The sequence below is a fragment of the Hippoglossus hippoglossus genome, chromosome 22 (genome assembly GCF_009819705.1).
Source record: "Hippoglossus hippoglossus isolate fHipHip1 chromosome 22, fHipHip1.pri, whole genome shotgun sequence".
Taxonomy (NCBI): Eukaryota; Metazoa; Chordata; class Actinopteri; order Pleuronectiformes; family Pleuronectidae; genus Hippoglossus; species Hippoglossus hippoglossus.
In genome coordinates this window covers 12382536-12451967 of record NC_047172.1, presented here as the reverse complement: position 1 = coordinate 12451967, position 69432 = coordinate 12382536, and the positions used below count along the sequence as shown (strand labels likewise).

The 69432-nt window shown below is 41.8% G+C and overlaps 7 protein-coding genes and 1 long non-coding RNA gene across 15 annotated transcripts in view; 3 read left to right on the top strand and 5 right to left on the bottom strand.

The window, feature by feature from the left end:
* pkdccb (protein kinase domain containing, cytoplasmic b) overlaps window positions 1–1487 on the bottom strand; it is an 11369-nt gene extending 9882 nt beyond the window's left edge. The window contains exon 1 of the mRNA XM_034576813.1: window positions 733–1487. Coding sequence (XP_034432704.1) covers window positions 733–1317 — 585 coding nt within the window. The 5' untranslated portion in view covers window positions 1318–1487. The remainder of the gene's footprint in view (window positions 1–732) is intronic.
* Window positions 1488–5408: 3921 nt separating this feature from the next.
* On the top strand, window positions 5409–19195 carry disp2 (dispatched homolog 2 (Drosophila)). Of its 3 annotated transcripts, XM_034576332.1 has the most exons (11): window positions 5409–5685; window positions 10816–10957; window positions 11189–11451; window positions 11541–11570; window positions 11711–11834; window positions 12431–12546; window positions 12866–12981; window positions 14044–14141; window positions 14356–14514; window positions 15149–15434; window positions 15750–19195. In XM_034576332.1, the coding sequence occupies exons 1-11, from the start codon at window positions 5594–5596 to the stop codon at window positions 18440–18442; spliced, it is 4119 nt and encodes a 1372-aa protein (XP_034432223.1). In that variant the 5' UTR covers window positions 5409–5593; the 3' UTR covers window positions 18443–19195. The 3 variants fall into 3 exon arrangements, with proteins under 3 accessions (XP_034432223.1, XP_034432222.1, XP_034432221.1); XM_034576331.1 differs by having other exon boundaries at window positions 11198–11451; window positions 15149–19195; XM_034576330.1 differs by having other exon boundaries at window positions 15149–19195.
* On the bottom strand, window positions 5669–14361 carry LOC117756048. The gene is made up of 4 exons (XR_004612725.1): window positions 13983–14361; window positions 12855–13000; window positions 6160–6276; window positions 5669–5819 (listed from the first exon to the last, which is right to left on the bottom strand). It is a non-coding gene; the product is annotated as an uncharacterized LOC117756048 (long non-coding RNA).
* An 841-nt stretch (window positions 19196–20036) lies between the features above and the next one.
* rpusd2 (RNA pseudouridine synthase domain containing 2) lies at window positions 20037–22840 on the bottom strand. 3 transcript variants are annotated; one of them, XM_034576334.1, is made up of 4 exons: window positions 22761–22840; window positions 22134–22607; window positions 21556–21852; window positions 20037–21442 (listed from the first exon to the last, which is right to left on the bottom strand). In XM_034576334.1, the coding sequence occupies exons 1-4, from the start codon at window positions 22764–22766 to the stop codon at window positions 20627–20629; spliced, it is 1593 nt and encodes a 530-aa protein (XP_034432225.1). In that variant the 5' UTR covers window positions 22767–22840; the 3' UTR covers window positions 20037–20626. The 3 variants fall into 3 exon arrangements, with proteins under 3 accessions (XP_034432225.1, XP_034432226.1, XP_034432224.1); XM_034576335.1 differs by having other exon boundaries at window positions 22134–22602; window positions 22761–22799; XM_034576333.1 differs by having other exon boundaries at window positions 22134–22809.
* A 915-nt stretch (window positions 22841–23755) lies between these two features.
* On the bottom strand, window positions 23756–27061 carry pcmtl (l-isoaspartyl protein carboxyl methyltransferase, like). Of its 2 annotated transcripts, none has more exons than XM_034576480.1 (9): window positions 26945–27061; window positions 26524–26659; window positions 25788–25892; window positions 25650–25681; window positions 25445–25549; window positions 25186–25306; window positions 25010–25095; window positions 24632–24801; window positions 23756–24425 (listed from the first exon to the last, which is right to left on the bottom strand). In XM_034576480.1, exons 2-9 carry the CDS (start codon window positions 26639–26641, stop codon window positions 24413–24415), a joined length of 750 nt encoding a protein of 249 aa, XP_034432371.1. In that variant the 5' UTR covers window positions 26642–26659; window positions 26945–27061; the 3' UTR covers window positions 23756–24412. The 2 variants fall into 2 exon arrangements, with proteins under 2 accessions (XP_034432371.1, XP_034432370.1); XM_034576479.1 differs by having other exon boundaries at window positions 23757–24389; window positions 26945–27056.
* Window positions 27062–27083: 22 nt separating this feature from the next.
* ccdc32 (coiled-coil domain containing 32) lies at window positions 27084–29616 on the top strand. Its single transcript, XM_034576481.1, has 4 exons — window positions 27084–27226; window positions 27544–27803; window positions 28532–28685; window positions 28918–29616. The coding sequence occupies exons 2-4, from the start codon at window positions 27545–27547 to the stop codon at window positions 29105–29107; spliced, it is 603 nt and encodes a 200-aa protein (XP_034432372.1). The 5' UTR covers window positions 27084–27226; window position 27544; the 3' UTR covers window positions 29108–29616.
* A 4295-nt stretch (window positions 29617–33911) lies between these two features.
* Window positions 33912–36499, top strand: prlh2r (prolactin releasing hormone 2 receptor). The gene is made up of 2 exons (XM_034576115.1): window positions 33912–35250; window positions 36083–36499. The coding sequence occupies exons 1-2, from the start codon at window positions 34375–34377 to the stop codon at window positions 36404–36406; spliced, it is 1200 nt and encodes a 399-aa protein (XP_034432006.1). The 5' UTR covers window positions 33912–34374; the 3' UTR covers window positions 36407–36499.
* A 5156-nt stretch (window positions 36500–41655) lies between these two features.
* On the bottom strand, window positions 41656–63564 carry bahd1 (bromo adjacent homology domain containing 1). Of its 3 annotated transcripts, none has more exons than XM_034575887.1 (7): window positions 63366–63564; window positions 52969–54750; window positions 49414–49820; window positions 48986–49145; window positions 48796–48875; window positions 46451–46542; window positions 41656–46333 (listed from the first exon to the last, which is right to left on the bottom strand). In XM_034575887.1, the coding sequence occupies exons 2-7, from the start codon at window positions 54617–54619 to the stop codon at window positions 46141–46143; spliced, it is 2583 nt and encodes an 860-aa protein (XP_034431778.1). In that variant the 5' UTR covers window positions 54620–54750; window positions 63366–63564; the 3' UTR covers window positions 41656–46140. The 3 variants fall into 3 exon arrangements, with proteins under 3 accessions (XP_034431778.1, XP_034431776.1, XP_034431777.1); XM_034575885.1 differs by having other exon boundaries at window positions 49414–49823; window positions 63366–63559; XM_034575886.1 differs by lacking the exon at window positions 63366–63564 and adding an exon at window positions 62847–62857 and having other exon boundaries at window positions 49414–49823.
* Between the last annotated feature and the right edge of the window lie 5868 nt (window positions 63565–69432).

Below are 69432 nucleotides of genomic sequence, written 5' to 3'. Positions count from 1 at the left end.
CACTGCTGTCACACGACCAGTTGGACGCGGGCTACAAACCCAGCCGTTTAGTTCAAACTAGTTCTAAATTGGGCTGTAATGGTTTGAGTGAATAAGCGCCGGGGGTTTCAGATGCAACCAGGGATAGCAGGGAGGACAGAGGCACATTGTCAGCTCTCGCCAAACTGGACCCAGAGGTCAGAGTGGGGTCAGCGAATTTAATTTAATTACATGGGAAAGTCCTGCAAAGCCAATGAGGCCTTTCTTTGACTCCGCTGTGTGTGAGACAAAGGAAAATGTGAGCAGTGGTGCGTGGATTATGGAAAGTCTTAATAATATTCCATCAGTATTTCCAGGGTTGAGCGGTGGCCAGTAGCTCCTGACGTCCCACACATTCCTCAGCCGTGCAATGAAATATACTCTTTAGAATGTTGTTTGGGTTTTTGAACTTTAACTTCACAAGTTAATGGATAATTTTAGTATTTCAACTGATGCACACATGGAAAACATAGGTCACACTTCAACTATATGACGTTTGGATGCTGCAGCCTATGTAACATTATTTCTTTCTCTAAGAGCTACTGAATATCCCCTGCTCGCTGATCACTCTTAAGGCCACAGGTTGACCTCAATTTAAAATAAAATATATTCTCTACGACGTTGTTTGGGCGTTTGGACTAAAATTGAACAATTTACTGGATTAATTAAGTGTTTGAACTGATGCACAGAAGAAAAACAAAGGTCTCACTTCACCTTTATGACGTTTGGATGCTGCAGCCTCTGCAACAGGACTATTTCTTTCTGCAGTTTGTAGGAGACGAGCTCCCGGCAGCCTTGCGGGTCTTTAAAATCCTCCACACACTTGCCCATGTCTATTCCCTGCTCGTTGACCAGTTTTAAAGCCACTGGTTGACCTCCGGCCAGATTCACTTTGACAACCAGTTTGGTGTATCCAGAGCCCAGGACCTCCACAGCCTGCATGTCCACCAGGGAGTCACAGCCCATTTCATCCATATGCGCTTTCCTGGAGCCGTGCGTGATCTCATTCCACAGATTGTAATCCACAGAGGAGTCCAGCTGGGGAGAGAGTCGGGTTCCCTCTGACGGTTCATCCTCAGGTAACAGCAGCGGAAGGATTTCTCTGCGCCTCTGTTGGAGCTGGTAAATCAACGCCCCGCGGAGCTGCTCCTCATCAGCAGCAGAAACAGTCGCGTTAGAAAAGTGCGCTACTCTCGCTCCGTACTGCTGCACGCTGCTGACCAGCAGTGACACGAGGATCGACAGCACCACGAACGCCAGGAGCGCAGCCGCGCGTAAAGAGTTGCCCATCTCGGGCATTGCTCCTCTCGCTGGCACGGCCTCAGCGGCTGGAGAGAGGGGGGGATAGAAAGGGGGCGCACGGCCGCGGGCTCCGACGACCACTCGCTCCAAGTGGAAGGAAAGACTCCTCCTGACTTTGGAGCAGGAGAAGTGATCAGCTCCTTGTTTCCACCTCCACCCGGAGAGGAACTCCCTCTGGAGGTGTGTCCTGTGCGCTCGTAACTTTACACCCGCTGAGACTCTGCAGGAGAGCTCAGGCCCGCGTGCACAGGCGCCTCCATGCTTTCACTTCACTTTTTCAGTCTACTTACACGGTATACTTGCTTATTTATATGTCTCATGATAATCCAAGTGTTTTTATTTAACAGTGACACAAATAAAAAAGTCATTTGTTTACCTGAAATGTGAGTCAAATATAATGTTAATGTAGTTTTGTTAGTGTCCTGATTAATTTAATCTAAAGCTAGTGGTGTTATCTGGTTACATTTCAGATTTAACATTTTGATTGAGATTTAACATTTAGATTTAGATTTAGATTCAGATTGAAGATGTATATTTAAATTTGACAGTAGATTTACATTTGGGTTTAACATTTAGATTTAACATTTAACATTCAGATTAAGATTGAATTTTTACAGTTAGATTCAATATTTAGATTTAACAGTTACGTTTAACATTTAGGTTTAATATTCAATATTTGGCTTTGAATTTAATATTTAGATTTAACATTGGCAACATCTTTAATATATCTTTACAAATAAGTAAGCATGACAAAGTTCACAAATGTTGCCCTAAACCTGGTAAAAAAAAGTGATACACAACAATTTCTTTAAATGTTTTGGTGATAAATACAGTGAAATGTTGCTGTTATTTTCAGCACGCGCCCCTTTACAATTAACACCCCATGGTTCAGGATATTAAAAGTATCCATACAGACTTAGAGACAGGCATGAAGACACCTCCACAATCTGTCCAACAGGTGGCAGCAAAACACCTTTTTATTTCCCTTAAAGCAACATCACTTGTTGAGATAGATTTCTCAATGATCAGCAGCCTTATCCTTTGATTTAAAGTCATATATTAAATCTATGCATGTTAACAGAAGCGCATTATTTTTCTCTTTGTCTCCACCCACTCTGTCTGTTGTTGTATCTGTATTTATACGACTGTATTTCACAGATCTGGAGGAAGTAGTGAAGCTGTAATGAAGCGTTTCCCAGAAATCTGCCACAGGAAATTACCACGGCTGTCACCTCAGCACCAGCCAGAAGCCAAACCCCCTCCTCTCTCTTCAGCCTCTCATTATGTGTGTGTATATGTGTGTGTCTGTTAGTGTGTGTATGTGCATGTATGGCTGCGTGTGTGCATGTGTGGGTCTGGTATCCATAAGTGCCTGTCAGGCGTTGCATACGTGTTGGTCTGCATGTTCTCTTCTTGTGTGTGTGTGTGTGTGTGTGTGTGTGTGTGTGTGTGTGTGTGTGTGTGTGTGTGTGTGTGTGTGTGTGTGTGTGTGTGTGTGTGTGTGTGTGTGTGTGTGTGTGTGTGTGTGTATGTGTGTGTGTGTGTGTGTTGGTCTGGTATCCAGTAAGGGAGTAAGTCAGGCTTTGCATATGTGTTGGTTTGCATGTTCTTTTCTTGTGCGCATGTGTGTGCATGTGTCTGTGTGTGTGCGTGTGTGTTTCGGCCAGGCTGCACAGCACAACAGTGTAAGTTAATCAGTGTCTGGAGTCAACAAGGCATTAGCAGTGTCAGCTGCAACACAGGCTGTTCAGAAAAGTATGTACCACCAACACAGCAGAACCTTTGTTCAATAAGAACATGATCATTCACAGAAACACTTGAAACTTCAAGATGCAAATGTGCTTGGACTGTGCAGGAATCAGTTCTGCACATCATGACTTACTGAAGCTAAGTTATTCAAATAAAAAATGTAAAAAAAATCCCCCCCTCCGCTGTCTGCTTCTTATTTAAACCCAGAAATAAAACGTTGATCTCCACAGAACTATCTCACACCCTCCTTTCCCTGATCTTTGCTTTTCTTCCAATAAATCACCTCCTTTTTCTTTCTCCAGCGTGGCCCCTCAGAGGGAAGGGCCCGGTGCCATGATTCATATTTATAACCAGAGCCAGACCAGAGGCTGCCTCATTAGCAGTGAATCACACGGCTCTGCTGCATCACAGTCTCTCCTTTCTTCTCAGCTGCTCGACTTGGCTTTCTCGCTTACGTCTCTTAATAAGAAGCCCAGAGTCATATTCTTCCTTTTTTCTTCATTACTTCATTATGTCAAAACAAAAGCTACCTAACCTGTTTTCTTAATGAGAAACAGTAAAACTAGATTTTCAGAATTAAGTATAATTTGTTAGAAACTCCCTCTTGATTTTCCTTATGCACAATCCACATCTTGAAAGCTCATAGTTTTTCTGAATCATCTTATCTGCAAAAACTAACTAAAGAGATGTTTGAGATGCTGCTTTAGAGATTTCCATGTTTTCCACTGACGTCTTACAATTGATCTTCGATTCATAGCTGCAGGATTATTCACAGTTAAGAACTACGCATCCAAAATATGTATTAATCTCATAAATATGATACATTTCTACTCAGTGCTACATTCCGATGAGGCGCCATTTATGAGATTTCATGAGCTCTAACTTCTTATTCGAATAATGGTTTATGAATAAATATCAGAAGCAAAAGCGCATGAGTAGCATCTCAAACCTATGGCCCAAACATAGGTCATAAGTCTGGTCTCTTTGAATTTACATTGTATTACAGCAACAAAAACACATTTTAATGTCGCTTGTCCAAAAGTGGCTCATTTCTACATGTTGTGTTTCTAATAAAACACTGTTTGTAAAGATATGAACAATAAGTTGTCCAATGATTAATAAATCAATTGATTAATCACAAGACAAGCATAAGAGCAATACCTGGGTTGCCAGGTTGTGAAAAATCTTAACTTTTCTATTTGGTGATGCACAAATAATGTCAGTTATCCATTAATAGATGCTGATGCCTTGCAGTTAGTCTGGGAATATCAGAAATGTTGATAGGTTATTGATTAATGCCAATTGGTCATTAATGAAGGCAACATGTCTGCAGATGTATATAAAAAAAAAAAAATTATGTATATCCTTAATTCAACCAGGTAAGCGTCTCATTGTGATTCAAATCTGAGACCTGGTCAAGAAGGCAGAAAAATATTGTTATAACAAAAAAGAAGCAATACTAACAGACAATTACATAGCTGTCATACAAAAAACATACATGACATATCAAAGCTATTTTCTCAATCTTTTAAAATGGACTTAAATCCCTGACCAGCTCTGACAGTTTCACATCTTTAGATGATTCCAGGAGGAGGGAGCAGCACATTTGAAAGATTTTAGTTTTTGCCAAGCTTTGTATTAAGTCTGCGGACAAATATTTGTAGAATATTGTGAGAGTGCAGGACAGGCTGATTTAGGCTTTTACACATGGAAGTACATAGGTAAGGAGGATTAAATGATTTATCAACACAATATTTAAGAAGTAAACTTAAGCTCGTATCAATTAGATAAAATATATAAAATTGCTTATTTTTGTAACAGTTGTTAAAAACAAAAAGACAGAGGTTTTTGGGTCTTATTTTGGTGCTTGAATGCAGAAATAAAATTGTCATGTCCTTGCACCTTTATTTAATTAAATGCTCTGATGATCTCAGCCTCTCTTTTATTGATTGCTGCAGATTAGAATCTAGCAAAGTGTCTGAGGACACCGGTTTTACCCATAGACTGGTTTCACCCGAATCACTCCATCAGTCCATATTCAGCAGCTGCAGCTCCCAGTGAAGTTATTGTTATCACCACATCACTGTCTGTGGGTCTTCGTATAACGGAGCTGCAGAAAAACCTCCGGCCCCTGCAGCTGCTGTCGGAGCCGGTTCATCAGGCGCTGATGCTCGGTGTCCGTCCGCCGGAGCTCCAGCACCGCGGCCGGTTGGACAGCGACCGCAGCGTCCTCAGCATCACCGCGGCTCTGCCAATCAGAGCGCGGCTCGGGGCAGATTAACCCAAACAGCCCCGGTGCTGATGCTCCGGTGTGTGTGTGTAGTGTGTGTGTGTGTGTGTGTGTGTGTGTGTGTGTGTGTGTGTGCGTGTGTTTGTGTGTGTGCGTGTAGTATCAGCCTCGGAAACAAGCTCGCACCTCTGATCCTCGTGGACCCGGTGTGAGATGGAGGAACTGCTCGGTTCAAAATCAACCAGAGATCCATGATTCAGATTCAGCTTTTACTGAAGGAGCGTCAGGAGGGAGATGGATGCCTCGATTGAAGGAGAGAGCACGGATGCGATATTGATGGATGATTCTCCCACAGACGAGAGGGGGGTCCGGGAGGCTTGTCAAAGGTGGGTTTCATCATTTCATCTGTAGCTTCCAGTGGAACTTGTAATTAAATGGCATTTACACGCAGTGGAGTGGATGTGCTTTTACCCTCCTGTGGCCGTTGTGAGTATTGACACTCAGTCCAGCTGTGCTCCTGCTGTGGACAATGGGATCACGCACATGATATGATTTATGCTCCTGTAATTGTCCCATTGCACTTTCATCATGAACAATTACTGATTCCTGTTTGTGTTGCGCTGCTTGTGAAACCAAAAGATGCTCACGCTGCTGTCAACAAACTTGTCAGGATTAATGTTTGGTTTAATCACATTTTTAGCTCAAATATCAAAGAGTATATCTATTGCTTTTACTGCTTTCTTTAATTTATCATCTAACAAACTGTATTTGATGCTGTTATTTTTGCCTTATAGCGATATGCAGTGAACAGTATAAGCAGCACAAGGGAGAGCAGTACACTCATCGTCTCTCTTTCTCACACTCACTGTTGACTCGAGAACTGCGAGGCCTGCTCGGTGTCATCAGCCTCCTGCTTCGGTCACGTCGGGCTCTCTGGGTCACTGCTGTCACCCTGTCACCCACTTGATACGGCAGCTCTGCATATAAAACAAAAAATAGAAAAATCAAATGGCCGAGACGTGTCGAAAACGAGCGAGGAGCTGAGGTCTGCTACTCTTAAGATCAGTCTCTCTCAAAAAAGGATCCTGCAGAGCCTTCATCCTTTGATAGTAACCCCCTTACTGAACCTGAGCTGGATTTTAAGAAGGTCTATACCTCCGGCATACAGACTGAGCTCCAGTCCTGTTTTCTGTGCATGCATGTGTGTGTGTGATTGACAGTTTAAGACATGTTTGAGGTCGTGACACTGACTAGTATCCAGGGAGTTGATGAGAGAAGCATGTGCTGTGCAGAGAGGGTGAAAGACAGATTCCTAAAGGCAGACAGAGGAGAGAGAAGTGAGAACTGACAGATACTTTGTGAGTCTCCTTGCTCGAGTCTATTCCATCTCTAAAGCTGCTCTGAGACTCTACAGTTCAGCTCCAAATACTAATACTACTAATTAAACTCAGCTTTTAGCATGGTAACAGTACAGCAAGTACATTTGCTGATTATACTAAGACTTGTATACTTTTACAAAGCAGAACTTTCAAAGCGTGATACTGCTTTTTTTAAATTAAATAATAGATGTGAATTATTTTTTCACCACTGCACATATTCAGCTGGTAGTTAATGAGGTACCTGACTGAAACTGATACAGGAGGATCAAGGATATATTTGATCATATTATTGGATCAAAACAGTCCAGATAATAAAAGTTCTAATTTTCTACTTTTGTTGAAACTGTCAGTGTTCAACGGAACATTGGAGGTTGTAGTTTTTCAAAATGTCACAGTGCACTGTAAAATTTGACAAATTGATCTTAAATTGAATCTATGAAACAATTTGCCTTGAAAATCAGTTTCATATAAACTATTTGTCTTAATTTACGTTAACCTTATATCTACTTAAGTCGTATTTACTTATTTTGTTAAGTTGTTTTAAAATGGCAAGTGATATTAGGTCCTTTCAGTTTAACTAAAACAAGTCAGTCTGACTGAACTGGATAGTTGTGTTTACTCTAAATAATCTAGAAAGATTCAGACAAGAGTTTTAGCAAAGCTTTCATCATCATCCATGTTGACGTTGCCTTCCAGTATGATTCTGTGATAGATTGGGATTATGCACATATATTCTGGGTATTACTAATAATGCACATAGCTTCACTCAAGTTGCCAAAATGCAACAGCAACTGTAACTACCATAGTTAAAAATAGGGTTGGTAATCCTGGAAAAGATAGCAAGAGCAGGCTACACTTTGAAAATATTGCAACCAGTACATCCCTCGCCCTCTCATTGGCCCTCTCGTCAAAGCTACGCCCCCCAAAACACATGAACGTGCAATGACTGACAACTGCTAGGAGCCGACGTTTCTCAAACTGAAGACATTGAGAGCACACGCAGGATGTATGCAGGCAGGCAGGCCCATTAGTGACAGACAGGAACGCCAGCCAATCATTCCGATGGACCGAATAAGTGATTGATCGTGTTTTTTACAGTCAGACGATGCTATCGGGATGGGAAGAGGATTTCAACAAATAAGATACAAATTGCTTCAGAAACAAATGACCAACCCTACTTTTAAAAGAACTGAAATACTGTTGGTACATGCCAGTAACATCTGTAATGACTTAAAATACAACTTAAAATATGTCTATAATAACACTGTCTCAGAGCATGCTCTACCCCAAACATGCAACAATACCAACATTGGATGGTTGTACTGCAGCTCTCATTAATGCCAAGAACACAAAACCAGTTCTGTCAAGTTCACATACAGTAGTTTTATATCTGTTTATTACATGAGTATGCAACAGTAAGCACGGGTATTACTGTTCACCCTGAAGAGCTGTTTCTAATATTTATCCCCATTGATGTTATTAAACCGCTATACATTGGCTACAGGTGAACTTAAGTCAATGACGCCTGACTCTGCAAAATGAAACCAGAGTAACTTTAGTTGGAGCTCGTACTCTCTGCTCTTTCAAACTCTGATCTATGAGGCTGTTCTGACATCAGCGGGTGGAGCAGCTCGGTGACACCTTCTGGGATGTATTTTTGTATTCGCCCACTGAAATATTGATGATTCTGCACAAATTGCTCTCCTTGTGTGTGTGTGTGTGTGTGTGTGTGTGTGTGTGTGTGTGTGTGTGTGTGTGTGTGTGTGTGTGTGTGCGCGCGCGTACGAGCCCTGTGAGAAACCATCAAAGAGGAATAACACGCTTAAACACTCCCATCCTGAGCCCTGCGGTGAGGAGGCTGCCAGGTTACACAGTATCTGCTGCTGATGTGTTAACCTGCATTAAACTCTCATTTTACCATAACATGCAACAGAATATCTGTTCAGATTGTGTTAAAGTCGTCGACAGTGTTGACTTCCAAATCCTTTTTTTTTTTGTGTGTTTACTCTCTCGCTCCAGCTCCAAGCTTAAATTACAAACATTTGCTAAGAGCTGCTGAGTACACTGTGAGCTATTTATTATTTAGATCATATTACAGCTTTATTGTGACACAACAGAATACGGAGGTTCAGGTCCTCGCCGAGCTCTGCCATTAATCAGCTGCACATTCCCCCTGCTACTGTACGCCACGAGCCCAACAGGCTACTCATCATCTGTGCCCCTTATTATGGGATTCAAATAAAAAACATGTGAGGTCATTTGGGCTCTGTTGACTTACTGCGTCGCTATGGTGACAGGACAGGATGTGCGGTTGCATCCAGCCTGCTGTGGAAAAACAAGCATGTGGCAGACTGCGCAGACCTCGCGGCCCCCTTCACTGAGACAACTGGAGCGTTAGTTCAGATTCCTCTGTTTATTTAGTCTAGCTTCGGAACCATGAGACTCTAAGTGTTTTGAAAATTAAATTCGGAAGTACGTTAAAAAAGCAGTGACTGTGATCAGATTTAACCCTTTTTTATATGGTTTCCTTACTTTTAGTTGCTTTAAATTGGTCTTTTTCCACATTGAACATATTAGAGACAATATGTTCAGTATCAGCTTGTTATATGTAAAGTGAGTAAAACATTCAAACAGGAATATATTTGTCTTTTAATGCTCCACCATCAAATTAAATTTTTTATTTTTTATGATTTGGGGAATTCAGTCTGACGTGTCTTGTATCTCTGTGAATGTTGGGGTCACTTCAATTCCAAATAAAGTTTCATGGGTTTGAACCATAGACTGCATATGAGGAGGAAGAAATGACTGCTCCGCAAAAGTGAAGCCAAAGCATCTCCATCACCACCTGGTGGCTGGCTGGTCATAAACACTGCCTCCTCCATGTTAGGAGTTGGGACATGGGCCAAAACAAAAAAGTCTAAGTACACGTCAAATAAACATTTCTCAAAGATGGTGTCTGTCATTTTAAGTAGTTGCTCTCACACTGATTCATTTTCAAATTTTTCTGCTAAGCTTGGTTTTGATTCGTTATTTGATGCTATAAAAACGGGGTGAAATGTCACGCTTGACAGCTGAGACTGACTCACGATTGGTCGATTGCGTCCCCTGATCACTCTGGCTCAAAATAGGCAAGATGGCAGCGTTCGTACTCTGAATATTATGGCTTCAGTTCTGGATATTGGGAGGAAGTGGAGACATGTTGTCCATCTTTATTTTCAGTCTATGAGCCATGTGTGGATGCACAATGTGGACTAACTGACCCACTGGTTTGTTTCACTGGTTCACTTTAAAGAGGGTTTATATGAGTGTTTGTTTTAGTATAGTAAATGGTAAATGGTTTTGTATTTATATATTTATATCTTGATGACCACTCAAAGCTCTTCACAGTACAGTTTTACATTCACCCATTCACACACACATTCATACACACATTCATACAGTGCATCTATTAGCAGCACTTTGTTGTTCTATGAGGGGCAATTCGGGGTTCAGCATCTTGCCCAAGGACATTTCGGCATGCAGATGGGGAAGACTGGGGATCGAACTGCCATCCTTCAGGTTGGAGGACGACCGCTCTACCCCTCAGCCACAGCCGCCGTAGTAGAAAATGGTTGGGACATAGGGAATATTCTTTATCTCAAAGTCAGTTGGCTTTAGTGTAAATCTTTCTGTCGTTTTGATATTTCAGTCTGTACCAAAGTGACGGACCAGCCAACACCCTGCATTGCCATAAACACACTAATCACATACCGATTATGTGCATTATAATTGACATTTCTCTACCAAATTTCATAAATTGAGCCGGCAACATAATCTATAGGATTGATTCAGACTCACATCATTCCTCACTCCACTGTTCTGTCAGCGGCCATTACCCATGAGTCTTCACTCAGTCTCACATTATCTCTCCTGGAAAGCCAACTATCTCTCTTATAATTGGACCTCCTTGTTTCCTGTATCAGAAATCCATTCCTCACCTCATTGGTTCTGTCGGCTCACTCCACTGTTCGCCATTGAATAGGAGGAGAAGCTGAGGCAGGGATATACAGATGTCGTAGTGGGAGAGATATTGTAAATCCCAATTTTCCTTTCTCACGCTTATTAATCTCGTCCTCTCCTCTCGTGTCTTCTCCTCAGCGAGATCCCGGTGGTTTCTCTGTGCCCTCCTGACAGCGTCTGCTCTGCCGAGGCCCCGCTGACAGTCATCCAGTCTGAGGGGGAGCTGTGCGACAGCTGCAGCAGCCTCGGCAGACCCTCGTCCTCCTGCCAGCTCTATCAAGTATGCCTGAACACTGACTGCACTGTGTGCTGTTAGGGATTGATGTATGAGGACCCATTCAAATGAAGTCAGAATGTAAAGTTAGAAATAGATCCAGGATTTTGGAGGCAGAGTAAAATACAGCCATTGTGTCACTCTACAGACTGACTGGTATTAGAGACCTGCATAAAATAGAGGACATCATGCAATTTCTGTATATATGTGTATCCCCTGCTCTCTTTTCTACTTGAGGTACCACAGGGTCTTAGAGCCGGCGCCTATAACTCACCACAGCCCCAGAAATGCCCCCACTGCAGCCGTCACGGGCCGTGCCAAGACTGTCACTCAAACACAACAGGCCCCGGTGGTGAAGGAGGTGTGGTGGTGAAAGTGGGACACGGCTGCAGCTCTGCTCATCCGACGTCAGGTCGCGGCGCCGTCAGATGCCACTGGCTGCACGGCTCGAATGAAGGCGGCACGCAAAAGCCAACACAGCGACACGTGGTGACAGTGAGGTGAGTTGAAAGGAGATGAACTGACAATAATAATAATAATATTTATCATAACTATTATCTTAATAAAGTCTTTAATACTGTATTAACAGGGATGGAGGCCTCTACTGCTTCCTCAGAAAGTAAGTACTGAAAGCAATTTTCACTATGAATCCCAAAGGTATTGATTGGAAGTCACACTTTGTCTGATCATCATAATTAACCTTTGCTCAGTGTCGCTGACGGCCACCACTTCTTCTTCTGTGGTCTTTCTATTTGGCAGTTATTCCCAGGTGATAGTGGACTACCCGTTGGCAGTGCTGGTGGGTTGTGCTGTGCTGCTGCTGTGCTGCTCATTGGCCGGACTTTTCATTGGTCCACTGCCCGACTTCTCTGACCCACTGCTGGTGGGTGTCACACAGACTCAGACACAGACACACACACACACAGCGTCTACTATCTTCCTTCTGTCAAAACTACAAACCATACCTCCCTCACCACCACAGGCTAAGTGTTAATTACTGTTTCCCTAATGACTCATGATCTCATCCATTTACTTCGGTCTCGTCTCAGATTCAATGAACAACAGTGAATTAGAATGAATCGCACTCTCTGTCATGTTAATTAAACACATCTTCTCACCTTTGAGATTCATGCTTTCACGATAAACACCGGATAAAATAATTGCTGTGAAAATGTGACTAACAACAATGTCCTGTTAATGAATAATCTAAACTGATTTACATGATAGAATATAATTTGGGTTATACAAGGATTTGTGTTTTATCCGTGTGGGATAACATCAAACACTCGTCGACCGTTTTTTATGGGAGTTCAGACAAGATATCAGGGAGCTTGTGATGCTGATTAAACATTCAGTGAGCTGCTGTAGAGCATTGAAGGGCACCAGCATGTATTACTCGTCTTTAGCTTTGATGTCTGTGTGTGTGTGTGTGTGTATGTGTGTGTGTGTGTGTGTGTGTGTTCATATTCTTTTTTTCAGGGTTTCGAGCCACGGGGAACGTATATCGGAGTCCGTCAGTCCACTTTGACCAAGCTGCAGGAGAACACAGGCCCGGGGAAAACTCTGTCTCCTCTACCTCAGCAGCTCAGTAAAAGGTCAGCAGTGGTGGGTTTCAGAGGGTGTGCAGGGTTTCTGCATGTGGGGGAGGGCAAACTACGGAGACAGTAGTCTCCGTAGTTTGCCCTCGCTTTCTAGTGACTTTTAGCTCGTTGTTTTGGTTGCACAGTCAGCATAGTTAGTAGTTTGGTTCAAAATTCAACCTCAGCAGCAACTATTTGCGAACAGGTTCACATTTTAAAGAGAGACAGTGCTGTGGTAACAACTTGCTTGTGCCCAAAAAAAATTATGAGCTTTATAATTTTTCGTGTGTTTGATGAAGTTGTAAGTGTATGTGTGTTTTTACCTGGGCTGTAGTTTTGGGGCCGATGTCGATGGAGACAGCAGCGGTGGACAAGACACCTCCAGACTTCGCTTCAAGAGGATGTTAGCCAGAGACTCGTCCCCGGACTCCTTCCCCTGCGACGCTCCAGGTGGGTCACTCCTGATCAGCTCATAAAACCCCGAAAACAATGAGAATACCAAACACCTCAAAATAACAACCCTGAGCTTAATTATAGGTTTGTAACACGGCTGGCTCCCTGCAGCACACTCAGCAAAGCAGTAAATGTAAAATTATTAAAAACAATGTAAATGTATGAATGCCTATTCAGCAGCTGAGCTATTTGCATAATAACTCTGTGAGCTGAGGGCGAAACAATGGAGCTTGTTAGGAGTTAATCAGCACCCCCAGCAAAACAATAAAAACAATACAACATTAAAACAACCAGAACAACTTACAGGCTGGATGCAAACTTACAAAATGATGAGATAATAAGAGAATGTGAACTTTTAGTGCGGATTCAAATAGAACAGTTTGCTAAATGTTTTTCCTCAGGCAGCTTATCACACATTTTCCTCTTTAAGCTCCTCTTTGAAATAATGAGCTGCTCGATTAAGACTCTACTTCTGTTTGCCTCATAAAACACACAGAAGCTCCCCGAATTGATTTATTAGCAACTCAAAAGCCAATGTTTCTTTATTCTACACAGACAGTAGGATATAACATGCAATCAATTACTTGTTTGCCTGGTTCACCTTTATGAATTTGTACTGCATGCTGCTTTTTTTGTGAGATATAATAATAATAATAATAATAATAATAATCTTTATTTATAGAGCACTTTTTTGTGAGATAAAAAAGAAGATATTGATTTTATAAATATAGATGATTGAGTTGGCTGTTTATGAAAGCCTTGGAGATGAGAAAAAAAATGCTCTTTATCGAGTCATTTTATAGATATGTAGTATTTCTATATTTGATTATTTAATTTTTGGATGTCTTCTTTTATTTTTCCCCCCACGTTGTGTATATGCAATACTGGATGTACATGTTTGTAATCCCCCAAAGAGATGGGCCAAATGCAATAACGTGACAAAGAATTAAAAACGTATTCCCCAAAAACTTTATTCGTGACAACTGAACATTTCTAACCATGATTCACAGCTGCTCATCTTGTTACTGTGCGCTGACTCCATCCGTCTGTCTCCTGCAGGCGAGCGTTTGGCCCAGCTGGTCTTCAGATCAGAAAACTCAGCCAGTCTCTGGAGCCTGAAGGCCATCCACGCCATGTGCGAGATGGAGCAGTCCAGGGTTCGCTCTGATTTACTCAGCCCTTCATCTCACCTTAAGTCCTCTCCCTCCTCACCCCTTTGTCCTCATCTTCTGTCAATCTCTACTCTTGTCTTTTCCCTGATTACACTTCATACTTTAAACACTCTGCAGGAATTAAAAACAATATTCTGCGTACCTTCAGTTATTTGTCTGGGCATGTGTTCAAAAAATATCTTTCCCTTGTCTGATTCAGATTCGCTCCCAGGCTCAGTTCCAGGACCTGTGCCAGCAGCATGTGAGGGTGGAGGCTGAGGGAACATCCAGGAGCGGCTGTTGTCCGAGCTGGTCTCTGGGGAATTACTTGGCTGTCCTCACTAATGCTTCCTGCTGTCTCAGCCTCACCTCACACCAGGTTCTCTAACCTTCTTTACATTTGAAAAATTAAACTACTGCTTAAATTATAATCATTAGCACAAGGTATATATTAGATTGCAGTATTTTTATTTCAATATGATAGGGAATTCTTGACTTTGGAAGCAGTTAATTGACTAAAATAAAATTACTTTTCCTGGTTTTACTTTCAGCGCTCCAGTGGGGTTGTGGGGGAGGTTTGAGTTGTCAATGACTAAATCACTCACTTACGTCAGGTTTTGGTATCAGGCCCCAACAGATAATGTTGGACTCTCCACTCATAGTTGTACACTTTATGAATTTCATACATATTGCATATTTAGCAAATATCCCACGAAAAGACTCAAACTAAGAATGATCTGAACTTATTAGGTGCTGTATGTGAAGGTAAAGCCGTGTATGGAATTCCTCTGTGAATCAAGAATACATCAATAAGAGAAACTGATGTCTTAATCGAATCAGAGATGGTTACTCCAATTTATTTTTGATAAATAAACCTCCCCGCTGCTGTAAATGACTACAAAAATCGAGGCAGTGTAATCGAATAATAATTTCCATCATCGTATAAATTCCTCAAGTGCACTGATCCTATTGTAGTGACGGAACCTCATTTGAATTTCTCCATCTCTCTCTAGGTTTCTGAGTCTCTGAACCTGCTACGGAAGTGTGCTCCTCACTATCACGAAGGGCATCTGGTGGAAGCCTGCGTCGACAGACCCAAGCACGGCGGCTGTTCCTCCGTCCCGTCCCGCTGCAGACAGTCCCGCATGGTGTTCCAGATCCTGCACTTTCTGGTCGATAAAGACTTCCTCAGCCCGCAGACTGTTGAATACCAAATCCCAACGCTGAAGTACAGCCTTCTGTTCTTACCTGTCAACAAAGGGGAGCACATGATGGAGATCTACATGAACAGCCTTGAAGGCCGGGATCTGACCCACAATAACACCACGATCACCGGCATGGACTTTGGCATCAAGCAGACACTGTTCAAGCATTACCTTGCAAGAGATTCAGTTTATCCTGTCCTAGCTGTTCTCTGCCTTCTTTTTACTATGGCTCTTTATCTCCACTCGCTCTTCATAGTAGCTTTATCTGTAATAGCAATCATAGGCTCACTCCTAACCTCTTATTTCTTCTACAAAGTAGCATTTCGCCTGACTTTCTTTCCCCTGGTCAACCTCTCTGCAGCCCTTATCCTCTTAGGAAGTAGCTCCAATCAGGTTTTTATCTTTGCAGATTTCTGGCAAATGCAGCTGTCCCAGAACCCCCCTGCCTCCCTGGAGAAGAGAGTGCACAGATCTTTGCAGGAAGTCGGCTATTTGATTTTAGCATCCGGTTTGACCTCCACCGCAGCGTTTTTCTCCGGCTATCTCAGCAGCATCACAGCAATCAGATGTTTCGCTGTTTATCTCGGAACTGCCTCTTTCATCAGCTCCCTCCTGGCCCTGGTGTGGCTGCCGTGCTCCTTCGTTCTGCGGGAGCGCTACACAAAGGCGTCCTCTGCATCTCTAGCAGTGCAGGGATGGAAACCATGCTGCGCCAAGAATCCCGGCGGCTTCTGGGAAACGAGCTCCCGCAAGAGATGCCTCTTTAATCTTGGCCAGAAGCTGAGGGAATTGAGACGAGGGCTCGCGGACACTTCAAATTTATTATTTCTGAAAATCTTACCTTGTGGAGTGGTGAAGTTCAGGTACATCTGGGTGTGCTGGTTTGCTGTGCTTGCTGCTGGGGGCACATACATGTCCTGCATTGATCCAGGCATGAAGCTGCCCACCTTAGAAAGCAAGGTCAGCCAGCTCTTCCGCTCCAGTCACCCGTTTGAGAGGTACGACGCAGAATATCGCCACATGTTTATGTTTCAGAGACAGAGAAATGGCGAAGATAAGCCTGTAACATTAACGCTTGTTTGGGGGGTCAAACCAACAGATAACGGGGATCACTTTGACCCTAATAGCAATGGCTCTATGGTACTTGACCCAGACTTTAACATGAGCCGACCAGACGCTCAGATCTGGTTAAGAGACCTGTGTGGAAGGGTCCAGAACCAAAGCTTTTATTCCTCTCCATCACCGGAGGATAGAAATGCAATGACAGACAATATCTGTCTCGTGGAGCAGCTAATTCACTGGGTGTCCGTCAGACGGTGCTCAGAGAGTGACGACGCCCTTCACTTCTGCTGCAAAGACATCCCTTTCCCCTACCCACCCAGCGTTTTTGAGAACTGCCTCAGTATGATGCTGGCAGAGAGGTATGCCGAGGGCCATCTGGCCCACAGCGGAGGCCTGTACTTCCAGCCAGATGGCAGGGTCGCTGCCCTCGTGTTGGCATTCACGACCACATACCTCTACAGCTTCAACTATAGCAGAACCAGTGTTTTTTACAGAGAAATCCTGACATGGTTTAACAGAGAAATATCAGGAGCGCCACAGGGGCTGGAGAACGTCTGGTTCATCAGTCAGCTGTCTCTTTATGATCTACAACAGTCCTTAAGCTCAGAGACTCTGGTAGTCGCTGGCTTCTCTGTAGCTCTGACTTTTCTTTTTCTTTTTCTAACCACCTGGAATATCCCACTGAGCATTTACGGGACTGTAGCTGTAGGAGGCAGTGTGTTCGTAACAGTCGGCCTCCTGGTTCTCCTTGAATGGCAGCTGAGCGGCATCGAGGCTCTGTTTATATCATCGGCAGCAGGACTGTCTGTGGACTCTATAGCCGACTACTGCATATCGTATAGCATGGCTCCTCATTCGGACAAAATTGGGAAAGTGGCACACTCCACCAAACGAATGGGACGACCTGTAGCAATAGTGTCTGGTGCATTTTTCTCCATGGGGATCATCATGTTGCCTGCCACGGCCTTGCTGTTCAGAAAACTGGGGATTTTCCTGTTTTTGGTGAAATGTGTAGCTTGTGGATTTGCGACGTTCTTTTTTCAGTCCCTGTGCTGCTTTTTCGGACCTAAAACAAACTGTGGGAAGATCTCTCTGCCGTGTTTTTCAGATCAGACTGACGGGCTGTCGTCGGCAACAGAACCTGGTTCCTCCTCTGCAGCAAACGGAGCCTTTGGCAGATCTAGAGTGAGGAGGAGTTATGATAAAGAAGCAGGTGGCTATCTCTACCCCAACCAGCAGCGTCAGCACAGACAGAATCAGACCGGAGGAAGAGGGGGCAGAGGTCCGGAGCAATACGAGCTGCAGCCGCTGGCTTATCGGCTGAGCGACAGCTTTGAGAACAGCACCTGCACCAGTAAACTGTCCAACCGGCCCTCAGTGCTCTCTGATGAGATTGAGTATTGTGACAGAGATGTAAGAAATAGCATGGATGGGGAGAGTGACGAGACGAGCAGCCGTCAACCACCTCCGGCCTTCCAGACTTCATCACCTTACAAAGAAAACACCCTGCGGCCTGGAGGGCTGCCACAAGAGGACCTCGCTAAGGACAAGGAGATGTGTGAGACATGCAGAGGTCAGTCTGGTGGGGTGACACACTGGGGCAATACATCCTTCTCCTCATCTTCCAGCATACAGGAGACTGTAATCAGCCACACACTGGAGACCACTGACCAGCCATCTTTCTGCAAAGACGACCAAACCTCAGAGGAGTGTCTCCACTACCCCTCCCACAAAAGGCACCTCTCCTCTCAGTCCCAGAGCTCCTGTGAGGGTCTGGAGGATTCCTGTGAAACGTGCCTCAGTGACATCGAGCCCGGGCCTTCGAACATGCAGCAACACGAAGGAGACGCTCAGTTACAACCAGGGTACCTGAACGGAAAGAGAGATACGCTACGTCTCTCACTGAAGGAAACTGTTTACGAAACGGGTAAAAAGGGCCGCAGCAGTCAGAGTGAAGACGCGGTTATTTTACCCAACAGTAAGCCAGACCTACCAGATGTGTGGATAAAGAGAGGTGGAAAACGGGAGGATACATGTTGAGCAAAGTTGGAGGCGTCTTTACAAACGCTGTGCGTTGAATGCTCTGCCTTTATAGTAGAAGGAACAAATGAGCATATAGAAGTTAAAAAACAAGTGTACACTGTTACTTTTGTATAACAGTGAACGGAAATATAAGCCAACTGCAAATGTAAAAATGTGAAAGATTTTTGCATCTAATGTTGCATCTAAGGTTTTCAGTTTTTGCTACAAATGAGGTCAAAGCATGAGTGTTCCTTCTGTGAAATGGTCAAATCAAAGCATGGCTTGCTCAACGTGGCATTTCCAGAAAGACAAATGTTTTTTTCTGCCACATATTCTCACTAATGTCTCTCTACAGTAGCCACAGTGTGTTGTCAACATGAGCACTGCACCTGCTGCTGCAGAATTTACTTAGTGCCTGGAAATTTTTAACATATGCACCTGCACACTCGGCACAGACTGGGTAATCGACAAATAACAGTGTCATGTGTGTGCAGCTGCTGGCCTTTCTCCATGGTGGTATTGACCTAAATAAGCCATACATTCATGGACTTAACAATAAAAGATACATGTACAGTAGAGAAAAATAGGTGCTTTACTGTACGTGAGTCTGTGGGGGAAGAATCAATCATTATCACATGTAGAGTAGCAAACAACAGTCGGTTGATTTTGCACTTTGTGACAATATGTACCGAAGGTCCTTTGTTACAATGAAGCAGGAACATGTCATTTGTGGCGTCACGGCTTGAATTGCATTAAATGTTTGACTGTCAAGTTAAGTCTTTTTGTTTATATGTCAGTGCCAAACATTTTTACGTTTACTTCCTGTACTGATTCTAAAGAGGCATCGTGGTTTGCAAGGCTGCTTTCAGACATGCAGGGGAGTTCGGACATTTTGCTGAAAGTTGTTCATGTCTGAAACACTATATTGTGGTTTAATACACTGTTGGGTGCATACTGTTCCTGGATCTGTGGATGTCAGCACTTGCCTTAGCCTTTGTAATAAAGCAGGGGTGGGCTCTAATTTCAATTTCCAATGCAGTAGCTGTACCATCACATAGGACCAGTGCTTCAAACCATAATTTGTACATAAACCTTGCTGCAGCACTGTTAAGAGGCAATTACCATTTAGAACAGAATGCCTTTATCTACATCAGCACCCCACAGCTGAGATGTCACATTACAAGTCTCATTGTACCCCCTCATTGTACCCCCCCATTTCAATAAGGGTATTTATGACATGAGCAGCATGTGCCAAATGTCTATCAACAGGTTGTTTTATAAGCTAAAACAAATGTCTGTGATTTGTGCAAAAGATGTCTTTTTAAAAATAATAAGATGTTTCTATGATAGTAAATATGATGTTGAGTGTAAAAGTGGTGTCGGAGGTGCAGTGTTGTTCCTGGAGCTTCGATAAGGAGAGATTTATATGAAATGTGCCTGTGAGCAGGTTATTTTAGAGCTTTCTCGCTGTAAGATGTGTTTTCTTTTAGAATCTTGTGACAATTCTTTAACAAGCTCCGCAGAAGAATCTGCATTCCAGATAAATGAAGTCGATCACAGACTTTCAATGAAGAGAAGAAAAAGGAAAAAGTTGCCACCACTGTTTTCACAAAGCTGAAATAAAATGAATCATTTATTTTCCTGCAGACTGGCTTTTTAATTGTTTTCAACATTTGTTTGGAGTACCAGAACGATTACAGGCCTATAAAGTTTAAATTAAAACTATATGCTTAACATTAAAACTGTAAACTGAGAAAGAATACAACTGCTTTTTCTGTTTTGTCTTTAAGGCTAAAATAGCCAAAGGAAAACATGTTTCTACAGATTCAAATCTAGAGGAAGCAGCATACGAAAAACCAAATTCCCCAAAAAGTACTGATAAATTATCAATAGAAAAAAACGTATATCAAAGCGGAAAACTTCTTAAAGGTCCAGTGTGTAGGATAAAGAGCGTCATATGAACAGAAATGGAATTTAATATTTAAAATTAGGTTTTGATTAGTGTGCAATCACCTGAAATTAAGAATTGTTGCGTTACCTTAAGGCCTCCGTAGTTTCTCCTGCACGTGTGGATGAGAAGCATAAAACGAGTGGTATTCAGCTCATCGCAAAAACCAACTACAACACTAGAGGCCACTAAATCCCACACACTGAACCTTCAGAGGATTGAAACCTAAAAGCCACAGTCATGAACAGATTTCATCAGGTCGATTCTTCATCCCAGTCTTCTTTGGCCCAGTCGGGTGCACGTGTGGAATATTCAAAGTCAGGTCCTTTGTAGCGTAATGCATGTAGATACATGATGAGCTCCTTCTCTGTGGGATCTGGTCGTACGAGCTTACATTCACTACACAGACTATCTCTGGTCACTGCAGGAGTTTTCTGGGAAGTGTCTGTTTCCTCTGTTTGATTTCCATTTGATTGGATCTGAGATTCTTGGAGGGAGGAGCTGTTGGTGTTTGAGTCTGTGCAGCCCTGTTTCACTTCATCCAAGGTCGCGCTGCTGGAGGTACAACCTGTTGGCATCTGTGTCTGAGGAGCGTCTCCGCTCAGGTCAGGTTCAGCCAGATCTGGCTTCTCACATGTCTTGTTTTTTTCTGCCTGTTGCCTGATCGCAATGCCGTCATCCTGCATGTCCAAAAGGTGTAAACTCTCCTGAGATCGATGTTCCTCAACCAGAGCGTGCAGCAGCTCCTCGTCGCTCTTCCCCACCACTCCGCCCTTGCCCCTGTTAGGACCCCACGCTGAGGATCCATAGATAGGGTCATTGAAGATGGGGAAGCCCAGGTACTGGAGGTGGACCCTGATCTGGTGTGTGCGGCCAGTAAGGGGTAAACAGCGGACAACGCTGGTTTTTCCATTAAAGCTAAGCCTCTGGAAGACAGTTCGGCAGTCCTTCCCCTTGGGGTCAACCCGACAGATGCCGATTTTGAAGGAAACGATCAGAATGGGCTCCTCGCAGGTCACTTCACCCTCTGGAAACTCCCCGTCCACTCGGCACACGTACTCCTTTTCAAGCTAGGAAAGAGACTAGATGTGAGGACCTTCTGAAAACTCACAGCTGCATTTGTTATTGTGGGGTACTGAAAATGTGCCTAGTCACCTGAAAGTCCAAACCTTCTTAAACGTACCTGTCTGTCTCTCACCAACTGGTCCAGCTTCTTGGACGTCTCCAAAGTTCTGGCAAACAGCAGAACTCCAGAGGTGAGTCTGTCCAGTCTGTGGACAGTGTGGAGCTCGGAAAAGCCTCGTTCTTTCCCCAGGATGAAAATCACAGTGTTGTGGCGAAAGCGACCGCAGGGGTGGACTGGGATGGAGGCGGGCTTGTCGACCACGAGCACTTCCCCGTCGTCAACCAGAATCTCCAGGGGCCTGCCGACCACGGGTGGCTCGTGGCGGTGAACAGTGTTTCTCAGGTGGTCGTTATTCTGTGGATAGGACGGAAGAGATAAGAAACTTCTGGAGACTGGAAGCAGGTGGATATTTCACTCTGCACATTTAGCGTTTGAATTTTGTTTAGTGGCATATTTAATGAGGACAAGTCTTTAAACCTCTGAGTCACTCGCATGAATCTTGCAAGAAATATTCCATCGATATCATTATGCTGCATTTCATAATGGGTAAGTAATCAAGAGATGTTTACGTATTAAGATGTAGTAGTATTGTGTAGAAGTACTGTGTAGTATTGTTGTGTAGTGCTGACACTGACCCTGAGCACCACGGACAGGTCCTCCACCGGTGTCTCGTTGAGCCGGATGCGACCCTCTTTAGCGGCCCTCTGGTAAAACTCCAGGGGCTCGGCTCTGAACTCGGTCTCGAACACCTCCAGCAGACTCTTCCCGACCCACCGACCCTTACAGTAGGTTTTAAAGTCAAAGAAATACGGGCGGACTTTGCGGAGACCCCCCTCGAAGTAGTAGGAGGTCTCGGAGTAGTGCTCCTGGCAGAAGCTGACCCCGGGGTTCCGTTTCTGCGGGGGAGGGATGTATCTCTCGCCCGGACGGAGCTTCTTCCCTCCGGCTCCTCTGCGCCTCTTCCCGCGGCCGCTCGCCTCGGGTTCTCGCGGCTCGTCGCTTTTACGTTTGCCGGTTCCCGCTGCCTCGTTAGCGGCGACTCCCTGCGCGGACACCGGGCTGTTGACCTCCTCCGGTGCAGCAGCCGCCTGCTCCATGGTCGAGCTGCTCTGTTGACACCGCGGAGAAGGAAACCGTCGATTCACAGATGTATTAACGTTATGGGATAAAACGGAGTGTTTTAATGTGTAAAGTAAACGTATATTAACCGAGAGGAGACACAGTGAACTACATTTCCCCAAAACTCTCCCTACAACACTCACGTGCATCGCTCTCTGGCTACAGGTCCTGTCAGAAGGAGACGCGCGCTGATGACGTAGAAATGTAGTCCAATCAGACGAATGTGTAGTCCAGTCGTGTTTCTTCTTCTTTTCCTATGATTTCAGTCACTTTCTTATCGAAGCATTAGCGACACCAACTGTCCACAATATGAACTTAATTAATACATTTACATGAGTTAAAAAGATAAAAACATTAAGAATAAAAAATAAATCCTGTTGCCGACAGCAGCAGGACTGTATAAAAATAATAGTTTCTGCAGTAACACACCAACTAACTTAAAGCTGTTTTCACCTTTTGTTCGCGAGTGCATGTGGTGCCTGTAGAAATCTGTATACATAGAATAATACATATACAAATCAAATGTACAACAAATATATTAATATCAGTGTTTAGACTTTTCTGTAGTTGTGTGTCTTTAATATATAATTTGCTGAGAGTATATCCACAGAGCTGATCATGGAGGAGCTGTGGCTCAGGAGGCAGTGAGGGCTGTTGACTAACTATGAAGGTCGAAGGTCAGTGGTTTGATCCCCCGCTCCTCCAGTCGGCACTCTGAAGTTTACTTGGGCAAGATACTGACCCCCAATTGACACTGAGAGCTGTGCCGACAGTTTGATGGTGTGACGCTGCATGGAGAAGCGCTGTATGAGTGTGTGCGCAAAGGCCACTTGTAAAATGTTATGAGTGGTCGAGAAGACTGGGAAACATCCAGCTCCAACTTTTTTACATTTTCTTACATTATTAAACTCTTCTCTGAATACCAATGATGTCTGAAAACATATACAAATATTGCATTGGTGCACTGAAGTAATAAACAAAAATGCATCTGATGTTGACTTCTGCTGAGATTTAAAACATTTCTAATGATTCTTAATTCCTTTACTGTAATTTATCTTCTCATGACCCGTTTCAGTTTCTCTCTCACTCATACACACACAGAAAATTATTTTCACAAAAGATTGACAATCAATACATTGTCCATTTAGCAGGTTTTATTAATAAATCTGATAAGTGTACACATACTTACAATGTTTGTATAGGTTAAGTGAAGTGCCTCAGTTGATCAATGTTTGGCACAACGCCCCCTCTGTTCTACAGCATTAATGTCAAACCGGACATTCATATATTATATGAATAGTTCTTATCACAAAATATATATTGCTTTGTTAATTAGCTTTAAAATCTCTCGGCTTGTATTTAGTTTTATCTTTATGAGTTACTGCATTAATACCAAAGCAAATGAGAATACACCAATTATCAACTCAGTGGAACACAGACTGTAGCTCTTTATGCTGTACTTGCAATTATGAACTCTATTGTCTTAACCATGAATAAAAATGAGACTCATTTAAACCTTTTTTGTCTTCCACGATACTCTAACCAGTGTCTAACTGACTCCATGCATTCTGGTGGAAAGGTCATTAGTCCAGCGGTGGTCGCTCGCTCTTTTATCTCTCCTGGAAGACAACCTCGTCGGTCAAACAGAGGGATGTACTCCTTCTTCGTTGCTAGGTGACAACGCAGTGGGGCAGATGGCCGTTAATTCTGGAGCTCGCTGAAACCTCGAGGAGTGCTACAGGGCCCCGGAGACGCAGCACCAACGCCATCTCCTGCAGGGGCAACCACACTGCAGTCAGAGCTCACCTCTGGGGAGAGAAGGAAGGATTGTATGGATGCCATCAGGAACAAGTTACTGGAAGTAGGTGGATGCGACTCTTGAACTGAATAATAAATTAAGCGGTTAGAGAGGTACCTAATGTCCCAAAATAATGTGAGGGTTTTTGTAAATAAATAAATCTAAATCGTAAATTTTGCTTTCATGTCATAGGTATGGAGTGTTTTTGTGCAATACCTGGGCCATTGATGCCTCTTGTCAGTCAGAGGGACGTAAACCACTCCCATCAAAGCTTTCTTGAGGAAGGTCCCGTCACTCTGTCGATCATACTGCTCTAACACCTGACTTCCACCATCGGGACCCACTGGGAGAACCAGCCGCCCGCCTGGCTTCAGCTGTTCCAGGAGCTTTCACAAAAGAACAGGAATTTAACATGAGCAGGAGACACAGTTCAAAAGCCAGTTTCCAAGTCACAGCGGAGACCCCTCAGAAAATGACTTTAAAATTCACTTCACTACAGAAAGGGGCTTTTTGTGTGGGTGCATAATTAGTCTTATTCACTTATTTTCTTTTCTATCCTGTTTCCACAAGCGTAAAAACCATATGTGTTCTTACAGCTTTAGGAACAGTGGGTGCGGCTGCACCAACGTGAATCGCATCATACGGCGCTCCTTCTGGGAATCCCTGCCTTCCATCCCCCACTGAGGACAGATGTAAGAGTGAGGTTTAGTAGCTGAGCAGTTTGAGGATTTCCAATGTGAGCTGGTCGGCCTTGACACTGCCTGACTCACCGATAAGTCTGATACGTCCAGAGGAGAGCAGTTCTGGCTCGTCAGCCTGCATGTTTTTTATCGACATTTGAATCAGTTCATCTATGTGTTCGATACCAACCACTCTTCCACTGGGTCCTATCTACACACAGACATTCACAATATGAAAAATGCAGTAGTTGCACTTAGTCATATATATTTTTTGTCAACTCATGTGAGGGCAAATCGATTAAATCATACACTTAATTTAAGAAACATGTCACGTTTATGTAGAACTCACCATTCTTGCGAAGCAAGCAGTGAGGTATCCACTTCCTGATCCCACATCCAGAGCTGACGCCCCTTCTGTTAGTTTTTCACTTAACAGCTCTAAAGCGTGAGCGTGCTGTCAAACCAGGTCCCAAGGGAAATATTCAATTAATCATGTCTGGGTTTAAGGGAATTATTTTGTCATCTCAAATTTCTTCTGAGACTGTATGACTCACCATGTGTGGTGCACTGATAGTCGCTCTGTAACCTGTGATAAAAAAAGTACACATAACACAGTCACATCTGTGCTCATTACTTTACAGCCCAATGCAGCAACTCCTATGGACAAGCAGGAGTGTTTCTGTGTTTCGTACCTATGGACTGAGGGGAGTCTGCATAAGGATAGTCTCGAGAGTAGAGTCCTCTGTCTGTGGCCAGCATGGCATCAAACACTGTGTCGCTGCGGATCACACCGTGATCTACAGGAGAGAAGAAGAGGAAACGACACTTAACATAAACAATTTAAATCAGATTTCTCTGTGTGGGAAGAAAAAAAACACACTTCTGCACTTTTTAGATGGAAAAATTAAGAATTTGTGCTCAAACAATATACTATTCATAAATTACATGATATGATATTATTATACTCTGAACTGAGGTTGCAGGAGATTTGGGTTATACTGTATTCTGATATATCGTAGCTTAACATACTGTCTTTTTAGAGATATATTTTTCTGAACTCTTGACTAGCTAAGCCTTCTAATTTCCAAACAACTTAAAAGAAAAGGAGAAAAGGAAAAAATGTTTTAAAAAAAGGCAGTTTTGTTCCTTTCCAGTCATTCACACATACGCTTTTATGGTAGGTAAAATCGGAAATTTCATATTCAAATTGACAACTCACATTGCACAAAATTCCCTTTTCACATAAAAAATGGCCAGACTGGCAAATGATCCTGTATATTTTCCCGAGCTAAGTTGAATAGCACCTCCCTGTGCGTTGCCAGTATCAACATTACCACAGACAGCACCACCTTTCACACGTGGATCTTAACATTTTGAACTTTTTAAATCAGAGCTGTGAAATCCAAGCTGATGTCTCGAGTCCTTTACCCCTGAGCCTGCTGATGAGCTCTGGATGCGTCTTGCCGCTGGACATCCACGCCATGGTCCGGGACAGCAGCACACCCATAGGGACAGCCACGACTGCCAGGCGCAACGCCAGTCGCATCTCCTACCCTGGGTCCGCCTGCAGCGACATGGTCAGATTTCCGTTTGTGCAGGACATTGACATTTAATAATCTGACTATATCCTCCATGTGATGATGCCAGAGACAGTTGTGATCGTTTGTAACAGGGTTGTTGCTCGTTTACCAGCAGACTGAAGCAGAAATTATTGAAATGGTTCAGCTAGTCAACTTTTAAAAACAGGTTATAAACCAATTAAAATCTCTGAACGGCTACAGATGCACACATCGCTTATTAAAACACTCGTGAACAATGCAATTCTACAGAGGTCAGGGAGCGTGTTTACCTTCGCCACCGCTTCCTCCTTCCCGCTGACACTTCCTGGTCCCATCCTCAGCAACTGACCAATAAAATGCCAACGTTCTCGAAGGAAGGCGTTCTAAGCCAATCATGTCGCAGAGCTCGTTGACAGGCGGATGTAATGTTCAATCACGTGCATCCCAAATACGGAAGTGGGCTGTCGCTCCGTGGAGCTTGTGGATCATGGATGCAGTTAGCTAGCGAGGCTAAATCTTCGACTCCATACATCAGTGGACTTAACAGTTTATCCCTCGATTGTTTTACTCAGGTGAGATGTTGAGAAAATGAAAAGTGGAGATGAGAAGATGTATTTTTAATGAACTGCAGTGAAAGCCCGTGAATAACATGTGAAATGCATAAACCAGTGTAAAAAGCAGACTAGACACCAGTTAGCTAAAAGTCTGTTGATGTAGCCTGAATTAAGCTCAGGTTCTGGTTTCTCTTGTTGTTGTGAAATATGCATAGTTTCCATTTTCCGTCTTTTTTATCAACATATCTGAAGATCGTGGCTGTTTTAATGCTATCGGAAGGCTACAGATGACAACATGCTAACGCTAAACTGATGTTGACATCTGTGTTTCCCAGAATGAGCGACGTCTTCGACAGTCAGGAGGCCCGGTCCAGCGGGGAGCTGTGGACCGAGATCTGCTCCACTCTGCTGGGGCAGCAGCCGGAGGCCGCTCCGGAGGACGAGAGGAACAACAACATCGAGTTCAACGACTCATTCCAGCCAGCAGCACCAGTCCCAGGGCAGCTCAATGGTCACATCAACGGGACAGGCATCAGCTCCTCCGATGCCAAATGGGAACCCATGGAGGATTCTGAGATCTACATAGCTAGTTTAGGTAATGTCCTGCTTCCCTCTGTAACTTTGAATGGCTTTATTTCATCCATCCACCCGATCATGCCATCCCTCATACAGCCTTCATCACTTCATCACTTCATCATTCAAGACGATTATTCAATAGCAGCAAATCTGCTCCAATACACCACGTTTTTCTCCTTTATTTTACATGAGCAGTTTTTGTGCCTTCATCAGAGACGCATCTGAGGTTGTTCTCAGCTAACCCACATGTAGTTTCAATTGTTCATGTTATATATTGACGTATTTAAACTCGGCATAAATAGTAGTCAAACAAAACAACAAAACAATTTATTTCTATAGTTTTTTTTTAATGAAATTCAACTTAAATTCTTACTATATTAAATATACAACTAAACATATATATTATATATATGTGCTAAATATCATCTTGCATCTTAACTTAATCTTTTTTTATTTTACCACTAATGGTTGTTGACATTACATCTGTTGTAATTCATACATCACATTGTATTTGCAACCTCACATATCACTGTATAAGAGGCCAAGTAGTAGAACATGTTTACAGCAACATTTTATTATTAATATCTTTGCCTTTTGATGGATTTGTGTTGAAAACCCAAACTGCTCTGCACCTTGTTGTGTTTGCACTCCTAATGTTGGAAATTAATTGTTGCCCATTCAAAGATGTCAATTGTAACTTTATTGTCAGATGTTAAAAAGTTTTGTCGTGCCCACATTTTGCTGCAGAGAATCGTCTGAAGAAGTTAAAGGGCCTAACCAGTGATGTGACCTCCAGGGACATGTTGCGCTCGTTGTCTCAGGCTAAGAAAGAATGTTGGGATAGATTCCTGCACGACGCCCAGACCTCAGAGCTTTTTCAAGGTGGTGACCTGGATCAGAAGTAAGACATGGACTTAATGAGTGTTTTGCTATGTGACTGTCTACTGCCCTATTAAATCCAATATGCTGCATGAGAAATAATGTATTGCAGCTACTCACTGGTCTAGACGACATAAGTAGTTCGTATTTTTTTTGTTGCAAGGATAATAAAGGCCTTCCAGGCAGTAGAGAGGTTTAGATAGTCCTCTAGTCGTCTTAACATCCTTGACTTTTTGTGCACTTCCCTTCTCCAGTGCCCTTGAACACTTTAAGAGGTGGTTGGTCCCTGAGAGGGTGGCCATCAGCGCAGAGGAGCTGGAATATCTTCTGAGACCATCCCATAATAATGAACCAGCCGGACCAAACCAAACACAAAACGCAGAGGAGACAGAGGAAGAGACACACAACTCTGAGGAAGATGACGCTCACAGTCCAGAGAAATGAGTGCGTACAAAACAGAAGAACTAATCTGGATCGTATCAAGTAAGGATGAGCCTGTGTTATGTCATATTGCTGTTTTTGGCCCAGGCTTTTATTTTTGGTCAAAGAGGCAATTACGGACATTCATCATCCTCTGTATCCCCAGCAACTGTATTATTCAGTCATGTCTTTTCTTTTCTTTTCTATTCATCCCTTCGACTTGTAATCTAGCAGCACATTTAACATCTCGTCTGTGTAATGACTCCTACTCTACTTCTCTACACGAATAGCTCGCTACCTTAAACAAACATGCAAACATTTCAGTATCATGTTGTAAATAAGACTCGTATGACAGAAGCAGTGCATTATCTTCCAGACAATATTTTCTGTGTCTAAAATTCTGACAGCTAAAGTAGGAATACTCTTGTGATATGATCCTGAATCTACTGTAACATATTGTGTAACATCTTTATTTTTGCCATTGATTTTACATATGACGTTTTACCCATGCCTCAATAAAAACAAGTAGAATTGATTAGTTTGTCTGTCTGATTGTTGTGAGCAGGAACATGTGCACTGTTATAATTAGCCCAACGGCTGAAGTACAGCTGAAACGCAAAAAAATAGAATATTCTTAGACACTGAATTTTGTGTGTACATGTGTGTACTTATCTATTCTAGTGAGGCCCAAATTGAGATTGAGATAAGGACATGTTGGCAAAGTATGAACAGTGGGATAGATAATGAGACAGAGGTGGTTCAGAATCAGAATCAGAAATACTTTATTGATCCCAGGGGGAAATTGTGTTTGTTACAATAGCTCCATGCAAGAGTAGAAATATAAGCTTATAAAGAAATAGATTAAGTTCTCCCGGATTTATACCTTTCTGCTTGAGTATCTTGAGGTGGCAGCAAAGAACCCTATTTTATTCATCTACAGTGTTGTAGATAACTATCACACATATTGGGCAGAAAATACTATAAATACCCTCCAAAAAGAATATTACATTAAATGTAATACTTCATGTACTAAACATTCTCAAAGGCTGAAAATATTGACAATAAAATGAGAAGGAGGTGCTAGTTTGGAAGTGAGTTTGCATTCCCTCATTGAAATGTCATTGGTTTGCTGTGTTTAGTGATACTGATTTAAAAAGAGGATGGCCAAAATATTAGGGATCTGTCCAGTGTGTACCCTTCGTCTCGCTTATTGTCAGCTGGGATTGGCTCCAGCTCCCCCGACGACCCTCAAAGGATAATACATGGATGACACCTCTCTGTATGATGTGATTCAGTTCAACATAATCACAAACTAAAACTTACAAAGTGACAAGAAAAGGTTGAATTGACACCTCTGTAGTGGCCGTTTTACTTCGTTCCACATTACCAAAGGCCACTTATATTAAATCTGAGTGTTTGTTAAGTCTGACTCGTGTCCAACATATATACCTTGCCTTGTTGTGAGAACCCAATGTCGACACACTTCCAGGAGGCAGGTAAATCTTGAAAAGGGTTTATTTTCCAGTTCCAGCACAATTTACAGACACACCTTATATCGATCCTTTACCGAATTGGCGATGCTGTCTTTTCAACCTGTCACGATGTCACGATGTAACGTTTTCACGATGTCATGGTCAAAAACTTATTGCGATCCACTCGCACTCACCACGATGTTCATGCGCTCAATAACAACAACACGCAGGTGCAATGAACTGCATTACGGCATCCTCAACTGTCGCAAACAACAAGCCGCAAACAGCGCCCAAAACAGAATATAATTAAATACAGCAGTCACACTATACAAAATATATTTTAACTGTATAAAAATAAAACAACAAATCTGGATAATTTAAGAACATATCAAACCAACATTAATATTTATCTCCACACACGCAGGCTGCATGGTGGCTCTTACAACCTCTTTGTAACAGTTTCAGCAAAAAAAGGCTACATTTATTGCACAGTTGTTGTATTGGGCTACAATAGTTTTAACTGAATGTAACTCGTGAATTGGCGTGTGTAATTTGAGTGTTTGAATTGAATGTAAGAATGAAATCAATTTGGTCCAGTCAAATCTTCTTAGTTCAGGTTTATATGAATCACAGCAGCCACGGCTTCATTGTGTTCATCAATTTTAATTGCGGTCCTTGACATGAAGACCTCTGGAGACCTTCTGATTAACGTCCTGTCGATCTGTCGGAACAAGGACTATAAGTGTGAAATCAAATCAGTGCAGCAAAACTGAAAGTGTTCGTCATTTTCCCTTCTAGTGGACAACACATTCTGCCAGGCATTATACAGAGGGCTGTTTTCTACATATTCTGTCTTGATTACAGTTACTATTTCTGTCAGAACAGGAATTGATTTGCCATCTCTCTCTCTCTCTCAGAGCCCTGCCTTGTTATAATAGATTGGACTGGGATCACAGATAATAGTGTGAGACCCTTGAATGACAGGAAATTAAAATTTGATTGGCACTGATTCTCGTTTAACATTTCATTTCCATCTCCGGAAGGTGTTAATGAAGAAATCCACCGGTGATGTCCCCTGATAACAAAAATCTCCAACCATTTAACACTAAGTATCATCTCTCAGGAAAAAAAGGGAGAAATTATTTAACTTAAAATCATAATAGAATATTACCAAGTGACTCCTTCTAATTAATTTAGCATCTTTTTATATTTATGGAGTTCCCAAAACTAAATGATATATTTACAAGCAGGCAGGCAGGAAGGAAGAGAGAAAGAAAGAGAGAAATGAGAAAGAAAGAACTGTAGTATAGATCATAAACCCTGTCTCCTCCATGTTAATGGATGTGGGCGGGAACCTAACTTAAAAGGTAAAGGTCAGAATTAAGTGGTGCTATAAAAAGTGGTGAAAATGTCATGATTGACAGCTGAGACTGATCCGTGGTTGGTTGAACGTGTATCTGTGAAACCTCGATATTGTGGCTCCACTCCACAATCATTATACTACGCCATCAAAGGCACAAAAGCACCCATATCAGGACATTTTGGCTCCATTTTGGTACAATGGGAGGAAGTAGAGACACGTTTATATACAGGCTATATTTAGAACATTGACATGACTATTATTTGTTATAAACTTGAATTGTGAATATAAAATAATGATAAAATAGTTTTATAATCCTTAAATATTTGCTATCCAGTTCATGCAAATCTTCATTACCCTCTTAGCCCTCACTTCCCATTAGGTAGTCCTATGCTAATTAATCTTGCCCTGGTTCCACATTTGCAGACACTAAATTGATGAATCACATGGGCATGCTGGTTTTGGGCAGGTCTGGCACCAAGACTCAAAATTTTCAAATTAGGGTTAGCTCTATGAATATTCAAGATGTGTACCGCCGGAGAACGAACATGGCTCGTCCCTTAATAGCTCCATTTCTGCTCCGCTCCCTGATGCTGGTTTCTGGGTGTGTTTGTTAACAAAGTGGCTGCAATGTGAAAAACCTCACAGCAGGAGATGTGACATTCAAAACAATTCAGAGAAGGTGAGGGAACACGCTCTTCAAGATAATCGTTTGTGATATTTCTCCCGCATCATTTGACATTTTGTCAAAGTCACTTGAGAAACCTGCTTTAAGATGAATTTGGGAGAACAAGTGACAATATAGGAGAGATAACATCATAAAATGTGTCAGCATTACTATAAATTCACTCCATTAAACCACAGTCACATTATAAGTCCCAACAGGGGAATTACAGCGAGTCCAGCCATAAAACAGGACAAGGTCATTATAAATTCACTATTTATTACCAGAGAGTCACTGAAGTGCCCAAGAGGAATATCATGGGAGATGATAATGATTGTTCATTGGGGTGATGGGTGAGACGGACATGACAAGACAGACCAGGTTACTTTCTTTCTGGCCAACTGTACTGGAGGTGACTCACTCATATGCGCATGTAGTGTTTGAGAGAGAGAGAGAGAGAGAGAGAGAGAGAGAGAGAGAGAGAGAGAGAGAGAGAGCACATCTCTTTCTTCTGAAGCAGAGCGAGCTGCGGTGAAGAGGTGAGGCTGCACATCAGAAGACACTATTAGGGGCTGGACCGTCTGACAATTTGCAAAAATCTAAGAGACGTCTGATTTCCGTAAGAGGTACTTTTTTTTTTTTCAATGGTCCTAGAACATTTAAAGCTAAAAACTAGCAATTGACAATTTTGCATGATATTCATTAGAGACCAAAACTGTTCTTGTAAGTTAAAATTTGGCAGATATATTTGTCAGGGAATTTGTTAGTTATACACTGTTTAATACCTTTAATATAAGTCATACAGAACAAGTAACAAATTGCCTGACAATATTAGAATCATTATTATTTGTTATATCAGTGGATAAGTCATAGTTGTTTGAGTTTTGTAATTTCCTCATCGGTGTGGATTCCCAGTATAATTTCACTGAATCAACAAGTCGTTTTAGGCAAACTCAGATAATTTATTAAAAGAAATAACATTATGACAAATAATGAGGTCAGGAGGTCTCGTTTAGCCGAAGTAAGTCATTAATAAGCAGCTACTCTACAATAGGTCAAGGACCCTCTTCATTTTGAGGGGAATTTGGCTAATCAGACTGATTATTTTCCTCTTGCTGTGTGTTTTTTTTATTTTATAGTTTGTAGACACAGTGTGATTCTTTGCTTTTTTATGAATGAAACGGACAAAACAAACATACACTGTAGCCATGAGTGATTAAATGATGCCAACAATAATACTAATAATAATAATAATATGGAGATTACATGCACAGATACAGTATGTAGAATAGACTCTAAAGATATTGCTGTTTATGAATGTACGTCAAAGTGAATCTCAGTGGATTGGATGAGTGCTTTTAAGCACTAAACAAACCAGAAACCAACATGAGGGAGTCATGACAAATCATGATCTCTCTCCAGCGGTACACATCGTTAATATTCATGACACTAAATATGAAGATGAGACAGAGAACAGATGAGACGGATGAAAGTGGATGTCTTAGTACTGAGAGCAAGACACTTGCCCGTCATCACCTTTTTAATCAGACTGATTCACTGTTGAGAGTTTTGAAGATGGTCACTAATTGGTCAGTTCAGATGAGACTCAACCTTTCGGTCTAAATCTGGGTCATCATGTTAATACCACTTTGGACTCAATCAAACTTTGTTCAGTGAATGATGCAAACGTGCACTTATCTATGATGGAAAATGAGGAAGGATATATTTGAATTATGCAGCAGGTAATTTGATACGATGCCATAACAAATTGTTATCTGTTCTGATTTCTGCAGCTATGGACCGGGTGAACTCACCTACTCCTTCTTCATCTCCAGCCATGTCTGACACCTTTTCCTCCTCTTGCTGCAACTCTTCCAGCCCCCTCTTCTCCACCTCCCTGTTCTCACCTCCTTCCTTTTCCGGCCTGGACCTCCTGTTCGACCTGAAGCTCCTCTTCATCCCCCTCTACTCTGCTGTGGTCCTGATCGCCTTCACCGGCAACCTCCTCCTCCTATTTCTCATGTGGCACAACAAGAAAAGACACAACACCACAAACTTCCTAATCAGCAACCTGGCGCTAGTCGACCTGGTCATGTGCATCTTCTGTGTCCCTTTGACGGCATCCTATGCTTTTGACAAGCGTGGATGGGTATTTGGACCCTGCATGTGTCATTTTGTCACCGTCATGCAGTCTGTAGCAGTCTATGCAGCGGTCCTGTCCCTCATGGCCATTGCAGTCGATCGTTACGTTGTTGTGGCTTACCCCATTCGCAGAAGAGCAGGTTGCCTGTTCTGCTGGGGTCTGGTGGTCCTAATCTGGCTGTCCTCTCTGGCTTTATCAATACCTACAGCGCTGCACATCGTCTACCTGGACCTGCGGGCTGCAGGCCTGCAGATGGCCGTGTGTGAGGAATTCTGGGATGGCCAGGAGAGAGGTCGCCTTATCTACTCCTGTTTCAGTCTCTTCTTCTCCTACTTTGTCCCGCTGGCTGCTGTTTCTATTTCTTACTGTGCCATATCCTATCAGCTGAAGCGGAGGACCACATCTAGCTTGACAGCATGTCCAGAGCTGAGATCTGCGCGGGCAGCATGGAATAAACGTAGAAGGAAGACCTTCTGCCTGCTGCTGGTGTCCGTCCTCTGTTTCGCCTTTTCATGGCTCCCATTACAGGTACACCAGATGAATGAGAGATTTACACCCACTCACTTTTCTGCCAAGAGTTAGAAGACAAAATCGATACCACTCACATATCTGTAGCTAAATATGCACCACTAACTCAAACCAGCAGTGAATTAGCATAGCTTAGCATAAACATGGGTAGCCTTGTTCTGTCCAGAGGTAACAACCTATCCGCACCTCTTAAGCTCACAAATTGACATGTTTTATCTCTTTGTCTTCTTGGTCAGACTGTGGTATCCAGGTCCCACCGATACATGTGCTCAACCAATCAGAAGTCAGTCTCAACTGTCACTAATGACGTTTCACCCCATTCTTATAACATCAAATAACTAACTTTGTGGAACATTGGCACTTTATCGGTGTGATAAGAACTACCTCAAATGACAGAAATCAAGAGTCTTTAGTGTGGTCCATGTCCCATCCACTAACATGGAGGAGGCAGGACTTATCCCCTGTGCAGCAGACAGCCAACAGGTGTCGATCGAGACATTTTGCCTCCACTTTTGGGGAGCTGGCTTGTCATCTGTAGAGTTTATGGTGGAAACAACCAGCCTGGCTATTAGACCTTTAATTTATTGTTTTCATTTCTTCATGTCCTTTACATGGAGGAATGAATCTTTAATAATAAATCTTCAAAGAGAACTAACTATACCAAATCACCACTGTTACTGACTTAATCAGTAGCTTTTCGCTAACTTTAGCACTGTTGTTAGCACATGTTATTGTTAGCTTAGACAACGAAACCACGAAAAACTGTTGCAAATCCTGATTGATGAAATGTAGCTTGAATGGATGATTGCAGTAACACAGATGATCTTTGCAGGTGGTGAATCTGATCCGTGACCTGGACACAGATTTCTCCATTTTGGGGAAGAACTACGTAAACGTCATCCAGGTGTCGAGTCACCTGTTTGCCATGAGCTCCACTTGCTACAATCCTTTTATTTACGCCTCACTACACGACAAGTTCCTGTCGTACCTGTGTAGCCACTTCCTGTTCTGGAGGAAGGGTTACGGAAAGGAGCGGGGTCAAGGGTCGAGCATCCTGAAAATGTCTAAAGTTCCACGTCTTCACACCTCCACCATTGTGGCAGATTTACCATGTGCTGTTGAAAGTAACATTGTTCCTCAAGACAATTATGCTTAAGAATCAACATCTTCTTCACTTCAAATTTAGTATGAATGTTGCCAATCTTCCTTTTGACAGATAAATGGAGGGAAAAGATCATTTATGTAAAGTGGAGTTGCAAGGCTTTCATGCAACAGTCATCCTGTGTACAGCTGATCATAGTCACCAATGAAACACACAATGGCTCTGTCTATTTGACAGAATTTTATACAGGTGGAAAAACACCAGCCGGCTTTGTTGATGCGTTTAGTTACACGCTGCATCTATTGCTCCTCTGTCCGTCCTGGGAGAGGGATCCTCACATGTGGCTCTCTCTGAGGTTTCTAGGTTAAATTATTGTACATATTCATATTTTTTCCATTTGTAATTCCCTATGTCAACTGTAATAAAATTTGCCCTTTTTATGTACTGTTTAGTCCAATTTCTTTCCACTTTTACTGACAGAGTATTTAGTTAATTGTCCATGCCTTTATCATGTGTAATATAAGATATATCTTGTTGCAGTCCACTTAATATACAAATGTATCTATATAATTTTAATAAACTTTACCAATGAGGGTACAGGAATTAGAACGTGTTTCTGTTGTTCAGTTTGGCTTTTACTCATGAAATGATTTCTTTCTGCTGCAGCTGTGACATTTGATGAAAAAAATACAATATGCAAAGTGTGCAGAGTTGTGTGTCAAATGTCAACCCATCATAATCATCAAAACCCCATCTTCTGTACTATTTAATATTTAAAAAACGGAGTGAATAAACCTGAGAGGAAGTTTAATGCATAAATAAATAAAAAGGTTTACGACCCCAATGACACCCAAAATGACTGCAATGTGCTTGTGTTGAATTTTAATTGCAGATGCACAGTAAGAGAGGCAGAAATTTGCAAACAGAACTTCGAAAGTTAGGTTTTAAAATTCTGCTGATAGACTTTTTCAAATGGATTGATTCAATCTTTTTTCTGGTCAACTATAATAAGCAGTTTTAAGTTGTATTTGTCATGCACAAGTTAACACAGGGTCAAGAGTACAATGAAAGGGGTTGGACGAGAGGTAACAGGTCAGCTCAATAGTGAAATAATTTAATACAAATTTAATAAAAGTAAGGTAGAAAGAGCTTAATATGAAAAAATATACAAATACAATATGTCAAATGCAATACATTAATAAAACTGTGTATATCCAGAGGTGCAGTGTGACATTCAAAGAAACAAATGTAGTGATAACTTTTTAATGATGTTGTGTGCCTTCCGCAGACATAGGACTTCACTAGTAAAACTACAGTCAACATTTGAATGTAACTAGTCAGGTCAAAAATGCATCACTAGTGTGACTAGTGGACATTTTGGCCTTTTCTATATAAATAGGATGTAATAGAAAATGTATTAGGAAGTAAAGCAATATATGATTTTTAACAAATAGACTGAAATCAAAGCTTTTATTTCTTATCACCAACAGCTCTTTATCTTAATAAGACAAAATACAAAATCAGGGTGTGCTGGTTTGAAAATTGTCCATAAACTACTATTATTGATTCAGCTCAGGGCTCATGAGAGATGAGTCACTTTTAACTCACAGTGAAATTGTGCAGAGATACACCATTACAGGGTTTCTCAGTGTTTTCTGACCAGGTGCTGAAGTTGCTATGACTCCAGCCATTAGACAGCAGTCAGACTGTAACAAGATGTAAAAGTGACTATCGCATTCATCTGTGTGTGGAGCTCAATGGATTGTATTATTAGATATTATGCTGTATTCAACTTTGGTAAGGAGACTATGTTTTCACCTCTGTCCGTTTGTTTGTTTGCTTGTTAGCAAGATCGCATAAAAACAACTGAATGGATTTTCGATAAACTTGGTGGAAGGATGGGACGTGTACAGAGGAAGAATCCATTAAATTTTGGTGCAGATCCGGATCAGAGGGACAGATCCAGGAATTTTCCTCAACATTGCGATGTATGTTTTTGTTTTTCTTCAACATTTTCGTTGATTACTCATAGATTCATGGATCTTGATTAAAAACACTAAAAACAGGCATGTTTAGGGCACTAATATTTAGGAGTGTGCAGTTTGGTGCAGCCTTCAAGTTAAATTTAAAATCACACGAATATCATACAGCCTTATACATTTCCCAAAGTCCTGCATATCAGGAAAACCCACATGGAGTTTACATCATCAAGGTTGAAAAACACTAGTGTTACTCATCAGCTAAATCGTTTTTCATGTAATAATTATTGCTGATTAAAGATGAGAAGCGTTTAAAAGACGTCTTGTTTTGCAAGATCTTCTGAAAAGGTTTATTTCACTGGAGCTCCGGGGGAAAAAGAACAACCAGACTCTTCAATCTGTTGATGCACCATTGATTCCCATTAATGTGCAATTACATCAAAGTATGTTGCAGTTAATTACACGGGTTGATATCTGCAAAAGGAACACTTAATCAAGAAAGCCCCTTTGTTTGTGTGCAGAGATGTCAATTTTTTTTTTTTAATCAAGGAGTTAAAAAGCTAAGTGGTGTCTTTTGAGAGTTTTCCAAAGCTTCCCATTAAGACTGTTTTCCTTGATCTTATTTTCTCAGACTTAATCTCACAAAACAGTCTTTTCATCTGAAAGGCTGCTCATATTTTACAAACCTAAAACTCCTTTGTAGACCTGATCACAGAGAGTAAAGCATATTATTATAGTATGTGGATGAGCTGCAGTGTGAATACTTTCGATAAGGAGAGACTGCTTGTTGAATATCATATCAGGGAGGCACCATTGTTGTCACTGCTGCTAATGGGAGCATGAAATTATACAAAGACATTATATTGTACACACTTCTACTCATGCATCCCGCTGCTCTCATGTCTGATTGTGTCGCAAACGTCCTTTATGAAAATGAAAATGCTAATTCAGGCGGGCTTAACAAAGTCTTCAGATGCAAATGTCAGTAATCTCTACATAGTGAGCGGCGGTAAGGTGCGTGCTGTGTGTGTAGATTCAGCAGAGATGACGGCCCTCTTTAATTCTGAAGATGTGCAGAGTACTGCCCCGAACGCTAAATGGTGTTGTTGTGATGTCAATTCTAATTTTCTGACGTTACAAAAAAATCAAGTAACAGATTAGAATTGTCTTTCAGGGAACTTTTAGCTGAAGATAACAATTCACAGGCGTCTATTTCGCTATTATTCACTATTGTAAAGTTGTTTCTCTCTCTAGGCTCACAAGGCAATTAGAAATAATAATTAAAAACTCCCATGGAGTCACGGCTTTACCTGCAGGGCAGACCATTGCTTCTTCTACCTGCATGAAAATAGCGGGTGCGGTGAGGTGTATTCATTTGGTTCCAGCATGCTACTTTACCGCTAAATGCTACACACTGTACTTTTAAATTGAGCAGAAAAAAAAACAACTCACTTTGAATCACTTCAGTAATTTGAAACTTCCCAAATGATGAAGCCATTGCATCTGTGATTCTGTGCATCTCTGTATGCAGCCACACTGGGGACAGGAGAAGTTAATAAGAGAGGAGAGTGGTGCAAAATTGGGCCGAGTCAGTCCCTGGAAAGTCTTGCAGGTGCGTAATTGCAACACCTCAGGACCTCTACTGAAATACACGGCTCTCAGCAGAACCTGTGCAGCTGTCATGTATGACAAGAGAAAGTCCCATTTGTGGCAGTTTCTTCACCCGTCTAGAGAATTCTGACACCAAATCTTTGGTCAGAGAGGCAGCTGGTTAGAAGAGCAGTTCTTTGAAGCAGACAATCATTTGATGGCTTCCTTTTTAGTCGTGAAAGGATAATAAAAAAAGCAGTGGTTGCCTGACATATGTCTATCAAATACCCATTTCCATGTTAGAAATATGTTAACTGTATTTTTTTTTTTTTTTTACTGTTTATCTAATACTTACAGCTATTTCAACTCCAACCCTCAACCCTCCTTGTACATATGTAAATGAAAATAAAATAAACAACATGTACCTGTGAATGTCTTTCTTAATATACATACAAGATGCATGGCTCTGATATGTCACTTGTTTTCTACTTCAAGTCGACAATAGACGTTAACATCATTGTGAATCATCGAGCGTGTGAATTATTTTGGTGATGAAATGAGTCTTTTCACATTCTCGACTCTGATGGTCTGTACACATCACCGACAACTGAGAGGGACAAAAATAAAAAGTCATTAGATCTCAATTCAATTTCAACAGTTTGTCTGTTATTATCCATCAATACTTGGTCTGCAGATGTACGTAACCCCTGGTGTGTAACACATAGATCCTGCACTGAGTCTCATTGCAGAAAACGTATTCATAAACACACTTCACGGTTCAATCATTGAGCATGCACCCATGCACTGTCACACTACTAAATACTTAGGAGCAGCTGAATGCTCTCTTATCACCATGGTCGCTGTCTCAGATGCAAATGATTTACCTGCTCATGCCACAGAAATCATCATAATCTGATTGAGTAGTGCTAGAGGCCTCATACATTTTCATCAGAGGCCTGATTATTGAGGTTAGATGATTAAATCTCCTGTTTTCAAGATGCTCTCGTCTCTCCTGTCATGATCCACCCAGTGCCCCTGATAAATAATTATTTCAGGTGTAAAGAGTTGAATGAATTATTAAAGTAGGTACAAGAGGGGAAAGGCTGGAGGCGATGAAAAGAAAACAGGGATGTTGATTCATGCAGATCCATCTTTGTTTTTCTCTGTAAACTCAAAGGAAAATCTAAATAAAATAAAAAGGTTGTTTTTATTTAGCAGGAAATGAATGTTTCTTTAAATTCCTGCAGAAAAAAAGGGTTATTATCAGTACAGGAATGAATTTTTCATTTGATTATCCAGGTAAAAACAACAGACAATAAGCATGTCCCTAACTGAGGGAAACAGTTAAACAACAAATAAAATCAATTTTGTTTTATTGTTGTGGCATGATCAATGATTTGTGGAAAAAAATTGATTGACTGAATTGATTCAGCTTTCTGCCTGTTTCCTGAAAGCCTGTAGTCGATTAATATTGACTACAAATGTCAATATTGTCTTTTAAATATAGTCTTTCCAGTGCTGCATGAAGCTTTTCCGTAAAGAAACTGTGCTCATGCAACATTTAACACATCAATATGGAGATAATTCTTCAACAACACCTCTCAGAGCTGCGATCTCTGCGTTTGATGAAAGCAGATCAGATAAAAATATTGGCAGAGAGAGCCACCACCTGGGCAGCAACCATTACTACAGCTGTCAACAATGTCAGCCATAAAGAAATCTCTCAAACACATGTTCAAACTCATATATTATTTATTACAATTAAATATTTTTTCTTATATTACAGAGGTCCATTTGAAACCATACAAATAATCTGTGCTGTGATTAATATTTCCAAGATTTCCAAAACGCCATGCAAAGAATACGAACATAAAATTCACATAAGAAGAACTAAAGTTTAGGTTTTTGTACACCTGGGAATGAAGTTAAATTCATGTCTCCCTCCTCTTTCACCCTCTCCCTCTCCCTCTCTCTCTCTCTCTCTCTCTCTCTCGCTCTCTCTCTCTGTTTTTGGTGAAAACATTTCTTTGTGGTGATTCAAGATCAGACCAGTATCATCATCTGACAAAAATGAAAGGCATTCGTAAGGTGAATAAAAACGACAGCATATGCTCGTCCTTCTCTTCATGGAAAACGCTTGGAATATATTTATATATACGGGTTAATGGGAACAGGCACAGAGGACCAGCTAAGACATAAGTATCACACATCTTGATTAAACCTCATTAGTTTGCTGAATGATTCCTGTAAGGCCATAATACACAGATCAGCGGATCAACATATTTTCTTAGTCGAGCCAAACAATTGAAACCAGAACATAAGTTTTAAATCATAAATTAGTGATGGTTCCTATTTAACTCTTTCAAGTCAGTCCATGATATACACTGATGTGCCATCAAAGTAAAGCCAGTTATTGGTATTAATATTGTGACTGAGAGCTGTATTGTGCATGGTTCCTAACACTGATCCTGGAACACCCGGTGGGAATTAAAACTAAAATTAAACCCAATATGGTTTGGTTTGTATAATTGTGCCATGTGGGCTTGAATATGTCCATCAAAAAGGAATATTCAGTAAAATCTTGTGCCCAGTGGAGAGGTCGTTAAAAACACACTGATTCCCTCTGGTTTACCATGAAAAGCAGATTGAAACACCAGGGCCAGTTCGCTCCGTTTGAGCCTGGTGAATTGAATTAACCAATAACAATAATTTAATTCAAGGCGACTTGTTTGAAAGTCAAATATTAATCCATTAAATAATTATAGCGAATAATATTTTTGTTAAATTAACACACAAAATGAATCTATTCCACCTGATGTACAGGGAGTCAAGCACTGCCCACATCCAGTCTAGTTTTGCGCTCTCTGGCACCAGAGAGCGCAAAACTAACACGTTGGATGCTACAGTAAGTATTCAAATGCTGACAAGTGCAAAGCAGAGTAAAAGACTGAAACGTCTCAAATACTTCTGTATTATAAATCACCTCCGTGTTGTGCTAACAGCATCCACTGAGGTCGGCCAAATAGTCTCTTTATTATTATGGCAAAAAATGGGACTGTTTGGAACATGAGCATCCAGATGGACAGATAAGAGCTGGATTATGAAGAAGGGAGTCGAGGATTTTCTTTGGACGTTTTGATGCTTTTTGTACCAAACTGAGGAAAATGAACTGTTACAAATCAAACTACAACCAAAGAAAGGAAATGTTTGACATCTCTGGAAGAAAACGCCTTCTTGTAGAGAATTAGATGAAAAGCTCAAGACCACCCTTATATCTCTAATGCTGCTTTCACACGGAACTCCATACATTTCCATCGTTTTACAGAGGGGCTGTACATGAGAACGCAAATGTCCGAGTCAATTGAATCTGACATTTTATGGCTCTTTATGTGAAAAAGTCTGCAGATAATCCGGAGGCTCCCACTCGGACATTTACGTTCACACAAGAACCTCGTCTAGAGAAAATACTAAGGTTCTGTGAAGTTCATGTCTGAAAGCAGCATTATCTTTGTGCGAAGACAGGAAGCAGAACGCTAAATTTTTAAAGATTAATGAAGATATAAAGAGTTGAATTGTGAGGTTTTTAGGTGCTGGTTGGTGGTTTTAGTTGCCTTGTCTGACAGGATCACACCTCTGTCTTCCCCTGCTGAGCTAATGCTAAGCTAAGCGGGTGCTAGCTATATCTTCACACTTATTGTAAACATACGAGAGTGGCATCAATCATCCCAACTCTCTGCAAGAATTCCACATTTTTCAAGATGTCAAACTATTCTTTTAACAACCATTTTGTCCTCAGGAGAGATTAAATAAAACATATGCAGACATTTGTTAGAGTGAGAATTGAGTAAGGGTCAGTTTTACGTTTCTGATCAGATGTATGAGACGGACCTGAGATGCCTTTCAAGCATCGAGGAATCAAGATCAGCACACTAACAGGTTTCATAACCCCAAGCTGAGATTGGTACACACTTCTAAATGAAAGGCTGGGAATGTTCTATAAGGCAGCAAGATCGAGGGCACAGGCTAATGGCAGGGTACGTTTTAAATCAACGTAGCATTCAGCAATTTAAAGGTGAGGAGGCAAAGCTTCGTCATCGGAGGAGACGTGAAAAGGAGGCTATGACAGGAAGCTGGGAGGGGCCAACATAAAGGTTTTTGGTCCTGCATGTTTAAGCATCTGGTCACATGTTAACAGGTGTCCTTCAAACTGTGTCTGATATCCTTCCAGATCCTCCAGATGTGTCCTTGAATCTGCCTGGAGGACCTTAAACATCTCAACACAACATTTCACAGGCTTCTATTGGGAGAGCAATCAGTCACAGGAACACTACTGCGAACGACATACACGCTTTTCATCTTAGACAGTGCAGCTAATGACGAGAGACGACTTTGACCTGCGCTCTAATCAGGAATGAAAGCCACTCATCTAATACTCTATTCTTTAAAATTATCTTCTGAAAATAATTTATATTTTCTCAGTACAGAAATAAATACACATCTTCTCTCAAACATAGGAATGAATCATCATCACAGATCTAAATGCTACACTGAATTCATTACTCAGCATCTCATCGGTGAAGAAACGAGAATATAGGTGACTAACTGTTGCCATCTGCCAGAAACAAGCGCTCTTCCAAACGTTTAAATGCAAATATACAGTTCGCTGACACCAGAGTCAAATCACAAAGTAAAATATTCCTCAGCATTGGCATAACATAAACCCCCTCAATGCTCGGCTCGTTGGACGTCTTCACACTGTGAGACCAAACAAAGTCACCTGTGCTTTCTTTGTAGAGTGCACGTCTGTGTTACAGTGTGACAACTCACCACTGGTGGATTTCAGAGCTACAGATATGTCATGAAACCTATAATTATCTCAGAGACTCACAACAGATGTCGCCAAACTGCTTCCACTCTTCATTTGTGGCTGTGCACAAAACTGATCAGTGAGTATATTTAGCCGAATCTCCTTTCTTCGCAGCTTTGTCCGGAGTTCACTACATAGACCTACAAGTCAATCACACTCACATGAAAATGGAAATGTTAGATAAAAGATTATTTGAAACTGTGGGAAATACGCTAAGCTACTTTCTCGCTGAGATTTACGTCTGCCTGAGCAAACAGCTAGTTATCTTAGCTTAGCATAAAGACTGGAAATAGGGGAACAGCTAGCCCGGCTTTTTCCAAAAAAAAAAAAGACTGTAGATAAAGATAAGACGACATAACTGTTTCACAAAAGTGAAGCCAAAATGTCTCGTTTGCTGGCTGCGGTAAAGGTAAACAAATTAAATCCTGCCTCCTCCATGTTATTGGATGGGACATGGACCAAAATAAGACAAGTAAACATCAAATAAAATTGTCAAAGATAGTTTCTGTTATTAGGTAGTTCTTATCCCACTGATGTTTGTTCAAGTGTTCATTTTCCGATAGGTTTGGTTTTATATTACATTTGGTACGATTAAAAACGGGATGAAACGATGATTTAAAGCTGACACTGTGATTGGTCGAGTGCATCGACGGGACCTCGCTACTGATGGTCAATCCCCCAATTGTTTCCAGTATTTATGCTGAGCTTTGCTAAATGGCTGCTGGCAGCAGCTTTATATTCACTGACCTCAGATTGGATCAACTCAAAGAACTTCTGGCAACAAGGTGAATCGACACATTTACCAAACCTTGAAGACACAAGTTTGCGTCTTTCTCTTAAACCTTAGTCTACAGTGCCTCTGAGAAAAGTGAATTCTAATGATGAGCATGATCTTTATCTATGACGTATAACTGATACTTCGTGTGTCTGATATCTGCAGGCAGATGGTAACATGGTTCACATGTAACATCAACTTCTCCTTATATATATATATATATATATATCAAGTGTCACATTTCTAAGAACTACAGTAGCATTTTCTACAGCAGAGTACATTCCAGGGTTTTCACACAGCTGCTACAACACCAGAGAGCCATGTATGATGAAGCCCAATTACACGGCCATAACGACTCTTCTACAACACCGTATGTCAGACCATGACTCTCACTAAATAAACATGTGGCGCGTTGAGTATGAATTTCAAATAAAGATAAGCTTGTGTCTCCTTCATCCTAAATGTCCGGTTCCTCTCTCACAGAGGCAGCAGGTAGTTTTGTAGTTAAACAAAGTTGTAGAGGATGAAACCAGAGAAACATTAGCTCACGTCCCACAGTCATGGCATACATCACATGCTACTGCAGGTTTTTGAGCAGGCGACCGTAGCGGAAGTCGTAGACGTGTCGGCTGAAGAACACCAGCTCTGGGTTGATGTCATCGGGCACACAGTGGTGGGTGGGCATGGCGTTGCCAGCAATGGGTGGCACCACGAGGGAGGCGGCACTGTCGTGTACACCTTCCCTACGGCGTTTTACCAAGGCACAAAATCTGGAGACGGCGCAGATCACAAGACATCAAGTTCAATCAGTTTCCAAATAAAATTCTGTAAAACAATAAAACGTGCAAGAAAGAAAAATGCTTAAGTGAAAATGCTTTCTTTCTTACCGACAATACTGTGCCAATGTTAGGACATAGCATTTGTCTTCAATACAGGCCACACTGTTCACATCCTGGTGACGAGACGCAAAGATCTCATTCTGGAGGAAAAAGAGTTGTGTTTTATTCATCAGCTCAAAACAAAAAGGTGCCATCTGAGCCTCATCAGGATTTGCAGCTCGTACACATAACCCTAGATTGGGTTGGACCTCAAACATCTGTCTGTGTTGTACACAAACACTCCTGTCTAACCTTCACTTGTAAAGATGGATTCATAAAAGAAAGATTTTTCTGAGAGCCGTGTTACTGTCCTCACACGGCTGCTCTGAAGTGTCGGCTGTGTGCAGCCAGTGCAGCTGGGAAATGACAGACTTTATGTGGGTCATTGTTTCTGGAGATTGAATAAAAGAGCAATTTGTTCCTTTTGGGAGATTACTGACGACAGGAAGTGAGCACAAACAGAAGCTGTGCGTTTGTGTCTGCCTGTGTTTGTTGCGCTGTCTTCCCGTTGAAACATATTAGCAGTGACTGTAAAGATGAAGTCTTTTCTTGAATCCTGATTGGTTCATTTTCACGACCAAGAGGCATTAAAACACTAAAATGTGTTATTAAAGTGTGTTGCACAGAAAACCTTATATTCTATAAAATTATAGTAACAAAGACCAATGGTCAAGATCAATGTGAAAAACACCAGTGACTACGTTTACATGGACAATAATATTCCAACTACTAATTAATCGACATTTAACTATGATATTTGCATGAGTTGCTAATTGAAAATTCCATTCATATTCCTTTAAATAGCCCAATTATAACACGTCATTACGTCCAATGTTATTCCGCCAGTTTTAAACTAGTTTCATGTATAATGCTACCTATACCATTTTGCGTGTTTTCGCTCTAATCTTGCAGAAGCTTCAGCTCTCCATGTGAACATAGTCATTGATTCCATTATGTTCTTACATTGGAATTAATACCTTTAACTGTGTGAATATTCTAGGATTTTCTTTTTAAAACATATTAAGAACTCTGGAAAAGTCCCAAGTCCCAACTCCATCTTTTCTCATTTCTCAAATGTGTTTAAGACACATTATTAAATTTTAAATAAAGGGTAAGTGATTTAAGAAGGTGTAGTTTCACTTTTGTTTTCATCAAATGTTACTCAATAAGGAAACCCGACGAGCCAGATGGTTTGTTACACAGAACAATCTGGGACGGCTTTCTTGGAAACTGGGCTTGGCAGGTGATTGGATGAGCCATCTGTCCATCACCATCAATCATGGTTCCTGACGCTAGTGAGGAGAAGCAGGAAAACACCTTTTCCATCAAGAGAAGCGCTTAGTGCTTTATTTGCTTTTCTTTCACACTGACACTGATTGGTCCAAACCAGGAGCGAATAGCGTGGAGCCTGGTAAGATGGTTTCTCCTCGTGAGAAATCCAGCTGCCTCGCAAGGTTATGAAAAAGAACAAATTGTGCACTTTTAGGGGAAGATTTTCAGCAGCAGATTTATTCATATTTGCTGCTCTATTAAGTATTTACCTCAGCAGGACCTACTCTATGACGCACGCAGACACATGTGGAGAGCGTAGGCACGGATGCATGCGTGTGCTTCTATGCATATGTCAATCAAGGTATGTTTCACACGGGCGCACTAGAAAACATGACGGCTACCTCCCGACAGCAGAAAGTGCAGCTCCTTTTTTCTATAGATTTCGATTTGTTCATTTATGCTGATTTTACATATGAAAAGTTTCAGTTTCAAACGATGTAAACGTACCCGCCCACATACTTCCATGCACCCTTTACGTTGCCATGGTGGTTAAGCAATACATCCACTAGAGTCGAGAGATTCTGAACCACAGACATGGCAACGGTGGAGCTTGTTGTGATAATATACCTCTTAAGAAAGAGGTAAAAGAGACGTTTTGTAATCAGTGGGGATCTGTGAGGTCATCAAATGTGGATGGAAAATTTTTTTTCACAGATACATTTCTTCGTTATGTCCGATGTCATCTCGGTTGAAATACTGGCTTCACAGCCCCCCCCCCCCCCCCCCCCACGATTTCTGGTGGTACTGTTCGCTTTCATCTGTCAAGTCCATATCAATAAGCTTCCAGGTGATGTTCACAAATATGGACAGAATGAACGGAGTACGGACCGAAAAGTCAGTTTCCTTATACGCATCTAATGTTGAGCATAAATAAGCCTTAAGAGGTTGTGCATGAATACTCTGGCGCACTGATTTACATACAATTTGCACATTTGATTGGAGCTACAGGATGTTAACAAGCCTCTGCTGAAACAAAACCATTTTGTTCCTGAAGGCATGGTTTCAAAGGATTTGTTCCTCACCTCACAATGTAAGCTGGGGTTGCATCCCCCCTGCGTGTGTTCTGGACGGTAGTACCAAAACAAACTCATCATCAGCTCTCCTGAGGAGAAGAAACAGACAGATCACGTCAGTGCTGGAGGCAGTTATTACTGCATTACCACAGCTTCTCTTGTGGTGTAAATAAACAGTGTCCTACAGTGGGTGTCCTACCTGACTCTGGCTCTTCCCACAGTGCTGAGATCTTGGCCACGTAAGGCAGAGACTTCTTCTTGGGCCCAGATTTCAGCAGGACAGTGTCTCTGACCCGAATCAGCTCCCCATCCCTCTGGATGCCCTCAAAACACTTCCTCAGCACAAGAGCCTCCTCTCCCTGGGAACACAGGCAGCAGGAAATACTGACTCCTCCAGCAGCTACACACTGATAAGCTGCAAGAGCCTGTGGAGTAAAATGCTGCAGGATGCATTTTGTACTGAATGATTCTGTGTCTTGACAGAAATGTGGAGGATGAAATGCAGAGTGAATGGACATGATGCATGTGTGATAAATCATCCTGAAGTCTCTTTGTAAAAGTTAAATTACACCAGATTTAATTACAAATGGTAAATCAAAAAGCACCAGCAGGACGTTCTCTACATACCACAGAGAAAACCTCCCTCTGAAAGGGCAGGCCAACTGCCCGCCAGCCGTTGGTGGTTTTCTGGCGGCCGTTCTTCGGCTGCTTGGCAACCGACCGCTCTTTGACACTGGGAGAGCTGGGCTTCTGTTTCTTGTCCCTGTTGAGAGGGCAGACAGCTGAACCGATGGTGCCGTTGCCGCGTCCGCCAGACCTCGACCCACTAGGCGGCTTGGCACTCTGCGGACACTCCTTTGCCACCTGCAGCGGTGGCTGCGGTTGGCTGGGGTCGGACAGCGGAGTCTGAACGTGGGGCACTGATTGGCCGGCTGGAGGCACAGTGGGAACGGGGCAGCCAGTGAGAATTCTGGGGCTGGGGGAGATGGGGATGGAGGAGGGGCTGTGATGGTCGTTGAGGGTTGATGAGTAGTCTTCTGAGGAAGGAACAGAGATAATGAAGTAGAGTGACAGAGTGAAACATGTGCACACTGAGCAGACACGTTGATCAACAACCTTTAACAAGGTTTTATAATAGAGACATGGACTGCACTCAGTTTTTATTAGTTCCGCTGAAGCAGCAGAAAAAACAAACAGAGGCTCAATTAAGGTCAATTACAGCCTTTAACAGAGCACACGCACACGCATGCGCACGCGCAAACACTTGGCGTTACCATAAAACTGTGTACACTCCCATGATACAGCTGTGGTGATGACATTAAGGTAAATTAATGGTCAATTTATTTCAGCTTTTATTTGCTCCACGGAGGAAACATTAACATTACAATATGTTTTAAAATCCACTCTTTGACTGTTGAGACACACAAATTACGACATCATTTCAAAGATAACATTTTCTATCCTCACCAACAAGGCATCATGATTATCTACGAAAAACTAGGGCACCTGCATGAAATTTCAAACCTCCTGGCCTGACCCTGTGGGAGATATGGACTTAATAACTATCATTGAAAAGCACAAATTCCTGTCTTCGAGTGAGAATTATTGACCCAGCCAATAGCAGATAACGGCACATGATACGACTAATTCAAAAGAATCATCGGAAAACTTCTTGGAAAACGTGCGCTCGCTGTCTTCACTCCACCTTCCCGGGCTGAGAACTCAATAGATCATCATGGAGAACACTTCCAATTTGTAGGCATCAAGCGGATGAAAACAAAGGGTACCCAAAGCCCCACAGTTTTTTGTTCTGCAATGGACTTTGATGAAAAACCCTTTTGATTGGTGGATCCCTAGAGATTAAAAGAACATAAATACTAGAGGAATGTACGGTCAATTAGACTTCACGTTTCAAAGGCAGAGAGTCGCCATTGTTTAGTTTCTTGTTGGTTTACGATGCCTGTAGATCTGAATGAATTACACTGAACTTTTGTGCTCAAGGTTTCTTTAAAATGAGCAGCTGACTTGTGGAGAGTCTTCTCACGTAAATCTATTTACAGATTGAGTTTAAGATTTCAGATTAAGGATTTATTTAGCCTAAAGTACCGTTCATAAAGTTGTGAAAGATAACAACAAGCATATAGCATTAAATGGATCAGATTAGTATCAACATTAAACTGCTGATTTATTGACCAGCTGGGGGCAGCAAAAACATGACATTATATTTATTCATTTGGCAGAAGCTTGATTTATCCAAAGTGACTTACTGGAGCACAATATTTGCACACAAGGACAGACAGTGTCTACAGTGTCTTGATCAAGGACACTTCAACACACTCTAGAGGAGCCTGGGATTATACCAGGATCCTCCTGGTCACTTCACGATTACTCTACCTCCTGAGCCGTGCTGCTTCTGATGAAACAACGTGTAACACATACACAGTTCTGGCTGCTGAATGGTAACCAGCTAGTCACTAATGCTGCTTTACCCAGGTTAATTTCGATGGCTGGATAAACCTCTGCTAGGGTTGAAGTTGGGTGGAGCCTTGTTGGAATTAACACCAGGTCGTCAAAGTCCATGTACTAATAAGATATCATATGTCCTATGGTAACAGGTGCCACAAAGTGAGCAGGAGAGCGATGAAGGTGTCAATGAAACCGGATTTGGAAACACATGTCATGAGAAGAGTTCTGATGTGGGTAGAGCTTTTCACAGCAGATATTCTGACATAGCATAGACTCTACTAATAACATTAATAATGGCTCTGTTCTTGCTAAATGAAATGTATTCATCTGTTATTGACACCCATGCTTCTCTTGTCTAATGTGACATGTCAAACTGTCCTCAGTGAAAAAGATCTGTTTGTAAAAAGGATTTCCTGTGAGACAAGAGTCTCAACTCTCATGCTGACCTGGATTTATCTGCTGGAGACCACAGAGAGAGCGAGAGAGAGGCAGAGAGTGAGCGGGAGAGAGAGAGAGAGAGGTGGAGAGAGTGAGAGAGTGAGAGAGAGAGAGAGAGAAAGAGAGAAAGAGAGAGACAGAGAGACAGACAGAGAGAGAGATACAGATGGGAGTGAGAGCGAGAGAGAGGGTCAGAGAGACAGACAGACAGGTGAAGAGAGAGAGAGAGACAGGGGGAGGTGGAGAGAGAGAGAGGTACAGAGAGACAGGGAGAGGTGGAGAGGGAGAGAGAGGTGGAGGGAGATAGAGAGATGTTTAGAGAGAGGTTGAGAGAGGTTGAGAGAGAGGAAGAGAGAGAGAGAGAGACGGGGAGAGGCACACACCCACTAGTCTTCCTGTCCTGCTTCATGTCTCTGACTGTACATTTAGCTCATTAGTATTTTAACTGCTCAGTATTCATGTTCCCTGTCCAGTGACAAGCTGAGACAAAATAGGTCTCGCCCTATTACTTGTTACTTCCCACTTAAGAGACATTTCTAAATAGGAAACGAGAAATAAAAGCTATTCTCCGCACATTGATCTGCGTAGGCAGCCAGATTAAAGAGGAAAGTGTGAATAACATAATCTTAGAACCAAAATGAGTATTAAACTCTTATTAGGAAAACCGGCTATGTTTCTTTAAGCAACCTCTGATTGAACACATGAATTTCAGTTTGCTCATCATGGGGAGAACTAATCAACCTGTGGAAGTAAGCCTGATGATGGGTTATATAAATTCAGACTTATTAAACTATGAATTGTTTAGAAAAAAAATCATTGTTATAAACTGAGGGTATGTCGTTTGAAAAACCTGGGTATTTATTGGTGTGGGGAAGTCTAACAAAAGATACCACTGAGTTGCATTATGGGAAATACACACAATAGAATCTGGTACTTTTGAACTTGACTTCTTATAGGGAATAAAATATCTCAGCCACTGTTGCAGTGGTTTTGAACATTATTGGTTTATAATCTGTCTCTTGCAAGCCTCCCGATTTTCTAACAGCTCAACACTAAATTTGCCCATTCAATCAGATCTCTGTTCTACACCAGCGAACATAACCATTTGTACATAATTTGCACTTACTATAAAATCACACCTTGTTTCATAAGATGAGACAAACAATAATTTTTTTTCATTTATACCCATCAGAATAGATACCTGTGTATTAAATCAACTACTCTGCCGGAAACAATCAAAAAGAAAAACCTTGTCATATAATCCTCCTGTCCACTCACCTCTCTTGATGCCACGGTTACAGTTTGTGCAGTCTGTGGGGCCAAAAGAGCACCCCCCTCTGGTGATGGCTGGAATCACACTGCTATACGTGGAGTAGCTGTTGATCCTGCAGGGCTCTCCGTAGCACGCTTCCACCGAGGTGCAGCAGTACACCGGATGGCTGTTCCCTGAGGGCTGCGGACTTGTGCTGGGGCGTAATTTGGGTCTCTTGCCACTCCTTGGGCATAAAGCGAGGGGCGTCTCGGGTGAGGGGGAGGGGTCCGGGTGGCTGAAGTGGACGTAGTAGCCGGGGAAACAGGTGTAAGTGTGCGGGCTGATGGTTATGGCTGCTGGGTGGGCGACAGAATGAGGAGGCTGCAGATGGTGATGGTGGTGATGATGGTGGTGATGATGGTGGTGGAACACGTCGGCCAGCGAGCCGTCCTCGGGTTCCTTGAAGGTCTTGTCCTCCAGAAAGAGGGCCAGTCTGTGACAGTACTCGACGCACCTCTCCTGGGAGCAGCAGTAGCAGGAGGACACCTTGGTGTCCACCTGCTCCTCTTTGATTGTTTTTAAGGAGAATCCCAGAGCGGAGCCACAATGGAGAGCGTGCCTGAGACACTCCTGCCCCCCTGTGGCATCTTTCCACTCGGGATCCAAAGCTTCTGTCTTACATAAACTGCAGCATCCCTGGATGTTGGGGCCCAGCTGGGAATGAACCGGATCCTCTGTACCCTGTTGTCTGTGCTTTAGATGCTCCTCGTGTTCGGGATGCATCGTTCTTTTGGTCTGCGTTGCCCCTTTACACAACGGTTTACCGCTAACCTCAACCTGAGTCGTAGCTGCTGCGGCTTCAACGCCGCTCCCTGGCTTGGCCTCTGACTTCTTCTGCCGTTTGGTTCCGTAAGGGGCACTAGTGAGTTTGAGCAGAGTTGCAGCGGTGAGACCTGCTTTACGCCGAGGGGTTGGCGTGAGCAAGCTCAGCCAGTCAATGTTAAGCGCTTCCAATGACGACCGCTTCTGTCTTTTAGGTTTTTCTTTTAGTGTCGCTTTCCCTCCTGATGAAACCTTTTTGGTTTTATGATCTCTGTGTTCAGTTTTAGCGAGACTATCTCTAGCTGGATCTTCAGTAGAAGCCTGCTGTTTCTTCATGACATTTGACGTTGCAGGGCTGTCTCTGTAGAGCAGCAGGCTGTTGACAGCCTCGGCATTGAGAGAGGCCATCCTCCGCCTGCGGGGCTCAGGGACAGATGTGGGCAACATGAGTAAGGCGTCAGATTGGTTGATTTTTGGTTCCAGTGCTTGTTGATTGGCTGTGGATGTTTTCTTTAGTCCAGATTTGGTCCTTCTTTGAATGGAGCTGGAGTGCAGCTTCTTCATGCTTTTATCGCTCTTTTGTTTCCCAGATTTTGGTGCGTACTTTTCTTTACACACAACTGCTTTCTCCTCCAGACGGGTGAGCAGGACGCAACAGTCCAGTGCATCTCCATCGCCCACAACCAGCGTCTTCCTCCTACTCCGGTGGGACTCTTTCTTATCGTTCTTTTTCTTCCCTTTCAGCTCAATCTTTCTTTCTTTCCCCTTCAGCACACCTCCTCCCTTTTCCTTGCATCCCTTCTCCTTCTGGCGCTGTCCACATTTCAATGACTGGCTCCGCTGAGCTTTCACCATGGTCTCAGCGTCCGCGAGCAGATACACCACCTTCTCCTCTTCATCCACAGGGTCCTGCGACGGCGTGCTCCAGCTCAGAAAAGGCCTTCACTGAACATCATCATGGATCATCAGATGAGTCCATACACTCTCTAGGGAGGGAGACACAGATCAGACATTGAACCACACAGACTTCACTTTTGTAGAATCTGAGAGTGACTTAATGTAAGAGACAGGATCTTCTGATGCATTATTTAACAACCGGTTTTACTTAGTTTGCTGTCAATTTCCAGGTCCCCGGAGAATAAGACCACTTAGACAACCCTTCTCCTTAACATGCAAATGCAAAGCAGACACAGGAAGCAGGAGAAACTGTGATAAAGAGCACATTATAGTTTGTTATGTTTTAGACTATAGGATCACATGCACTCCAGCTTCTTTCCCATTTTTCCTGACTGTCTTAGATCCTGAAATATTATTTGTGTTGTAGCTTCTGCATGCTTTGATTTAAGATTGCAACAAAAAATATTTTAAAAACTACAGATTTTTCATCCTTTGTATCAATAAAGACAATTGTCAGCTTCTTGAACCCATGGAGAAGCACATTACTGACTCATACAATCCACCACGAGCCAAACATTACAACCCACTCACAGCAAAAACACACAGGCACCGAACAAGAACGGGCATTCAGGTCATTTTATAATGCCTGATATGATGGATTCTTTCAGAATAGATTTGAATCTCAAATTCACGATGCCAAACCAGTTTCATTTTTTACCAAAGGCTTCAATGCAGCCTGCAGCTAATTTCCACAAGTACTGCTGAGCTTCGCAAAGAGAAGGCAATTAGATTAAACATGACAAGACTGAAGAGCGTTTGACCTCAAGGGAGAAAATACTGTGTCTTCACAAGGTATTTAGACAGTATTGCTATGTAGTATTTTAGAGGAAAAAAACACATGATAGTCATTCAAAAATAATCCATTTCAATCAACACTTATGACCAAGTGGAAACCCGCCGCAAAGTCATTGACCTGTTTGTGGACTGAGTTTGGCATTTTGTCCAGCGCCATCTAGGTTTTTGAACAACATGTTGTAAAGAACAAGACTTGAAACTAGCAATTGAGACCATAAACTCTTAATGAACATGTTTACAGACACTTTCATACAGACTTTCGTATTGGCTTCATTTTCCAGACCCGGAGTCTACGTCCATTTGTATATAAAGTCTATTCTTAAGACCAATTATAAATGTGTGGCAGGGAATTTTTCTGCAGAGAGTCTGTCTGTATTTTCTCAGTTTCTCCTTATTTTTGCTGTGTTCGGGACATTTTTGAGCTACAGCCTTTGGGCAGTGGGCGTGAAGTTCCCAGCCAATAATAGTGCATAGGGCTGTGACTCTTTAATACCAGGTTATGTTATGGGGCCATTATTGTAGCAAAACTATTGACAAATATGAGTCTCAATCCGTCTGTGTGTAATCAGATTTGTGCATGTGTAAAATAATCTACAAATGTGTAATGAGATCAATAAATGTGTATTCTGAATACCTATTTTTAGATATTTATTTACACATGTACACATCCAATAATGCACACACAGATTCTGTAAACATATTTGGGGATTTGTTTTGTACATAATTGCAAATCTGATTACACACACACATACACACAGATTTTAAATACGGATTAGAAGATTTTTTTACACATTTTAAAATCTATTTAGACACACACACATTCTAAATACAGATTTGCAGATCCATGTACACCTTCACAAATGTCATTACACATTTGGAGATTATTTTACACATTCACAATTCTGATTACACACAGACAGATTGAGAAAATGGCCCCATAGTAATATTGCTGCCTCTGTGTCTTTCCTCTGCTCTCTGTCATGGATGTATAAAGATGTTCAAACGAGGGCAGGGCTCAGCTACACGCACAGACACACACACAGACACAGACACACACACACACGAAGAAGTGTGCACTGTGGCTGCATTCACACAAAATCCTGCACCTTTGGCACCTTCCTAAAGGGTTGTGTGAAGGTTCAGGAGGTGTACGTTCCTCTGATTCACGGCTTTGTTCTTGCTAACGCCGCTCCCTCTCGTCAGCCGGGGAGAAGGTGTAATGAATTAAAGGTGTCTTTATAAGCCATCCTGCATGGTATACCTTTCATGTGAGATGGATAAAGTCGTCCTTTTTGGCCCATCGATCTAAAATAAAAGATGTTTTTCGAATTTTTTGCTAAAAACAGACTCTCATTTATAACAGTATTCAGACCTTTTTGCTTGTGGCAACTGGGGTCAGGTGCATCCTGCTCCACCTGCGACAAACTGAATTGATTAGACAGAGTTTAGGAAGGCACACACCTGTGCATCGGAATTTCCATAATTCACACTGGATGTCAGCAAAAAGTAAGCCATGAAGAAAAAAGAAACTCTCTGTAGACCTCAGTGATAAAATGGTGAAGAGGCTTAGATCAGGGCAAAGGCATAAGGAGAGGTCCTTGAGGAAAACCTGCTCTAACATCCAAACGACATGAAACTGAGGCAGCACGGCGGCGACCTGAAGCATACAGTCGAGACTTAGGGACAAGTCAATGACCTTATTAATACCTGCTACTGAATTAAGTGTCGGAATATTGAATACTTTTGTTTTGTCAATTAAAGATTTTAGTTTTTGATTGTTGAATTTTTGTTTTTTAATAAACATGTTTTTGAGTGTAGATCATAAAGATGAATGACGCATCTCCACTTCCATCAACTATCCATAAATGAAGCCATGATATCCTGAAAACGAGCGCTGCCATCTTGTATATTTGGAGACAGACTCTACACAACAGAGATCGGGGGAAGGAGCCGTGGTAGGAAGCTCCCACTGATACACAAGCCTGTTTAAAACCAAACTGTTTACGGTTTTCAAAACCTGTTTACGAAGCTGTCTTGTTGTCCATCTTTATATACAGTATTTGAAAATGGTAGTTTCATGCTATTTCTTAATTAATTATTCATTACATTACATTTAGCTGACGCTTTTATCCAAAGCGACTTACAATAAGTGCATTCAACCATGAGGGTACAAACCCAGAACAACAAGAATCAAGAAAGTACAATTTTATTCAAGAAACTAAATGTGCAAAAATTATGAAGGGGTCTAAAGCTTGTATGTTTCGTTTGTCTATGAGGTCAAAAGGGCAACAAACATTTTTGAAATGAACTGACTTCTAATCTGATCTGGGTTTCACCATAACTACAGGCAGAAACACACCATGTCCACAAGCGGGAACAGAGTGAATCAAAACATCTACAGCAGCCATATCATAAGAGAAGCAAATAAGATTGAACGTCTACACTTCACAGGTGTCCATTTCTCTGCTCTCTCAACACAGAAAACACACGTCACCGAGAGAAAAACCTTTAAAGGAACTGATGAATCAACTGCCTGTGACCTTTATGCAATGACACTCCTGCGTAGAGCATGAAAAGATGGATCATCGTCCTTCTCGCTGCGGCTCGACTGAAACACAATTACTCCACTTGACCTCCAAGAAATAAGTGAACACGAGCCATTCTTATATATTAAGTGACTCTTGAGCCGGAAAACCCTCCAGCTTTCACAACCACTCCCTCAAAAATTAGTTGGTTCCAATAATGACTGATGCAAAATGTACAAGATCAATAAGGTAACTAATTTCTTTAACGCACTGCTTACATGTATATTTATATCTGCCCAGGTTGGTATAATAATACCTCTTTGTCCATTTTCAAGGGGAAAATTTCAAGCATCTCATGGCATATTTTTGTCAAATCCTTCTACTACAGCAAATGGGCTCCACTTTAAGTCTATGAAATAATCCATACACCTCCTTCAAACTGTAGGAAATATTACAATATAATGCAAACAGAGTTTAGTGTGTTATTTAAATATTGTTTAAGCTGCAAATTGTTGCCTCTGGCTTTTAATTGTCAAAAATTGTGCAAATGCCTCTCACACTTTCTTAGAGCCTAAAAGTTACATGTTTAAATGTTCTGTTTAGTCCATGTTAAGTTCAAGTCATCCAGTAATCGACTGTTTTAAGACACGGACTCGTGTACACAGTATACATATAAGACAGTAGGAAGGTAACACCACAGAAATAAATGATATGATCCACAAGTGCAGAGCTTTAGAGGAAGGAGTTTGTGGGAACCATTCACCAGTTCAATGGTTTTATTTTGAAGGAAATGCAATAGTATTTTGATCCATGTGTGTCCTGATAGTGAGAAACATACAGTTATATATATTCCATATCAGGGCAAAAGTGACAGCAACAAAGCTACTACTGACTGCAGCAGACTGGAGTTGATTGAAACATGTGACACATCCAGCCACCCACCCACCCACCCAACCAACCAACCAACCAACCAACCATACATCCATCCATCCACCCACCCAACCATACATCCATCCAGGCCGTTTATCCTGTGAGCGTTGTGGGAGGGACAGAGTCAATCCCGTCTGACTTTGAGTGAAACAGACCTGCGCATGGAAGCAAAAAAACATACAATACAAAAACACACAGAAGCCACAGCAGACCATCAGGTTCAAACCCTTAACACCTGCTCTTATATACCTATAACGCAAATTATGTTCTTGCCCTTACTGATGTTTCTTTTTATAAATCACATCACGTCATGTGTAAATGTCATCTGTATTTATCAGTGAGCCACTTATAGCTGCGACTGGGCTTTAGGTGATTATAGACGAGCAGTAAAGGGGAGTGTATGTACTGTACATGTCTACTCGTGTAGATGTGTGTGTTTGTTCTCATTTTGGTTGCATCTTTAGGACATTTTCCAACACAAAAACTGACCCTGTCAGGACCAGTAGACCTCATGGGGACCAAAGCTTTTTGGTCATTTCTGAGGTCTCGGTTAAGGTTGGGGTAAGATGTGAATTGTGGTTAGGCTAAGGTTCGAGTTATGCATGAATTGGTTATGGTTAAGTTTAAGGATATGGTTTTGGTTACGGGGTCCACAATGAATGGAAGTCAATGCAAAGTCCTTATAGTTATAGCTGTGAAAACCTGTGTGTGTGCATAATTGTGTGTAAAATCTTTTTACACTCTATCATAAGTTGTCTCTATCCCCACAGTGTGATACTGTTAACAGTCATAAAAACTGTATTCTAAATAAGGCAAGAGACAATGATGAATAGTTATGACTCAATAAAACACACAAATTCAAGTATAATATTTAGCACAGTTAAATAACAGATTCACTAAACAGCTATGACAACCTGTTATGATGTAACATTTAATGAGGGGCTGTAAAACCCAAAACTTACTGTGGGTTTTCTTACAGTGCTTCAACTACAAGGAGCAAACAGAGCCAGTTTTATTTTCTTACATTTTTCCTGTCTTTCAGTAACAATAATCGTGTCTGCCTAAAGTAAAATGACTGTGAAGCTTGTCCAGGATCTTTCTAAAACCTGAATATAACTCTGTGTCTCTATTGAAGCATTTTAATGCGCTCTTAAAACAACTGAGAACACAGCGGGAGTTGAATGGAACTAAAAATACAAACGCAGCTCGACTCTGGAGTGGACGCAGCGATCTGACTGGACATTTTCAAACCATCTCAGTCTGCCCTTACTGCCGAAGGACTCTGTGAACCGTGAAATGCAATCCATGAGAGAGAAATTTAATTTCCAGATAACGAGAGGACAGAAGGAGCCTCACATTGAGCTCCTGTCTGCAGATATCAAATCAAGTTGCTTCATTTGAATAAGACAAGCGTGCAGGACGGAAAAGACAAGAGCTCATTGAGGAGCGTCATGATTTCCCCGCGGCTGGACGCTCACCACGATGACACCACAAACTCAGGAGGGATTTTTAGGTTAAAATTCATTGTTAAGAAAATCAACTGTAAACAGGGCTCTAGTTCAGGAGCACTACACACTTATGCACAGCCGCACACGCACCAGCACAAATACAGGTTCTTAAAAGCCCCAACATTTATTGTACATTTGTAACAGGAGTGAATAAACCTTCTAGGGACAACCACTGATTACTGGTTAAAAGCATCATTTTACTGATTATTTTTTAGATGGTAAAGCTCAAAAAGTGGAACGTGGCTCATATTTGTTCCCTGTACATAAACTTAAACAGCAGCTACAGCACAGGCGTGTTAAAGAAATGGGACAAGATGACGTCTCTGAAGCATCATTTTGTTTTGTAGATGGTTAAGCGTTGAAATCGTTGCATCACAAAACCTTTTCTGATAAGACAGAATCAGAAACATGTTTCTCCCTTTCAGACTTTTGCTTAATAATTCACTTTTCCCTTCTGAAATACTTGATGAATTAACTTTTTCGGGCCTTCAGGAGTTGTACATGTGTACACAGGCAACAGGAGCTGCTTGTGTTTCCTGACGTTTCCCAGAAGCCTCTTGTATGAGAGGTGAAAGGACTTCAAGAAACACAGGTCCAGTTAGTTATGTGCTCATGTGAAACCCCTGAAGGTACCATGACCTGAATGACTGAGAATCTATACAGACATCACAGAATCTTTTGTTATTTATCACTGATCCTGTTAGCAGCATTTATATCTTACAGCTTGTTAGCCTGGAGCAAATTTTTGTTATTTTATACACTTCGGAGCAGTTTCATTAATAACAATGAATCAAATTTTTAAAGTGTATTAAATGTTTTGAATGTCGAATCTTAGTCTGCAAAGTAACTATAGCTAAATATAACTAAATATAGATAAGATACAAAAAACACAATTTTGTTAAACAGGTTTGTTCTTAGGGCTTGGAGATATGGTCAAAAATATAAAGCTTAAAAATGAATGACAAGAATGACAAACACTTTCAAACATTTTACAAATGTGAGGTAGATTATTGTTAATGTATTAAATAATGAATAAACCTCCTCACTGTGCTTAAACAATGCATAAGCAATATATCCATGGGTTTAAAACTAACTCCAAAACATGTGTAGAGCATATAAATGACATTGCATTGTTTGCACTAAGTTAAATTAACCAGAACTATATACAATCGTTCGAATGAGCTCCATGTCAACAAGATAAAACATTGAACTGCTGCTCCTCTGTTTATATATAATATTAAACACATTAATATATGAATGACATGAGCCATAAAAAAGACTAACAAGTCATATTGTTTTATTGCCCAGTAGTTGCTCTTTTTTCTGATGTGTGCTTTTAATTATCCTGTGGGGCCCTTCTTAGTGCCTTGACACTCGTGTTGGGAACCAATGAGAAGATAATTCTTGTCCTTAATTTACACGGAGTAAAACCACGCTTACTTAAACGTAATGCAAAGTAAATGGAGCATAACTGACACATAAAAGCTACTTGGTGATAATTCTGGCAGTCTCTGTCTCTTCTCCTGATGGCACCTTAACTGACTGTAGTTCCGTATGCATCAGGCCTTATATGGACATTTATATCAAGATTTTAAAATGTCATATTAGTCTATATCGATAATTTATCATGATAAATGTCACGTTTAAGTTTAAAAACCCGTTTTGCTCATGGGTAAAGTTTAGGGTTTTACACTCTTCTTTATGAGCAGAGAAAGACAATCAACCAAACATTTAAGAAATCAGAGGTAGATCAATGATGTATTATACCTCCTCACAATAAGCATTAAATCAATATATTGAACTTTGGTTGTATTGCTAAAGAAGAATATTATACTGCCTTAGTTATTAGTTTTATTGTCCAACCCAATTTCTTTTTATGCTTTAAATATTCATGTGAAGCTTCAGATTTACCCTGTGACCTTTCAAGGGTCCTGACGCTCATGGTGGGAGCCGGGGAGAAGATGAAATGGAAAGACGTGTCGTAAACGTAATGCAACCCAAAGTAAATGGAGCATGACTGACACATAAAAGCTACTTAGAGAGAGATTAATCCATGACCCAAAATTATCACCCTCTCCTGCTGATGGCATGTTAACTGACTGTGGCGTGTATCAGGAGCAGGACAGAGGAAGAGGAGGAGGAAGAGGAGGAGGTTGCCTGACTGTCACACACACACACACTTACTGAGAAGAAGGACATGGTGTGGAGCTGTCATCATGACACACACACACAGACACAGACACACACACACACACACACACACACACACAAACACACACACACATGCACACATGCACACACGGGGGAAGTAAGCCCCGAGGCAGCTGGTGTGCAGCTTCAGATAATAGTGCATATCACCAACTCCACTTTCCTGGAGCAAACCAGCAGCTCAACAGTCCTAACACCACCAACACCAACACCAACCATCATCCACCACCAACACCACCTCCCTCCTCCACCTCCATGCACACACACACGCGCACACTCCTCTGGATGTGGAGGTTTTCAGATATAAACGCAGTTAAAGGCAGATGTGTGTGTGGAAGCAGGCGTGTGGTGGAGCTTGTAGTTGGCCATGGTGGTGGTGGTGGTGGACAGTGTGGATGTGACAGCGCGCAGCCTGCGATACACGAGAAGTGGAGGAAAAGCTCCACAGCGGGGAAACGAGTCTGAAACACCCGGACATCCTCGATCAATGTCGGCGTGCGTGTCCGCGCGGAGCCGCTGGTTGATATCAATAACAACCATCGTGGATCATTATTGTGATTATCATTATTTTTGAGTAAAGGCTACAGCCCGAGTAGTTACACGCAGGCTACACGCACCGACCCCCCCACCCCCGTCTCTCCAACTGTGACGGGAGCCACAGCCGCGGATCGTCGTTACCTTTCCGTGCGGGTCCGAATCCGGGGGAAAAAGCATCGGCGTCCGCGTCCTGAGTCGCTTCCCTCGGTCAGTTTCCACGCGGCGGGGCGGCGGAGCTGCAGAGGGATCCGCGGAGCGAGGAGCCCACGGTAGCTGGAGACATGGTGAACAAATCGGTGAGCGGTGACCTACTTCCGAAGTGGCATGCTGGAGATAATATCCATGCGCTGCCTGCATTCACATTCACATGCACCGGGACATCCCTGCGTGATACTCCTGCAGGGACTAAACTCTGTCTCTACTCCAACACTTCGCAGAATTCTTCCATATCCAGCGTTTCCTGCAGCGTGTCCTAAAATATCAATATATGATCAATTATTGGAATATTTGGGGTTTATTTTGGCAGCAAGGGGCCAAAAACAAACTCCTCCCAATAAGACCACTTCTTCAAAATAGAGACATCAACTAAACCTTTCAGTGATATAGTGAGGAATATTTATTTTCTACTGATGTTATTCAAAAATATGCTCAGAACTTAACAAGGAGAAATGGAGGAGAATAAGCTGTGCGAGATGATTAACAACACACCGGTTGCCTACTATAAAAAGTAGAGCTATATTGTATTAGGATACAACTGTAAAATAACTTTAAACCGTCTTATTACTATTTAAATAGTCTATGAGCCCATACAGTAACATGCACAACCATAGACTAAAGTACTTCATTATTTTGATCTTAATAAAGAGGCAAACAAGGAGAGAATATAGAAAATAAGCTGAAACTATGATGAAATATAGAAACACAGGTTGTCTACTATAAAAACTAGGGCTACATTATATCAAAATACTACAGTATCATAACTTTAATCACTCCATATTGACACATAACAGAAGTAACACCACTCACTGTGCATACAATGAGCCTTGTATAGAAAATAAGCTGTACACTAAGATGAATAATACACTTGTTGCCTGCTACACAAAGTAGAGCTCCTGTGGGAGTTAACATATGCGGATATTACTGTAAACTAACTTTAAACTCACTGAATTCCCTACTGAAATATAACAGAAGTATGTCTGTGCATAAAACACACTCTAATGAGCCATAACAGTCAACCCTCTAATGACTTCATAATATAAACAATCAAAGGATAAATTACATCATATTCTTCTCTTAATAGTGAGGAAAATACATAAAACAAGCATCAAACTCCTATGAATAAAACACAGATAACTTTCATGAAGGAAAGCCAACTGGGTCCTTAGGGACAATTATAGCAGGCGATTGCACGCCCACTTAGACTCACTATATTAAAAATCCATATGGTGATATTGCAGAAATAATAAGATCATTATAAATTCCCTGTGTAAATAGCACACTTAAGTCCCTCTATGTGCAGTTAAAACTATCATTGACACTATTATGATAGCACACTGAATATCTTTAGATTTTGGACACGTAAAGATGTCTCATTGGGCTTTTGTTACTATTTGATGACATTTTAATCAAGAAAACTATAGATTAATCAATAATGAAAATGGAAGCTGTAGCCCTAGAATTAACACTATAAAATGTGATTGACTACATCATAAAGTCATGGAGCACACGGAGTCCCAGTGCAACAGCCACATAAATGTTATTAAGTATACGATCACTGTCAAGTCACTAATGAGCACTATATCAAATATATGAATCCCTAAAGGAATATTCCACTGTTTTTTTTTCCTCATCAGATTAATGACAGCAGAAAATAGAAGCATGTATCCCACTTAATTAGTCTCATTTACTGTATCCTTTTCTCTTAATGACACATGCAATCTAATAATATGGATGAGCGATCTGTCCCAGCTCCTCATTTATAAGCCTGCTGCTGATAAGATTGGCCTGTTGTGACACACGTGCACAAAATACACACGCACACACACACGCGCGCACGCTCACGCAGTCGATGACGACCGCTCAGCTCCATGGACTCCCTCAGTGGGTGTTCAATTTACAAGAAAACTTCAATATCTGCTCCAAGCAGCAGTTTCCGTCTTTTAACAACAAACCAATTTGGAGAGGCACCGGGTTATCAATTTAGCATGAAGTCAGAATCAAGCTTTACTGGAATAAATGCGGATTGTCCTCACCGCCGTCAGCTTTACACTGTGTAATTAACAGCTGTAAACGAGCCGAGTGTGTTGAGTTAATGAGGCATGAGCAGTGAACCAAGCTGAGGGAGTGTAGACTGCTGAGAGCTGACCTGCTCTGCAATAAACACACACTGCAACGCACTGCAGAGAGACGACCACGACGACTGAATGCCTCCCGCAAGCAGGAAGCACTCACCCACTCAGCGATACTTCTTTTACACCAAAATTAGTGAGTAGACAGCTTTTTTTTTTTTTAATGTAGGCCCATCTGCTAAAAAAGGACGATTGACTCCTTTCCAATTGCCCGGTGCGTCATGTTCAACATCACCAGAAGCTCAGGTGCTCTCTCCCCTCTCATGTTCACCCGTTTGTAATTTTTCCATCACTGCCGCTTAAAGCCAGAGCCGATAAAAACCTGAGTAGAGCAGAGTCATTTGACCCGGAGTGAATGCTGATTGTGTCCATTCCCACTGCAGATAAAAGCCAGATGTTGGCGGGTGTTAGTGGGTTTTTTGACCAGTGAAAAAATGGCTTCACCCACTTACTCACTCACTCACTCACTCAGGCTACATTCACACTTCTGTGTTTTCATTTGAAAGACATCAGCTCTATGACAGATACGCCTGGTGTCCACACTACTCCAGAGTTTTAGAGCCACTAAAACATAAAAGATTGGAAGCTCTGTTTTAGTTTGAAAACTCTGGGGCCGCGTTGTAGTCTGAATGGGCAGAAATGTTTACAAACAATGACGTAGACATTCAAAACCGCAGTCATGACGTAGCCTTCGCTGATTCGTCAGGCTCCTATCACATGACCCCGTACCAGAAGAAAACAACCAAGCATTTTCCTCGGCTTCATATACAGAACGCAACATGGTTAATTACAAGAGTTGCTGACCTTGTTGGGTTTGCTATTGTGCAGTTAAATGCTGAAACAACTGCTCACATGCAAAGGAGACAAGCTTCTATTCGAGCAATCTGTGCACGCATGTCCAGTGTAGGTGAGCGGTCATGTGATATGTGTTTTCCGTTAGAGAGCCAAAGTACTTGTGTGGAAAGAGATGGTTTTATCATAGTATGGATGTGACTTACTGACTCACTCAGTCACTCACACTACAGACATAGAGCAGATGTGTAAAATTGCTGTGCGCTCACATGTTCATTGTGCGCTCACATGTTCATTGTGTCCTCACTACTGGAGATATTTAATACTTCCTTCATCCAGCGTTAAAACAACTTTTCGTATTCAACCTGAGGGGATCAGAAAAAGCTGTGAACACAAACACAACACTTCCAAGTGTATATGTCGAACTTGTTAGCAAAAATTTGCTCATTATACGTCTGCCAGACACAGAACATACATAAACACTCATTTGAAGTTGTGCTTCTGGCAACCTGTCCAACATCCGCTCTCCCTTTGGCTCTGGTTCTCGTCTCTACCAGCTTCGTACCAACATTATACTGGGAGAGCAGTGAGACTGAGCCAAGACATGAAGAGTGGCGTTGGTTACCTTCAACAATGAGGTTTGTCAGGTCATTTATTTTGTCAGCATGATAACCCAAAAGCTAAAGAACGGATTTCCATGAAATTAGGTGGAAGGATGGGACATGGGCCAAGAAATAACTTTTTGGCCAAAGAAAGGATTTTTTTTATCACCATCTTTGAAATTACAGTAGTTTCTTGCCAAAGTTTCCCCTTTTCATGGAATGAATGGATCTGGATGATGAAAAATGAGGCATATTTAGGGGACAGATATCTATTAGTGTGGGCAATCTGGTGCAGCTTGACTGAATATAAGGGAACTGTTGGGCCTTTGCGGTGGTATGTGCTCTATCGAATGCCAGGTAATTATCAGCAAAGACTGAGGGAGGCAAAATGAAAGGAACACTGAAGTAGGCTAGTAGTATATCAGAGAAAACACAACATCACAAATTTGACCCACAGTTTCCTTGACAGGGTTTAGGTAGATGAGGGGAATTTAACCTGTTTGATCCCTGAGGGAGACCTCAATGTCCTGGTTTAAGAGATGTAATATGACAGCATCACTTAAGAGTTGTGGTCGTTTGTATTGTCTTAGTTTGCTCTCGACCATCTTCATCACAGATGCCTCCACACTGATCTACATTTGGTCCTTTATCTTGCCCCAGAAAGCCTCACATCAGGGAGATATTCACTGTGGATGATGAATTTGTCATTCTGAAGGTAGAGAGACGGCATCGTTGCGAGCGAAATAACACAGTGATACTTTATTGATCCCGTCCTCCACTTGCCCCTGCTTGAAAAGTCACAGCTCAGATTCTGCTACAGACCAGCCGCCCACGAGCTGCCAGGGCATCAGTGCACTGTAAACAAAAAGTTTACAAAAATATCCACCGAGAGATTATTTATAGGAAGAGGTAACAGCTATGATGTAAAGTCGGCTCTGTCACTTTTAAAGATGTTTGTAGCACAGCACTGGTTAGACTTACATTTTCTAAAGGCTATGACTATTTGAAAGAAGAAACAACACATTCCTCCTCTTGCAAATGAAACATTGAATTCATAAGAAATGACAAATTCCCTTATTTAATTCAGCTTCCTAAAAGTGAGCCTAAAGTATCAGGGTTTGGTGGCTGGCTGCAGTATAGGTCAAAAATTCTGCCTCCTCCATGTAAGTGGACGGGACATGGCCAAAACTAAACAGTCAAAGTACATGTCAAATATATTTTCTGTCAGTTATGGTAGTTCTCATCATACTGAGGCTTTTCCCGGTGTTAGTTTTTACTCGATAAGTTTATTTAAAATTTGTTATTTGATAGTTTAAAGATAGACAGATTGACAGATGAGAGTGACTCATCACTGGTGGAGCCCCTGTATAAGTGGGACCACACTGCCGTGGCTCCATACCTAGAAAATACAGGTCTCAGGCATTTCCGCACTGGCTTCACTTTTAGACACAGAATTTATTTTATTTATTATTTCATTTTATAAGTACATTTTTTTGTACGTAGTCATCAGTTTTATGCAGGACACTTTTGAAATGGTACTGTGGAAACAACGTGACAGTAAAAAGAGTTCAGGAGCTTTACATGAAAAGTTTCAGCTCAATGTTTTTGCTGTCAGACTCTCTCACCGCTCTTAAAAAAACAAAACACTTTGCACAACCTGCTTAACTCCAAACAGCAGAAGGACACAATTAGTGACGAGATGTTGAACAGAGTGAAGCATTTAGCAGCTGAGGAGCCAGATCCTCCCTCAGGATTTGGTAGAATCTAAAGAGCAGAGCTAAAGGAGGGGGAATATTGGTCTTAGATTCACCAGATGATCAGAAACATGACTCCAAATAGTGCTGAATGTACGAAAAAGCAAATGTCTGTAAACAAATATATTAGCTCAAAGGAAACATATAATGCTCATATTCAGGTTCATAATTAGAATTTGTGTTATTACTTGAAAAGGGTTACATGCTCTAATGTTCAGAATACACGTCACTGTCAGTCATACTGTCAATTGCTGCGGCTCCTCTTTTCAGCCTCTGTCTGAAACACTTGCTTTTGGCTCCTGTCTCTCAGCCTGCTTTGATTGGCCGGCTGGCCCACTCTGTTGTGCTTGGTCAACGTGTAGGAAATGTCGGCCTTCGCTCTTGCTTTTCCTGTTTTTTGTAGGTGGCGTGCCACACTAGCTACACAGAGAGCATTATGTAAATGTGGGGCGTGCTTTGGACGAGGTATTTGAGTCTTTGGGATTTTTTTACCTTGTAGATCTTTAACAGATACAAGGGCCATCAGTCTCCCTATGAAACCACATTTAAATGTACTAGATCTGTATTTATGTGTGGATCTGCACCAAATTAAACATGTTCATTAATATCAGTCCCCTAAACATGCCTGATTTCTTTCATCAAAATCCATAAATTCTCACAAATTTCTCTGAGAAAAAAAAAGCATTGTTAAAGAAAGCGATGGGTTCTTCTA

Excerpts from the sequence above, each read along its gene's own strand:
- prlh2r (XM_034576115.1), top strand. The coding sequence starts at position 34,375 with ATGGACCGGGTGAACTCACCTACTCCTTCTTCATCTCCAGCCATGTCT. Across the intron at positions 35,251-36,082 it reads TTTCATGGCTCCCATTACAG|GTGGTGAATCTGATCCGTGA; the intron begins GTACACCAGATG and ends TGATCTTTGCAG.
- rpusd2 (XM_034576333.1), bottom strand. The coding sequence starts at position 22,766 with ATGCACGTGAGTGTTGTAGGGAGAGTTTTGGGGAAATGTAGTTCACTG. Across the intron at positions 21,853-22,133 it reads ACCTGTCCGTGGTGCTCAGG|AATAACGACCACCTGAGAAA; the intron begins GTCAGTGTCAGC and ends TCCTATCCACAG. Across the intron at positions 21,443-21,555 it reads AGTTGGTGAGAGACAGACAG|CTTGAAAAGGAGTACGTGTG; the intron begins GTACGTTTAAGA and ends TCTCTTTCCTAG.
- pcmtl (XM_034576479.1), bottom strand. The coding sequence starts at position 26,641 with ATGCGACTGGCGTTGCGCCTGGCAGTCGTGGCTGTCCCTATGGGTGTG. Across the intron at positions 25,893-26,523 it reads GCTCATCAGCAGGCTCAGGG|ATCACGGTGTGATCCGCAGC; the intron begins GTAAAGGACTCG and ends TCTCTCCTGTAG. Across the intron at positions 24,802-25,009 it reads CACCCACTGTTCCTAAAGCT|CTCCTGGAACAGCTGAAGCC; the intron begins GTAAGAACACAT and ends CTTTTGTGAAAG.
- bahd1 (XM_034575885.1), bottom strand. The coding sequence starts at position 54,619 with ATGGTGAAAGCTCAGCGGAGCCAGTCATTGAAATGTGGACAGCGCCAG. Across the intron at positions 49,146-49,413 it reads AGAGGGAGGTTTTCTCTGTG|GGAGAGGAGGCTCTTGTGCT; the intron begins GTATGTAGAGAA and ends CTGTGTTCCCAG. Across the intron at positions 46,543-48,795 it reads ACCCCAGCTTACATTGTGAG|AATGAGATCTTTGCGTCTCG; the intron begins GTGAGGAACAAA and ends TTTTTCCTCCAG.
- disp2 (XM_034576330.1), top strand. The coding sequence starts at position 5,594 with ATGGATGCCTCGATTGAAGGAGAGAGCACGGATGCGATATTGATGGAT. Across the intron at positions 12,982-14,043 it reads CTTCCCCTGCGACGCTCCAG|GCGAGCGTTTGGCCCAGCTG; the intron begins GTGGGTCACTCC and ends TGTCTCCTGCAG. Across the intron at positions 14,515-15,148 it reads TCAGCCTCACCTCACACCAG|GTTTCTGAGTCTCTGAACCT; the intron begins GTTCTCTAACCT and ends ATCTCTCTCTAG.
- ccdc32 (XM_034576481.1), top strand. The coding sequence starts at position 27,545 with ATGAGCGACGTCTTCGACAGTCAGGAGGCCCGGTCCAGCGGGGAGCTG. Across the intron at positions 27,804-28,531 it reads GATCTACATAGCTAGTTTAG|AGAATCGTCTGAAGAAGTTA; the intron begins GTAATGTCCTGC and ends ATTTTGCTGCAG. Across the intron at positions 28,686-28,917 it reads GGTGGTGACCTGGATCAGAA|TGCCCTTGAACACTTTAAGA; the intron begins GTAAGACATGGA and ends TCCCTTCTCCAG.